Raw genomic sequence first — 72,089 nt, 5'->3', positions numbered from 1 at the left:
TTATGTATGCATTTCCATAAAATGTGTCTATATATTTATATCAATTGTCTAGCTCTGCTTAGCTTGGGACTAGATGATTCTGTATGAATTGTTCTGATATATTATGTATTATTAACTAGCTATTCGCCCCGGCTTCGCACGCGTTTACATGTATTATACATATAAACCTTCCTCTTGAAATCAATAAAAATCGCGTCAAAATCCGTTGCGTAGTTTGAAAGATTTAACCATACGGACAGACAGCGACAGCGAATTTATTTAACACTATGTAATGATATAATAAAATCGTGATAAAGTGAAAACAGTCCATTTGTCAGTTAATCTGTTAGTTTCACATAAAATAGCTCTAACAATGAAATTTCCACAGAATATACAGTTAAACATTATTAGGCACATTGATTTAAGAATAAAAAGTATAATCCATTACATTTAAAATAAGTAATCATGTTGCTAAGTAACAGTTGATATGTAACGTGCAACTGAATCAGATCGAGAATAAATTATATTTACTGCTGTATATAATCCACTGAATATCTCCATATAAGGCTATATACAACATACTGGCTATTCTTTTCACACCTATCTCCAATAGAACCCTTAAAATGGAGCAGTCCTTGTAATTACGGTGTATGTAGCTTCAAATTGATTAGAACTCCATATCAGTGGCGTTTGATGAGGCAATCACACTCAAAGAACTCTTATAGAGTATGTATGTATGTATTGTTATACTAATTAGCACGTAACACATCTAAGTGGCAAAGAGCTGAAAGCTTTGGTTTAGATAAGCTTAATTTTGAACTTTGAGAACGTATGGCTTAGTTTATCATCGGGATTGAGAGGCCAAAGGTTGTCAATTAATTTTTTTATCATTAGTCAGATGTATTTATTAAAGAAATGTTTTTATATCAGTTGTCTAGTACTTATAACACAAGCTCAGATTAGCTTGGAACTCAAAAGTACTTATCATATATAAAAAATTCTTTCAGTAATAGAATACTAGCTGTGCCCGTGGTTTCTTCTATGACAAATTTATAGCCTATTTGTTAGTTTGAATAAGCTATATAGCTGTAAAGTTTCGTCAAAATCCGTTCAGTAGTTTTTACGTGAAAGGGTAACAAACATCTGTCACTCCATGTATCCATACATACTCACAAACTCTCGCATTTATAACGTTAGTAAGATTACAACATTAGCAAATAAAATGAAGGGTCTAATATTAAAAACATTTTTTCCCTACAACCTTCGCGTATGTGTGAAGTCGGGTGGGGTCGCTAGTGTGAAAATAAATTGCCACAACTTATAATGTGACAGTGAATAACACCAAGTCCAGATAAAACAACATTACATATTCTCTCCAATACAAAAACACCTCCCAGAGGGAAAATGTAAATTGGTATATGCAAAACGGAACATAGTTTTTTGTAAAAATATCGCGTGCGTATTCCGCAATTTCATACAAAAAGTGCCGCTCTAAAACTCGCAAAATACCCGGCGAAAATAATATACTTTTTTTGCACTGACTCGTAAACTTGTATAGTTTATTAGCAATACGAGACCGTACAATGGCGGCCGAATAAAGTACACAGCCGGCCCGTTACAATCAATTGTAACGCAAGTGGACTGTAGACATCAAACGTACTTGGGACACGCTCCATTTTAGATAAGAATATTCCACTGTATTGTTTTCATTTTTATTGCAACATTTTTAGGTGACTGGAATATCAACATAACGGCCCACGTAGTTACAAATTACTAGGTATAAATTATTATTGTGACAAGAGGCCTTATGAGTCTATTTATTTTGACCAATGTAACAACTCTAAACGTGACCATATTATTGTTATATCAACACGATTGAAAAAAGAATCATCAAAATCCATTTAGAATTTGCCAAAATTTTTAGGGAAAAATCAGTGAATCGGAACCATAATTTTGAAATCAGCAAATGTATTAATAAGATTTAATATTACGTTTTAATGTAACTCTGTTATAGGCTGATAGGATGATAAGATGAGCATGAGGTCAGGTCAGTTAGCCCATCGTGACAAATTCACCATGGTTTGTAGGGGACCGCGTGGAGATCAACCTGACATGGTACATTGCTAGCAATTCACATCCATCCACATTCCTACAATTCCACTTCTCCGATGAAAAAAGAATCATTAAAATATATACAATTTGCAAAATTATGTCATAAAAATACAACTAATAATATGTAAATTAAAAAATGGGTTAATACATTGATATATTACATTGTCTTTGGCATATAAAATATACGACTCCATCATCCATTTGTGTAAGATATGTAGATATCTATAATGATTGTATATGTATTTGTATATATGTATGTTATATATATATATCTTCTATTCATGTTTATTTTATTTATTATTGTATATTTTATTATAATTATAATATAATTAGAACATTATTTAATTTGTTGAATTTAGAATGGTTTTTTTTATCAACTTTTGTACATTAGAACATAATATTGTTAATTGCACATGTGTTACCCACTCCCTACTAGCTATGCCTCATTGTTAGATTGACTGGTATCTTTTAGAGGTCCACCTTTGCTTAATCTATATGTATTTAACTTTATAACTGTATTTAAAAGTGCAATAAAGAATATAATAATTCGTAAAGAAAAAAACAGTCACATTAACAGCCTACGTTTTGATTAAATATAGATTTGATGCCACCTGTACATTGTTTTGGGTTTTGGGCAAAAAAATAAATTATAGCATTAATAGAAATAGAAATAATCTTTATTCAAATAAACTTAATATAAGCATTTTTGAATAGGCAAGTTTTTTTATTCTACCGCTTATTCGGAATGCAGGTTCATCACAAGAAGAATAAGCAAGAAACTTGTGTGTTTCTCTTTTAAATAAATATTGATTTACTTATATTTAATTTACAACAAGGATTAGGCATGCGACATTCAACATAGAAACCGCTACGCATTTAATCTCTGTTCAATCAGATAACATTGTCAGCGCTATGAATTTTAAGTTAGTTATTTTCTACAAATTAAAACTTAAAATTCATAGCGCTGATAACAAATCGCTCCGTCACTATATTTCTCGATCGGCACCCCATTCTTCTCCGGTACAAATTGAGCACGAACTAATAAAACACAAGAGATTATGGCCAAATCTTAGGATCAAAGTGATCCAGCTTAGAGGAAATACATTTAATGGACCAATGGCTTTGGGGGAGCTAAGTCCGCTTCCTGAGCAATTCATCTTTGTACATCTCAAGTATTTTATCATTGTTACGTTACTATTTTTTCTAGACTAAGCAGCTTACCTTTTTCTTCTAAATATATAATAATAAGGACCCAGGACATTACACATAGTTCCATTTGGCCCCAAACTAAACAGACCTTGTGTTATGGGTACCAGACAACTGATACAATTAACGAAAGATTTTAAGGTCGTCACTGGTGTTTCAGGCCATAGGCGTAGCCGTTTACCATCAGATAGGTCGTATGCTTGTTTGTCGTATATTTAGGCCATGCGAGAAATCGAATCCGCGACCATCAGGAGTAAAACGGTATGTTATACCGCTAGACTACCGAGGCCAACTTAAAGGCATTTTCTTTTATAAATACGTACATGTCTAATATATAAAATTGTCGTGTCGCAGTGTTTGTTACCAAACTCCTCCGAAACTGCTTGACCGATTTTGATGAAATTTTATATGCATATTCAGTAGGTCTGAGAATCGACTACTATTTACATACCCTAAGTGAGAAGGGTTTTCCACCCGTAACATTGTTTTTTTTTCTTGTGTGTACAAATTAGTTTTTTTTACTTTTTATAATGTGGCATTAAAAATACGTACCATCCTAAATTTTAACCCTTCTATCACCAACCCCTAATTTTTAAAAGCAATTTATATTTATATAGGAAAACGACGTTTGCCGGGACAGCTACTTATAAGTATATAATTTATTTATAATATAGAAATCACAGCTTACATTGAAAGTAAATTGTTTATCGGAGAAAATCGTATTAATGAATCTGAATCAAGTCAATAGAGCGGCAGAACTAATAAATTAATTACAAGTTACACAGTTTCTGAGATATGTACTACACATATACAGAGACTGGCACGCTTTGATCTTATCTCGCTTTGTGACCGGGAATGACGTTATTGACTCGATTGATGGTGATTGAAACGATTGATCATTCGTTAATCGACCTTTCTGAGGTGTTGACAATGCCGGCAGCGTAGCAGTTAGCGGGCTGTCTTGGTTTATTTATATTGGCGGATTCGAGTCCGCTCTATACAAATATTTGTATTAATGGGTGTTTTTTTTTTTGTTTAGGTGTTTTCTACTAATGAAGTGTATATGTCTGTCTTTATGACTAAACGGCTTAACAAATCAAAGATCGGCTAAATCGCTCGACCACTGAAACTGTGTTCTATATAGCCTTGGTGGTCTTGTGGTTTAGCACACCGCTTTAATTCCGATGGTCACATGTTCGATTCCTCGCACGGCACATTTGTATTCTTGAGTATGATTGTTTGTATCGGTTTGGGTGTTTTCTATGCATGTATTATCAAAAAAATGTATCAAAAAATTAACACAAGCTCTGCTTAGCTATTTGTTACAGTTTTCATATGTCACTTTAACGAATAAAATATTTACGACTATGATTAAAAAAAATGCATTTGGTTACATTACATTTTTCATATATCACTATGACAAAAAAATGAAGACTGTTATTAAAAAAAGTCGAATATCGATTGCGGCATATTCTGTTGCGCGGCACACGATTGCAATCTGCTCACGATTCTGTCGTATCGAAATTCGTGCGACACGAATGAAATTACAGGTCGGACGTCAGCTGTTTTTTTTTTAGAGTAGATCACATTTTTTTAAGTAGGTATATGCAATCCGTATATTTTTTTATGTCACTGAAATGACAGATAAGCTAGATTCGTCAACCGTTTTTTTAATTTGATCACTATCCGAATATTTTTTGTCACTAAAATGACAAACTGACTGATGAAATAAAAATATTTCTATTTTTTTAATGAATGATTATGAAAATTATGACGACAAATAAATTTGAAATCTGGTCAATATCAAAATAACTTTTGAGGGTAAGTAAGGAGAGATAAACACTGATACTACTAAAAATATGAACTAAAAATAATTCCTGACACTTTTGAATCCAACTTGGCAAAAACTGCTGTCTTCTCGGATTTATTTTTCCTTTGTTATCTTTACATCACTTATAACTTAGGCAAACTAGCTTGCTGCTTACCTGATGGTAAGTGATTACCGCAACTCATGAGCACTATATGTGATATACATATATGTTACAAAAAATTGTTTGTGAATAGATCAAATTCAAATTCAAAATGTCTTTATTCATCATTCAATGTACGTCTATTACAGACTCTTGATATGTCATATACCGTCAATTCGGAATGATTTCAAGATGAGAAGAACTGACAAGAAACTCAGCTCGTATTATTTTCGAATAGATGTTGTATATGTTTACAGTTTTTTACTACCTGCATATGAATATAAATGCGGTATATACACCAAAATGACATTTTTTACCATTTTTATCTGTCTAGAAAGGAAGGAAGGTATACTTTATAATAGATATAACAGATCTTTGGGGGGGCTATGTCCAGCAGTGGACGTCTTCCGGGCTGCGATGATGATGATGATGATGTTTACAGTAATACAGATTCATTTTAAATTCAAATGGGAGAATAGAGTGTACATGCTATTGCAAAATCACAAAGTGTAATCAGTGTTCGTAACCTGAACAGGTTACGAACACGGTTCAGAATCGGTCACGAATCAGGTTACGTCGGTGTAGTCAACCACTACGTCACAGGACCTTATTGATATATTTATTAAGAAGATTAAAAAAATATCGAATCTGTAGCCTTTCATTTCCGAGTTGTCCAATTGGCTCTAGCTTTTGATGAAATTGGAAATTCTGCGGCGAAAACGGACAGTTCAGAATTGTTTTAATTAATTTCATTTCAGTTCGTAACTCCATTTGCCTGTCAGTTTTAGCCCACTTTGGCCAAAGTTACTTGTAGATTATCTGTAGTTTTGTACTTCATTGTCTGTAGTAGAGGCTACATGCGTTTCGTTTGCAGAATCAATCCATTTATCATGTAATATTACATATTATATTATTTATACGTAAAGCAAAAAACTTTGTACCCCTTTTTATGAAAATTGCGCGGACCGAGGAGTATGGAATTTCGCACGCTTATAGTTTATATTGAGAAAGACTGCAGAATTATAATAATTTTTTTAATTGAGTTTATTCAATAAAAAAAAATTGTCCCATTACCATGTACTTGACTCATACACGGATATATTCTAGTGGTGGAATTTCGAGCAATGGGCTAGTATTATAAAAGCCACTAGTATTATAAAAGTTATCCAAAAAGAAATATGTCTTACTATAGTCTGAATTTTAATATGTTTTAATTTTTTTTTTTTTACCTACACTGAAACAAAGATTGAATAAGTGACTGTAAACATGAAATAAATATTAAAATAGGTAAACATTTCTTCTTTATTTATCTATTATAAACAAAAGAATTTTTATTAATTTAATTTTACCGCTTATTAATATCAGTAGGTATATGTAACAAGTTGTTTTTATTATACAATATAGTAGATGAGATAAACAAAAAATATAAGAAAGAGTCCATCGACCCGGCACGTACGCCAATAACATGCCGCTACAGAATTCACAACGTGCGTAACGCAATAGTATTCCGCAACCTTGTTACTACCTTAAGTACATGTTTCAAAAGCTTTAAACATGTTTATTATATCAAATCAAAAACAATTTAGGTATATATATAATGGTACTAATGGCAAAAGTTAATACATCTATGCATATAAATAAAATCGGAGTGTCATCTGTAAAATTGAAATAACCGTTTTTTACTACCTGCATATGAATATAAATGCGGTATATACACCAAAGAAGGAAAATAATATTAACGATAGTAAGAAATTAATTTCTGCCTAGAGAAAAATACAAATAAATAAATACGTATTGGACATATAAATATAAATAATTAATAAATAAATAGGTAAAAATGAATAATATTTAATGCCAGATTCAAAGAATAAACATCAAACATTGAGTCGATGTTCTATTCGCTTAAAAATATAAAATTCGTGTTCACAACATCTAAAATTAAGTCATTTGTCTAAATTAGTTGAGGTATTTGAAACAGTCATAAAAATAAGAAAACAACATTACCTCGATCGTAGAACGTAAAACCACAACTAAATCTTAACATTTCCGTCTTACGTAACACGCCGAGTTGTGTGTGTATGTCTATTAAAACCACATCAAGAATAGATCATACGATCCCTAAATACATAATGATAGATAGGACAGACCCTGGGCAATGATTAATCCATCCCCACTGATTATAATATGAGCAAGTACAATGAGTCTTTATGGCTTCCAGCGAAAGTATCCAGACATCGTGAATATATGAGAGAGATAGATAGAAGCGGTTAGCGTAATTGTTATTCTATTTTCTACGTATGATAATTTATCATTCCGTTGAATAGACCAAAATAGGCTTCAATTTGTTATGACTAACAAAAACCTTACGAAATAAGCCTGTTTGATAGCAAATAGAATCATTAAGGGAAGGAATTGTTAGTAATCTGGCCTAATTACACCACTGCTAACAATGTACCATGTCAGATTGACCTCCATGCGGTTCCGCTTGGAAACCGTCGTGATAAACTAACGTGCATTTGTCATGGCCTAACTGACCTGACCTTATGATCATTTTATCATCTTCCACTGGTGCCCCGCCAATGTAGACCATTGGCACAAGGAGATTCTTTATTACATTATCTTATTAATATTATAAACGCGATAATTTGTGATCATGCATGGATGTTTGTTACTCTTTCACGCAAAAACTACTGAACGGATTTTGATGTAACTTTACAGTAATATGGCTTCGTAATTTCACGCGGGTGAATTCGCGAACATAATAATGTCTTGTATATAGATGGACCATGATATCATGTAGCATCACGGATATCACGGTATCATGGTATGCTCGTGATATAGTAATATCATGCGTTGTCATTCCAAAGAAATAAGCTGATTCCTCTTAGACTGTAATATACCGCCTAATCTGACTTTACAAACCAAACAGATTACAAAGCAAGCTGCTTGGCGGCTGAATAGTTGAGACTGGGGTACCTCAGATGACTTGTACAGTCTACCTCTAGTGTTATTCCTTAGAGTTAACACTACCCCTCTTCTGATTAATTTACACATAAAACCATGTATAGACACATAAAAATAAGTTTACTTTCATTGAAACGGTCTTGCACACGTGGACATAACCTTCAAAATGATACAATAAGCACATAGTAAAACCTGTAACACACATATCTCATATCTCTTTTCCTCATTCAACCCACTACATATACACCATCATAATTATAAGTAGAAAATATATTAGTTTGTATGAGTTTAGTATGTATGCGACCCACATATCTTAATACTTTAATATAATTTGTGATCATGCATGTTAGGTTTACAATAACATAGTACATAGAAAATGTAAAATAATTATAAGTTTCCTAATTGTGAACCTGTTTTTGATCCTAAATAAATAAATAAAAAAGCACTTAAAAAAATTCCTTGTTAATATGTCAATTAAAAAAAATTAAGTAAAATGGTTACACAGAAAATACATAAGTATAAATTTGTTCTAAATTATTACATCTGACTATTCCACAGATAAATATGTTTTTTTTATGAAAATATAACATTATTTTCGCACTTTTATATCCGGTTGGTCTTAGTTACTGCATTATACCATAAGTTTGTTTTTTTTTTTAATGAATTGCAAAGGTATGAGTCACTCCAGTCTCAGTATGCAAAATGCGCGGGCACCTGTCACGTGTTAGGTCAACGACCTTATCGCATGGTCAGCTTACACCATAGACAAGATTAAAGTGAGCTCAAATTATAGAGTTAGTTGCTTGTAATGTTATTACTTAATTACTTTGATCGTAAGATGAGTGACAGCGGAGTCTTTGTTAATTTGTTAAGCGTAATTGGTTCTTGTCTTATAGTTTACGTCAAGATTCGGCCATTATTTTTCCCGCCTTAATGACAATGTATACATCATAAAAAACCAATTTGTCTATGGTTGTAATTCGAATTTAGAACAATAAGTATGTAAAAATGTATATATCTAAGTATGTAATTTTTAGGAATTTTTATACAGTAATTTAGATATTTTTCAGTTCTTATACAATGCACTCCCAATATGAATACTAATATGTGTGAATGTAAAAGTGTCTGTCTGTCTGTTTAACACCTTGTCACGACTAAACGGCTGAATGGATTTTAATTAAATTAGACATGAATATAGAATATAGTCGCAGGAAATAACTAGTATCATATAAAATCAAAAGTATATTTGTTCATGTGAAGTTCTCACTTTTTCTTTTTGTCCGCTTCAGAAAACAATTTCAATCGTGAAAAACTGGCAAGAAACACAAACATTCTGTACGGCTACGATAGTCTAGTGGTTTAGCAAACAGCTTTACTTCCGATGGTAGCTGATTCAATTCATTCAATGAGTATTATACCTACTGTATAACTTGTCTTATTTATAGAAAAACCCAAAGATAAAGCTTTAGCTAGTTTCTGACTAGATGGCGTTATGTAAATTGTCCAGACATAAAATTATTGTTTTTATTAATATTAAACCAGACCAGTGTTATTGTAGTCTTATACCTATATAACCATATATAACTTATCTGTTATATTTATTTAAAAACCCAAAGATAACCTCATTTACATCTCATATACGTGCAGTATTGGGCAAAACAATGTCGGTTCAACGTACTATAATTGGCAATTACCAGAAAACAATAGCGGATGTTACATTACGCTGTTACAGTATGTAATGGCGAATTAAAATTCACCCTCATATCGGAATATTTGAAACCAACAATTTGATATGCAAAATAGCCTGTATCTATTTCTGTATGTATGGTTTAGGATCAATGCCCATTTAATGAGTTAGCACTGTCGTGTATACAGCATCGGATTATTACGGCTATCATAAAAGTCAAAGACTAATAAGTATAATAATAAAAAACAAAAAAAGACAGATAATTCGCTAAAAAAAAAAAAAACATAGTAGTTCTATTTTTTTTTTTATTCTTATAGCGGATTAAAAAAATAGATACACATAATTCGCTAAAAATTAAAATAAAAACATAGCATTGCTATGGTTTTTATTTTTATTTTTAGCGGATTATGTATGTCTATTTTTAATTAATAGTTTTTAAGGAATAAGCTAATCAATTTATTTGAAATTTTCAGCTATGAAAAACTGAGTAGAAATTTAATTGGTTTTCTTATATTTATTTGTCCCAATATATCTAATACTGATATATCTTTCAAGTAAAAAGTCAGTATGCTTTAGAGCTGAGAAAAACTGACAGGAAATTCATCTCGTATTCTTTTCAAATGAGGTTGTACATGTTTACAATAATTTCAAATTCATTTTTAGGAGAATAGAGTACTACCAGCATATGCTATTGCAATTTTGTAAAAAACAAATAGTTTAATCAGTGTTCGTAACCCGAACAGACCAGTCCCCACAAGCAGCACCCGTTCACGAGTATGACGGGTGATTTTAGTGTTGTATAGCCAATTCTTGACAACATTTATAGGCTATATACTATCACGCTACGATCAATACGAGTTGATACGGAATGAAAAATGTTGCAATATAGGAAAAATGTGACGCATACGAAGTTGCGCAGGTCAGCGAGTCTTATACATTTTTAAACATCCATAAATTGAGTGTCTCTTCAGTTTGAAGAGTAGTTTTGGCGTTTTTGTCATTAGTACTTGTAGCTACACCTGTGTTAATGAGGGGCGATCAACTAGTTAAAAATGAAACTGAATGGTGAAGTCATATTTTATTACTGTACTGTATATATGGGGAGCCATGCCAGAAGAATGGATCTAAGCTGGAGCTATTAAATCTTAAATCTTTGAATCAAGCTCCAAGTCTCTAAAATAGATATTTTATCTGATTAGATAATCAGATATTATATTTGAGCAGATTTGTTTTTTTATATGTAATGAACATAGCTGCCTATAGGTGCAAAAATTTAAAAGGATTTAAACATATACCATTACTATTTATTTTTGATAATATATATATATATATATATATATCTTAAAACAAATACTCGCCTCTCGTGGTAGTGTTGTAGATTTCTTTTCTACCTTACTCTACATTGTGAAAACCTGTAAGTTTTTACTTAAATTGATTAATGAGCTTGTTAATACACTTGTTTTTCCAAAAATATATAAACATTTTTTCATAGCCTTCATTGGTAACAAAATCTACATTTTATTTTGAAAATAATAATGATACAATAACTGCATCCATGCGACGCAAGGGTAGGTAGCTAGTATCCATAAATACATATGCATACCCTAATGTTAGTCCGTCTGTAGTCATTTGTCAAATTTAGTCGCGGTCTGGTTTGCCCGACAAAATGTAGCGCGTTTAATTGTATAATCTGTGGTTCAATAAATATTGAACCACAGATTATTTAGCCTTTAAATAAAAACTACATTATTTAGCCTTTAAATAAAGGCTAAATAATGGTGTTTTTATCGATGATAATCATTATTATAAAATTGAAGAGATCGTTAACGATAATAATGTTTTTGTAGAGAAACTTAAATTTCATAGCGCTGACATTATCTGATTATGTACACTAAGAATGAGAGCGTAGCGGTGTTGATTATCGCATGCCTCTTACTTGTTATTGTATAATTATTTATATTAAAAAAAATATTCAAATGAGCAACTTGTGTGTTGCTCATTTGAATATTTTATCTTGCTCATTTTTCTTGTGATAAATCCGCGTTTAGAATAATAAATATGACTATTAAAAAGTGCTTGTACTGAGTTTATTTGAATAAAGATTATTTCTAATTGTACACCCGCCTACGCTAACAGATTATGCTGGCGGGAGAATGATAAGATGAGAAGAAGATCAGGTCAATTTGCCGTCATAAAATATCAGCCTTTTGAATTTGTCACGATGGGCTGACTGACCTGACCTCATGCTCGTCTTATCATCATCTACTTGGCCCCCGCCAGCGTAAACCGTTAGCGCAGGCGGAAGCTTCATTTCATTATCATCCATAAAAAAAATATCAGCACTGAAATTAAACAGTTGAACAAATAAAAATGCTCGATCGCGTGTATATTTTTTTTGTATTTCACGTCAAACCTCCTTATCAGGGATAACGGTGTTATTTCCTCAGCAAAATCTATTTGCTTCCCCCGGGACCGATCGTAACTAGCAACTCATGACAACGCTTACGTCACAAACCTACCCTTAATCTCGTCCATACCTCCTTAGCAGAAAATAGTCGAATATTAAACTCGTGAAAAACTAATGTAAGTATCTTTTTACACTTTTATTAAAAAGTATCCTTCTAAATAGTGTTTCTTTTTTAATTTTATATTTTTATGTTACTATATCATTACATAGTATAAAACAAAGTCGCTGTCGCTGTCTGTCCGTCCCTAAGTATGCTTAAATCTTTAAAACTACGCAACGGATTTTGAAGCGGTTTTTTAATAGGTAGAGTGATCCAAAAGAAAGGTTTATATATATAATACATGTGCGAAGCCGGAGCGAGTAGCTAGTAAGTAATAAAAGAGAGAAACCACTCCAAGTTAAAGATTGTGCATATATGTGGAATGATATAATCCAAACTACGTCGATTTTATTCGTAAAACTGAACTGCAATCTTATGAACAAAGTTGCCGCCAATGTGTGTCCTTATATCTTTTGAATGACGCCACGGATTTTAATGCAGTTTTTAGCAGTGCATTGAGTGATTCAAAAGAAGATTTATATGTATAATACATATAGTATAGAACACACAGTTTTATTCTAAAATTTGAAATGCCTCCGTGCGACGCAAAACTCCATATGCACTTTACGCGAAACTGAATTACAGTTCTTATAAGTTTTTATACAAAATATAAAAACAATCGAATATTTAGTCAAAGTTCGAATCCATTTATTATGATAGGTTGTATGTTAATTTTTTTTGAGTATCCAAATATGTTAATTTACTGAAAATGCTTGAGTTTGATGCCTTTTGCTAATTGATTCGGATGATTAAAATTTTCGGGTCGTTATACCCTTTGCTCGTATATTTTAAAATGCAGCCGAACTAAATTAACATATATTGTTAAGGAACAAAATTACACTGTTTTAACATTCAATTATTAACAATGTTCACTGTATCTCATTCTGTAAAAATGTTTTCATAAAATTTTCCGTGCCACAAAAACTGATATAGGTAAGTTATGTCCTGTTAATAAATAACTAAGAGTTTTTAAACTAGAAAGAGCAGAAAAAATATTTATGAAATGCTTTTTAGTAATTTGTCAATAAAAAGTAAATCCTGATTTTTTTTAAAGAAACAACTTGGATATTTACCTGAAATAAAAAATTTATACTCAGTTAATATTCAGATTAATAAAATATGTCATATATATTAAAAAATCTACTTGTAAACAACATACATCACCAAATAATTACTCGTTGCCCAAATGCCAAACAAAAGTCCGATGATTCTACCTAGATTATTATAATGGAATAAATTTAGAATTTTTGGGTTACACCTCTTTGCGTCAAAGGCATCGAAGTCCAAGGTCTGGACGGGAAATCGGGGTCCGGATCACTCGAGAAAACTGCCATGTAACGGGAACATGGAATGCTGTGTCATGTATTTTGTATCGTAATACAGCCTACCCTCATTTACTAAACGAGATTGCCAGAAAACCATTTTTTACCTATATATTTTCTATCTAACTCTCTTGGCCTTCACTAGACCAACGTACATAGTGTAAGCTTTCAGGCAGTACTCAAATCATAAATATTGCATATTAATGTTTTTATGTACTAACTATGCCACCCACTATTTCACCCACATGAAATTTTTGGCCTCTGTTATTTGTGAAATTTATGGTTTGCTTTTGGAATTAAAAGATCACATACGATCTATCTTTACATCAAATTTCATTAAAAACTGTTCAGCCGGTTAGTCATCAAAAGTAACCAATAGACAGATAGACTTTCGCATTTACAATATTATGACAAATAATGGACATATTCAAGTAAATTATCTACGCTATATCCATGATGGATCTTAAAAATAAATATTCCTCTTAAGAACGAATTCGGACCGTTTGAAATCCTTAAATGAACAAATCAATTTCTAATTCTAATTAATTTCAATTGTCAACAGTGTCTTAGCCAGAGAATAACTTGGAAACCATAAAGTAATTATGTAACTATTTGCTTTAACTAACTGAAGACCGCAAGCGCTAGACATTTCCGAAACCAATTTTAGAACGAATAAACACTAGTATATCAAAATTCCTTGAGACACATTTGACAATTTCCCGCTAAAACCAATAATCGGCTGTCACTAAGTCGCTGTCATTTCTGTTGACAGATAATTTTGTCAATTCTACGCACATCTTTCAACCTGTGCGTCTGTTTAATTTATTGCTCTGTGCCAGACGTAAACAATTCCGATAATGGAGTGCCGAAGACAAGCACGCGTTAAATCTACTAATTAAGTATGTACACTAATTACATTAACATAATGTATTATTCTATTGACTACAGAGGATAAAATGTACTCAATATATACTCTATGGTTGTGTAGCAATAACTAATTGGGGTTAAGGTCAACTAGTTGAGGTTCTATTAATTAATAGTAAATTTACGTCTTTATACCAGGAGACCGTCGTGGTCTAATCTCTAAAAACTACAGAGATTTTTCAAGAATATACATGTGATACTCTTGATGTCACACTTTTCCGTGGACAGTTTTAAATCAAAAATCATTTATTCATGTAAGACGTTTTATCCGTTCACGAACGTCAAATTTACTATCCAGTTCATTATACAGATTCAATTGAGAAGAACTGGCAAGAAACTGCATTTCTTTTTTTTTAAAAGATATGTTATTTACATTGTGTAATTATGTAGGTGTCTATGTCTAACATTAAATGAAAATACCGTGCATGATATGAACGACTATTGCCATGCACGCTTGTCATTCAAGTAATCGATTAGTGGTTTTGCTCAGTAAATATGATTTAACAGATTCAAAGCTGATAGAAAGTTACGCACTTTGAGTTGACGACTTTGTAAGAAGTATACTCGACTCTCGGTGTTTAAAATAGAGCATATCTCATACATTTGTATTCATTAACTTTATCTATACTACACTATTTAACTGTCAACAACAGTAACAAAATGAATCCCCGACCTGCGCACTCACTTCCTCACTTTACTTCTGTCGCGGTGCCACATTGTATGCTAATATGTTTTGGCGGCCAAGGTCTCGAACCCATGCATTATGCAAGAGCGACGCTGTTGACACTGTACCAGTGGGTACATTACGCATTCCAATAACAAATCAATATTCGGTGGCTAGCTGTTATCTGCGTCTTCGTCTGCTTTTTAGTTTGTTTTATTTATTTATTCATTTAAATTAATTTTTCATTTCTTGATGACTTTTTCACGATGAGCTAATTGACCTGATCTCATGTTCATCTTATGGTCCTCCACTAGTGTCCCGCCAGCGTATCTTTTTTTTAAATTATTATCATATTCTTTATTTTGAAAGTGTAAAATTGAAATATAAAATGAAAAAAAAAAATTAAGTTATTTTAATAAGCATTTAAAAATACGTACATTACTCTAAATTTTCACTCTTCTAGCATCAACTTGTAATTTGTATGACAAAACAATATTTTCCGGGACACCTACTAACTATATAGAGTAAAAATTATATATCAAATTTAGTCTTAAATGAATAGATATATATTCACTCATATATTTAATTTAAATTCTTTTGTTACAGGTAATTGCTAATGGCTCCACGAATATCGTAAGCAATCATAATCCAATCAACTCCACAACAAGTAGCTTGACCTCCATATTTTACGAGTAATAATATTAATTGGTAACAATATCATAACCGTTTTTGATTATTATAATATAGTATATTACGATATAAGTGCGTTATGATGGTTATAACACCCATATTTATTAAGTAAAGCCTATTTTATTATTACACTAAATTGTTATTTCAATGTAAATTGACAAACTATAACATAATATAAATTGTTATGTATAAATCAAATGAAAATGAAAAATGTGCATGGCAATAATATTTTACGCATAGGATTTTTACTTAATGTTATACACAGTCGCCTAAAAATCTAAAGAAGAACTGAGAGAAGAAAGAATCTAAAAAACAGTATTAAAAATTTTGATAATATTCCCTTTACATTTTGACAATATATTCGAAAAGTTTTTTTAATCGATTTTATTTAGTATATAAAGTACAAAGAAATTTATTAAGAGCATTAGATCCCTTAATCATCACCTCAGTCGTAGTTTAAAACTTAATCCTGAATTTATTTTTAAACGAAAATTTATTCCCAATATATTTCACTTCTAAAGGGTTATATAATTTACATGTGTATAAAGAACAAAGAAATTTATTAAGAGCATCAGATCTCTTATTCATCACCTCAGCCGTAGTTTAAACGCTCTCCATCTGTAATCCTGAATATATGATTTTTTTTTCACCAATAAACAATTATATAATTTGTTTGTGTATAAAGTATAAAGAAATTTATTAAGAACATCAGATCTCTTATTCATCACCTCAGTTGTAGTTTAAACGCTCTCCATACGTAATCCTGAATATACGTTTTTTTTTAATATTCGATTTTTTTCACCAATAAACTTATATATAATTTGTTTGTATATAAAGTACAAAGAAATTTATTAAGAGCATCAGATCTCTTATTCATCGCCTTCGTCGTAGGTTAAAAACGCTCCCTTCTAATCCTGGCAGAACTGGAGAGACGAGATTGTGTTATCCTAAAGCCGCGACGTTGGCCCTACGTACACAAATATAATTGAAGGATGTAAAGCACCTGTTTCTCTACCAGGAAATTTATAACGAAAAAGAAAAAGAAAATTATACTTATAAGTACATAAGTAGATTTACATTGTACATTTCTTAACGGTCTATCGGTTTAGCACATCGGTCTTCAACGTTTGACAAATCAAGGGCCAAAAAAATTTTTTTCTGCATATAGGATCGCATCATAGGTATTTATATAAGGATTTTTTTATTTTACATCGAAGGTACTTTTTATTACTTAATTGTTGTGGTTATTGAGAGTGGGCGTATGAAGTTGGCGGGCCGCAGAAAACATATCGGCAGCCGCAAGCAGCTCGCGGGCCGCGGGTTGAAGACCCTTGGTTTAGCACATCGCCTTTCTTTCCAATAACAAAAAATAGTTTGATTCCTGGTAAGGTGCAAAAATTTGTAAACTCATTCATGAGGAAGGTTGTTTGAAATATCTCCTTTGGAAAGTATACACTATATCCTGAGGCGATAAAACCCATCGCTCCTAAGAATATCCTTCAATTCTTGTCCCTCACGGGTATAGGTTGCGAATTTTGAATAAGAGCGAGTATAATAGATCTCTACAGGTCGCAGTGTTACAGGTCTTAGCACCTGATAACAGCCCAAACCGCCCAATAAAAAAAATAAAAAAAATGTTGTTTGTATTGGTTTGGGTGTTTTCTATGTATATTATGTGTGTATTTATAAAAGAAAATGTGTTTAAGTATTTATATCAATTGTCTAGTACTTACACCACAAGCTCTGATTAGCTTGGGACTAGATGGCGCTGTTTGGATTGTCCAGAGTTATTATTACTACTATTACTAATATTACTCTATTGTTATGGCATCTTTATGTCATCTCGATGGTTCCGGGTTCGCTTTGTAACATTTGTATGATGTGTTCATGTTGATTTGTTATTGATCTGGGTGTATTTCTATTATAAAAAAAAATGATTTTGTATTTAATATTAATAAGAGAAAAATATTAATTTACAACTTTGGTGGGATTATTTCTAAGACTATATTAACTTATGTGTTGTCACACATTAAACAACTTATTCTTTAAAAATTTCATCCAAATTCTTCTAGCCGTTTAGTACGTAAAACCTTGACACAGAAACAAACGGAGAGTTTTAACCTTATTACAAATTTATTATATATAAATAAAAAGTGAAGTAATTATTTTAACCGATGCACATATATACTAACATATATTTATAATTTGAATGTATATCATATCGCCGTGTCGCCTCGCGGTCGCGTCATTACGCCCGTGTGACAGTTCCTAATAAAGCTTTCACGTATGATAAGGAACACGCAAAAAGTACACGTGCCGATTTACTTGTCACGCCCCGATGTTATTAAATGGGGTTGCAGAATACGGGCGATCTAGATAGGAAGCATGCACGTCCACTGCATTTAAAGTATGCTTTTGTGAGAACTAGTGGGCGCAATTCGACCTTAATTAATTTAAATTGTCAGTTATTATATTAATTAGAACATTATTTAGGTTCTATTATAATGACTATACTTCTATAATCACACCTATGGCATTGTTTTGAGTTGACTAGAAGAGATCTCCAATAAATAAATAAATAAATAAATAACCCTGGACAATTAACACAGCGCAATCTAGTTCCACGGTAAGCAGAATCCGTTATGGGTACTAGACAACTGATATAAATACTTTTTTTTGTAAATTCATACACAGTATACATAGAAAACACCCAGACCTATACAAACAATCATACTCATGAATAAAAAGTTGGCACCGTGCGACGAATCGAACCCGCGACCATCGGAAGTAAAGTGTGCTAAACTGTGTCTTCTAGGGATTTGTGCACCTTTGCTTACATAGTCTCTAAATTATATTATATGTACGATAAAGATATTTTTAATTGGATGTATTCACGACAGTAAAAATTTATAATCCTTTTATTAATTCAAAAGGTGACTGGAACGTATTTTTAATTTCAAATTCAAATTCTTTATTTGTGAAGTACAGGTTAAAAAGGTCTTAAAATATATAATGAGTTTCACTGTCTTCTGCAATTTAAAAAATTCAATTCAAATATGATTGAAGAAAAAGAGATGGATGGACTGTGTGAAAGATGATATGGTGAGAAAGGGAGTAAATAACGGAATGACTGCGAACAGAGATGAATGGAAGAGAAAAACATATTACGCCGACCCCAAATAAATGGGATAAGGAAGAAGCAGATGATGATATGATTGAAGAAAAAACGTAATATTATTGTAGGATTCGAATTTTAATGGGGGGAAATTTTTAATCTTTCACATTGCATACCAAACCTGGTAAGTCTCTTGGTCATACTCGTGAACGAGTGCTGCTTTTAGGGACTGGTCTGCTCTTATCACTACGACTGAATTAATCTTATTGTGTTTTTATATTTGAGCCTAAATAAATTAGTGCTGGTTGGTAGTTTGTATTCACACGTTTCGACTTGTAAAATGTGAACTTACAAGGATTGTTTAAAAGAGCAACACACACAGCAGCAGTTTCTTGCTTATTCTTCTTGTGATAAGACAGCTTTCAGAATGAGCGGTAGATTTAAAAAAAAATTGTTGACTATTCAAAAGTGCTTAAATTAAGTTTATTTGAAGATTTTCTATTCTATTCTATTCTTGGCTAATGAATTTTATCAAACAATATTCACTTTTAATACTAAATATACATTGATTAAAACACCGCACTGTTTAGTATAAATAATAAATTTATTTCATTTACATCATGGTATGGCATGGTATGGTATGGCCATACCATGCCATACCATGATGTTTTACATAGTTTTACCTATCAACAATCACATATTCTTATTTATATATTTCCTTAAGCCGGGGCTGGATCTCCTTGTAAGCATAATTAAATACTTGTGATAAGAGATCACGCTCTTCTAGGGCTATTTATTATTATATTAAGAATTTGTTTCTACTATAAATGACGTGGATGTGTGTGTGTGTGTGTGTATAATTGTATGATTATATTAAAACTAGCTGTCCCGGCAAACGTTGTTTTGCCATATAAATTAATAACGCTATAAAAAAATAGGGGTTGATGATAGAAGGGTGAAAATTTAGGATTGTATGTATTTTTGTATGTTGTATTATAAAAAAAGAGAAACTAAAAATTTTGTCTAAAAAATAAAATAGAAAAAAAATAAAACATTTAGTGGGTTGAAAAATAAATGTTGGCCGATTCTCAGACCTACTCAATACGCTCACAAAATTTCATGAGAATCGGTCAAGCCGTTTCAGAGGAGTATGGGAACGAAAACTGTGACACGAGAATTTTATATATAAGATATATATTTTCTTTTACATAAACCAAATAGTTCTTAACACCTATTGTGATGATGCGGTATTCTTTTTTACCTTTTATCATGCAATTGTTATCTGCTGTAAATACATGTTAAATTACAATAGTAACAGATACATCGAAATGACAGCTGTCATGGCTGCCGAGTCGCGGCGTCAGTGAGAGACAGTAACGATGTCATTAATTTGGCCAGTCGTTACCGTTTTGCTATATTATTGCCATTGTTAAAAATAATTGTTATTGTCTTGTTTATACTATAAAGACAAATATAAAAAAAATGTCTTATGCGTATACGTCATTATACACGTTTCGAGAGTTCTAAAGAAATTACAAATAGTCAAGAGAATTGCAAATTGCAATAAATTATTTTATTACTAATATTATAAACGTGAAAGTTTGTACTCTTTCACGAAAAATGGAAAACAGATTTTCAAAAAATTTTACAGTAATATAGCTTTATACATCAGAATAACACATAGGCTGGCTACAAGTTTCAGTGGGTGAAACCTCGGACACAACTGGTTGTTAATATGTCAATAAATTTATTTCTGGCCCAGGTAGTTTAACGTCCGTACTTAATACACCACCTTTCTTCCAATGTTCGCGGGTTTGATTTCTCGCACGGTGTAAAATTTGATTTAATGTAATTCATCAGTATGATTGTTTATATCGGTCTGGATGTTTTTTATGTATGTATATTGTTAAGTTATAGTGAAAGTATCCGAATTTAAACTGTTTGTATATCTGTGGCAAGATTTTCATGAAAAATACCGTTGGCTTGATCCCTTCCTTCTTGGGTCCATGGCCGACCGAGTAACAATTGCTAATAACGCGTTGCATTATTTAACACACATAATACACTAAAATCCCCTAAGGGCATCTTGCTTAGGCGTAAATCCACAGAAATATTTACAAAAAGTGGTTATCTAGTACCCATAACACAAACACTGTTTATCTTGGGACTAGATGGCGTTGTGTGAATTGTCCAGCTATATTCATCATCATCATCATTGCGGAAGACGTCCACTGCTGGACATAGGCCACCCCCAAAGATCTCCACGACGATCGGTCGTGCGCTGCTCGCATCCAATGCCTTCCAGAGATCTTGACCAGATCGTCGGTCCACCTTGCTGGAGGCCTTCCCACGCTGCGTCTTCCGGTCCGTGGTCGCCAGCTATATTATTACTATGTAACTAAAATTTCAAAGCAGTTTGTTAATTTTTCCGACATTTCCATTTGGTGGGCCGTTCTCCATCAGGTAGAAAGTAATAACTTGTAACATAACAGCATACCGATATTCAAACTGAATATTACTTGAGCGCAGGCGACTTTGCACAAAGTCACTTTGTGGTAAAGCGAGTGTTTGCTGGAGGAATATTGCTATGTTTATATAATTATAATAATTAAATAAAAAATGATTAGAATTTATTGTACACTGAATTTAATAGTGACGCCACGGAATGTTCGAGAAAGTGAAAAAATGTATATCAAATAAAACAAAACAATATCAATATTACATGCGTGACGTTCCATATTTGAATTTATTTTTTTTATTTTTAAATGCGTTATTTGGATATTTACGATCGCAAACAGCCAGTGCTCGTTAATCATTACATAGTATAAAACAAAGTCGCTGTAGCTGTCTGTCCGTCCCTATGTATGCTTAAATCTTTAAAACTACGCAACGGATTTTGAAGCGGTTTTTTTAATAGACAGAGTGATTCAAGAGGAATGTTTATATATATAATACATGTACACCCGTGCGAAACCGGGACGAGTAGCTAGTACAGAATATTTTGAAATACCGTCTCAAGAAAAAAACTGGAAAACAATTCTGAGATGGCCACAAAAAGCTAGCAATAAGTAAAGTGAACTGCTCAACGTTTCCTTTTAAGCATACATAGTTCCCTCGAGATCTGACATTTTGAACACGCTCCCGGCATTTTTATACGAAATATCTTCGTGTACAAACATTTTCTTATTTAAATAACAGAGTATCTGTATAATATCGTTCTATCCACAGTTGAGAATTACTTAATAAATATTGGAGTTATACATTTATGAAAGTAATACGTAATAATTACATTATAACCTTATCAGAGTACTGTCAACAGTATCGGCATTACGACCTCTCTGTTTCAGGCACCTGCTCTGGAGCTTCAACGTCACGTTTTACATAATTAGGTAGCGTCATTATATAAAATATAGCCTATGCGTTATTCTAATGCATAAGCTATATTACTATGAAGTTTCACCAAAATCCGTTCAGTAGTTTTTGCGTGAAAGATTAACAAACATCCATACTTATAAACTTTCGCGTTTATAATATTACTAACTTGTACCTGCGGCTTCGCTCGCATAACTTTATTATTTGCTGCTAGATGGCGCTGAAGTAGGAAAATATTGATATATTATTTGTTTGTATTTTATAAAAAAAATAGTTTTTTACTAAAAAGTTACTCTATCTTATGTTCATTCTAACACCTCCAATTTTGTACACATGTTGTGTACAAAATTTCATAATGATCGATTCAGTAGTTTTTGCGTGAAAGCTTAACAAACATCCTTAGTTTAACATATAATATTAGTTAAGATTATTTAAATTATTGATTAAAATTAACTATTAGTTAAAATATCTGTTTATTTAATACATTTTAAAAAAGATTTTTTTTTTAATTTATCTACATCATCATCATCGCAGCCCGAAAGACGTCCACTGCTGGACATAGGCCTCCCCCAAAGATCTCCACGATGATCGGTCCTGCGCTGCTCGCATCCAATGCCTTCCAGCGATCTTGACCAGATCGTCGGTCCACCTTGCTGGAGGCCTTCCCACGCTGCGTCTTCCGGTCCGTGGTCGCCACTCCAGGACTTTACTGTCCCAACGGCCATCTTTCCTACGAGCTATGTGCCCAGCCCATTGCCACTTCAGAGTCGCAATTCTTCGGGCTATGTCGGTCACTCTGGTTCTTCTGCGGATCTCCTCATTTCTGATTCGATCACGCAGAGTAACTCCGAGCATAGCCCTCTCCATTGCCCTCTGAGTGACTCTGAGCTTGTTCATGAGGCCCATAGTTAGCGACGATTTATCTACATATGAACCGATAAATGCACCTTTACCAGCATTAAATAAAACCAATATAAGAGTTTAGTTTTCCTTATTCTCGTGGGAATTAATAAAGTGTTTAATTCCTAATGTTTTATTGTAAACTAAACGTTTAATTTAAATGACACACCGATTCATCGCTGCTATAGTTCGGCGTGAAATCTCACGGCGTTAAACTATAGGGTTGTCCTAATATTGTTATCTATATAAATAAAATTGGAGTGTCTATTTCTAATATTGAAATAACCGTTGCTTACTAACATACATATGAATATAAATGCGGTACAACATCAAAATAACATTTTTTATAATTTTTGTCTGCCTGTTTGTTCCGGCTAATCTATGAAATGGCTGGCCGACTTTGACGGGACTTTTATTGGCATGTAGCTGTTATAATAAGGAGTAATATAGGCTACTATTATTTCAGAAAAATAAAGTAAAAGTCCACGCGGAAGAAGTCGCGGGTACAGCTAGTAATAAATAATAGTTTCGAATCTACTGTTGTGTTCCCGGAGAAATAGAATCCCGGATTCTTCAAGTCTATGGTAAATATATTTCTTCTGGGTAAGCGCACTACATCCTAGATCCTGTCCTCATTTACCACCAGATGTGGTAAGACCAAGCGCAAAACCCATTTAAAAAAAAACGTTTTTGTTGTTTAGTTTACTAATTATTAAATATTGTAGAATGCTTATAAAGTATATTTCTACATATCTATCTAAAAGCGTTTAAAGTGTCACTAGAGAGAGTTATTATTGATAATAATAATTATAATCTCAGGACAATACACACAGCGCCATCTATACCCAAGTTAAGCTACCTAGAGCTTGTTTTATGGGTACTACACAAATACATAGATAAATACTTATTTCTTAAATACATACATATTATACATACAAAACACCCAGACCGATACTAACCAATATACTCATTAATACAAATGTTAGTACCGTTCGAGGAATGGAACCCGCGACCATCGGAAGTAAGACGGTGTACTTAACCACTAGACCACCGAGGGAATAGATTAATTTGCTGTTCATGTGAAACGTTAAATTTATGTAGTAAATGAAAAGAATTCAATTTGAAAAGAAGACGAGCTGAGTTTCTTGTCAATTCTTCTCATCTCGAAATCATTCCGATCTGACGGTAGATTTGACATATCATAAGAGTCTGTAATAGACCTACATGAACAAAGATATTCTGAATTGAATATTATTTTTTCTTTTTTTTTGTAAGAAAACGTATGGTATAACAAATAGAAATTTAACTAAAAGTAACGTAAACTTCAGTTACATAACCCTAGTCAACGTGCGATGTCGTAAACGTACAGACTGTGAATTAAATTGTTTATATAGCTATTAGCATCAATTAACGCCGGATGGCCCCGAGGAATGTGTGACGAGACGATACAGTTACCGAGTATAATCGGATTATATTCATAATCTATGGAATGAAAAAAATATATATTCATTCTTCTTTTTATATTGGTTATAGTTTCTTGGGGTATTATTTTGTGATCTTGATTTCTATATATCAGACTAGTTATGTGGATTTAATTGTATATTTATTAAAAAATTTAAAATAAAAATCGCCTCACCCGCACCATGCTATAGCGCACATGGTATATGTGAGTCCTTACAACATTAACTATATATGAGTGAAAGTCCCTACAAAATCGGTCCAGCAGTTTCAGAGATTAGCAAGTACAGACAGGTAGGCAAATATTTTTTTATGTAAGTATCAAATGAGTGGTAGAATAAAAAATATGTAATCAAAAGTGCTATCATTGAGTTTATTTGAATAACGATTATTTCTATTTCTGATAATAAATTTCTCAAAAAAAATTATGCTCGAATGTCTAGAGACAAATCGTTCTATCTGATGGTGCTGGATCGACTTCACGCCAATAGCACCATAAATCTGAAACTTTACAGATTAAGTGCTCGTTTTCAGGATATTCTCCGTCCAAACTTGGCCCTCCCTAATTTATTTATTTTGGTAACGGCCAACTCTGCTCCCCCGAAATGCCACTAGTTAATCTGGCAAAGGACATCGCTTTACGCGGGAAAATACATGTAAATATTTAACTTCAGAGATAATGGTTGTGAGTACAAAACTTAAACTTATACGGTCTTATTACAAAAAAACTGTTAAAACTCGGACGAAACGTGGTCTAAATGGTCGAGGTATAACCATTCATAATGTTAATACTTGGAATAAACCTAACATTATTACGAATCCAGATCTAACAGAGGACTACTTAGTACTACAGTTAAATCGTTCATTATGTATTCCATACAGAAATCAGTCACTGATGTCTGTTAACGTACAATTACGTTCCGTTTTACCAGAAAACTGAAAAGATCAAAAATAATATTACTTCAAATAAAAATGTATAAACTAAAAATAAATTTATTTCCATTTATCTATGTCTTCATTATAACTATTTCATTAATATATAATATTTGTTCATGTACTATTAGGCTGAAAATCAGTTTTAAATTACAAGTAGGAGTCCTATACGGAGAAAAGGGATATTTTTATTGGATCGATTCGAATGGTGACTATTTCAAAGTCAAATGAGTGAAAAAATATCAAATAACGTCTTTTATATATTTTTATTATTGTAAAATTTGCTTTAAATATTTTTAGTTAATATATTTTTAACTTAGTTAAAATATTTTTCGAAAAACAACAACTTAAAATACAATTTTTAAAATGGAGTTTGACTTTTTGCATTTAGACCACTGTTAAACTAGGGGCATCGCAGGTCTAACTTTAGATCATAGACGAATCACGATTTAGAGATAAACTTCATTTTGTAATAAGGAATACATTGGTGAATGGTTTATTACCAGTGCTAAACCAGGTTTATCTTTTTGTAATAAGGCCGATAGTGTTTATAATATAAATATAATAACCTCAAGACAATTCACACAGCGCCACCTAGACCTAAGTTAAGCCAGCTAAAGTTTGTGTTATGGGTACTCGATAACTGATACAATTACACAGATATTTTTTTTCATAAATACATACATATTATACGTAGAAAACCCCAGACCGATACAAACAATCGTACTCATGAATAGAAATGTTTATGCCGTGTGGCCAGTAATCGAACCCGCGACTAAGAAAAAAAATGAAATAGTAGTGGAGAAAAAGTTAATATGTAATTATGACGAATGTAAGCTCGCTTTTGCTTATATTTATCATTTCGTAATTCTGCTATAATATTCTTCTCTTCTGTTCTGTACTATTCTAATCTACATGAACTATCTGTTGCATAATCGTATCTGTGCTTTGTAGTAAACGTGAACAGTGTACCAAACAAGTTTTTAATCTGGATACCACCAATCAACATTAACTGCTACAACCGCATCGATCCAATACCTACCAATATCCCCGATTCCCCGTCCAATTCAAATGGGGATCGAAAATACGACGGATTGAGCCGAGGTTTGTAAACCCTATCGGTGCCTTCAAACTAAAATCGTATTCGTCAGGCGGGAGTTGGCCTTCAGCTGCTCCATAAGTCCTTCCGCCGGTTTAGAGTCCAGTTAAGCTGTAAAGGCCAGCTTCGGCCAACACCATTAGAGTATTAAAAAAAAATCGATGTAATTCATTGCGGACGCAGATACGATCTTGTGCTACTATTTTTTTTTTTATTGGATTGTTTGGGCTATTGTCACATGTGTAGCACCTGTAGCACTGCGACCTACATAGATCTATTGTGCTCGCCCTTTTCAGAGTTCGCTACCTAGACCCGTCAGGGACGTGCTACTAACTCTTCCGTCACCGCTATTGCAATTAGGGTCAAAATACGAGATACGAAAGGAAATATGTCATGTTTTACGGCCGAAGACGGTACTTGTTGTCTTTATTGTGATATATTCGAGCGTTATGATGATTTGTTCACGCCTGTATAATTTAAAAGGTTTATTCCACTTGGAACCCATGTATCCAATATTTTTAACAAGAATATGATATTTTCTATCTTATCAATATGATTATAAGAATAACCGATTGTAAAACAACTAGATGTTGAATGTGTAGATATTTTACTCTTGTCTATAGGTTAAATCATTGTTAATACATTTATACGGTTCTTAACACGATCACGTAGTCACGTGACCATTGCTAGTGTAAACTAGTCGAAATTTTGAAACAGGTAAACACCTTTATTTACTTGTGTAATATAATATATATAGTGTTTAAACCTTTTTAAATATATTAATAATACTAAAGTTTAAAAATGTATAATATATTTGATTCATCATACAATCAGAAAAATGCGGTATAAGAAAAATGGCATTTTGGTGGCTTGCGTATAATTTTTTTAATTTTGCAGACTATAAAATGAGTGAATATACTATTACAACGAGTTTAGTCTTAGAATATACGATTTATAAAATTACATAGATAGATTAATTACAGATTACATATAATTACAGGTTTATCCCATAGAATATAACTCTCAATATATCTGAAATTCAAATGGATTTGTATATACTCTCCCTAGCGCAAGTCTCGCCTAATTCTGGCGCCAACAGCTTGCTTTGCAAGTTGTGATCCGGTGTGAACGGTAAGTTTTGATAGGGAAATTACTGAGTATCACATTTCTATCCTCAGAAATCGCAAAGCGTGAAAGGTACCACGAGTTTCAGTTAAATAAAAACTCATTCACAATATCGAAGTTTCAAGATGTATGTTTAGTAATATACAATTGGGAATCAGTCTAATACATATATAATAACTCAAAGGTGACTGACGTAGTGATCTATCAACACATAGCCCAAACCACTGGACGGATCGGGCTGAAATTTGGCATGCAGGTAGATTTATGACGTAGGCATCCGCTAAGAAAGGATTTTGATTAATTCTACCCCCAAAAGGAAAAAATAGGGGATGAAAGTATGTATGAAACTTTGTCAATTTTAAACCGATCGGGCTTAGACTTTGCATGCAAAAAGCTACTATGATGTAGCCCCCCCCCCCCCCCCCCCCCTAAAGAAATAAATTAACGCGAGCGAAGCCGTGTGCAAAAGCTAGTGTATTATAAAACACAACATTTTTGATGCAGGAAGTTTGAGTCTAAGTAATTTGAAAACACCTAGACAACAACGCTTTCAAAACTAATATTATAAACGCGAAAGTTTGTGAATATGGATTAATGGATGTTTGTTACGCTTCCACGCAAAAACTACTGAACGGATTTTGATGAAATTTTAGAGTATTATATCTTATACATCCGATTAACACATAGACTATAATTCAAAAAGATATTCTGTAAATTGTACGAAATATAACGAAGTTGCGCAGGTCAGCTAGTAAGCAATATTTTTAAAACAAAATATTTCACAAATAGGACCAAATGGGGACATAACATGCAACAATTATTAGACCAAATGGGGACATATATGTAACAATTGTAAAAATGTTATGTGATGCAAATTTTTGTGATATTAATAATAAATAATAATAATAAAAAAACAATTATTAGGACCAAATAGGGACATGTATGCAACAATTAAGTGGAACACACCGGCACGTTTAGCGTTTACGCGCTAACGTGAATTACGTCGTACGCACGAGCAGTAATGTCGACTCTGAGTTATCGCCCTTACGTAATTTAGCCTTCTGGGCGAACCCTACCATAGATTAATACGCAGGTGAGAGATTATACCTATTGTAACTTCTATTTGTCGTATACGTCTGTATTTGTGAATGAATCAACGGAACTACAGTCAATGTTTCATGTATTCCTGTGCTAATAATAATAATAATCTTAATAATAATACTAGTGTATTGTGACCGCGGTTTCTGCCGCGTTAAATTTTAAAATAGATAGATAGATAGATAATAGTTTTTGTATCTTAGTACACACATATAGGCTTAATTATAACATCAAATGACAAGTACTTACAATATAACAATTCAATAAGGGTAAACCTGCATGTGTGTGCTACAGCAATACAAAATTGGTACATAGCTCAGTGTGGAGAATCACTCAAGGAGCAAAACACTGATTTTCAGCTATGTCCTCGAGGGTGAATAATGTATCTTGTATATACGATATTATCCTATGTGTTATTCTGATACATATGCGATATTACTGTAAAGTTTCATCAAAATCCGTTCAGTAGTTTTTGCGTGAAAGAGTAACAAACATATATACTCACAAACTCAACAGCGCTGTTATATGCATATAACATGTTGAGCATGGGTGGAGGGGTCCCCATACTCAACATGTTATATTGCCTATTATTTACAAATGTAATTTAGTCTGGGTTTACCATAATTTTCTAAAAGCATGTCATAGTTATTCGTTTACAATATTTTCGTTCTTTCTTCTTTCTAAGATCATGAAACCCAATCCTCTTAGTAGAGTCGTGTCAACGTACATTTTCTAGATTGAACACGGCATTCACTTTCAGGCTTTTAGGGTACAGAGTGAAAGCTTATACAAGTTCGTGATTCAATAAGATATTCAAGTAGTAATGTATTTAGTTACTCGTATAACACCAAATGTCACATGCTGTTTTCTCTGAAACTTTTACGATAAAAATATAATATCTTGTAGGTCAAACGTAAAACAATTGCATTAATAAGTGTATAAAATTATATTAGCTGAGGAGGCAAAAATATAAATTTATATAGGGGTAAAATTATGATAGAAGAGTTAAATTTAAAATTGCATGTATTTTTAAAACAAAATAATGCGTTGGGCCATAAAATGCCTTTATCAAGTTATGATGATTATTTGAAAATTTTGTTAATGTCAATAAAAAATATTTCTATTATTCATACTTTTTGTACTTATTCAAGCGAGCAAAACCGCTATCAGCCACTAGTCTTATATAAAAGCATGAAAAAAAATCTAATACCCATATTGCACTTCAAAAATGTTGTCTCGTGAAAATCGAACCGCCGACCATCGCAAGTAAAGCGATGTGCTAAACCGCTAGACTACCAAAGCCGTCGTCCAAATATTAATCTCATTTGAGGACAAAGACATAGATATCCTTTTGCGACCATACATTTAGGGAAAACTACAGTTAATTATAGCGGGCTTTCAAAAGATTTTTTCCCTAAAGCGTTTTTCCTTTTGGGACCCATAATTATCCCTTTCCGCCCAGGGGGAACGGCCGCAGTAATTCAAGGGCCCTTCTTCAAATCCTGGAGAAAGTAGATCTTTTTGTAGACCGCTTAAGTCATTTGTGTAATATAGAAAGTTAATTTGTTTTGAAATGAATTAAATAATATATAATCTGTTATGTAGTTAGTTAATTTAGTAATATATGTATAATATATATTTTGTTTATTAGATAAATCTTTATATTATATATTATATACGTGTAGCAACAACTTTGTACCCTTTTTTACGGAAATTGAGCAGATATAGTATGAAATTTCCAACACTTATAGTTTACTAGCTTTTGACCGCGGCTTCACTCGCGTTAATTTATCCCCTTAGGGGTAGAATTTGTCAAAATTCTTTCTTGCATGCCAAATTTCATCCCGCTCCGTCCAGTGGTTTGAGCTGTGCGTTGATAGATCACTACATCAGTCACCTTTGAGTTATATATATATTATAGTTAATATAGAGAAAAATGCAAAATGGCATTTTTTTTTAATTATACCGAAAAATTAAATCAATTAAAAAATATTAAACACAATACCATGTACTTGAAACACGCACATATAGTTTAGTGTTAAAGTCTTTGGTCAAATTGAGAATATATTAATATTGATTGTCTTTAATATTATTTATCTATAGTCTTGATGCGTCACAGATAGAACAAAGTGGAAAATTACGCAAGATGCAGCAGACTACTTTATGCTGAAAGAGAGAAAGAGGTAGTCTTTGGCGATAGGCCAAAGGCAAAATACCTTGCTAATGTTTAAACTTATATATTTTTTTTAATATAAATAATGTCAATACACATAACATACAGAAGTAAAAAGTACATATGGCGGACTTAACAATGGCCTTATCAGTCAGCCATTATGTATAGATAATTTAATTATGATAAATTTCGACCGTTCGGATTTTTTTTTTTAGATTTTTGAGGCATGGACACCATGTTTATATGGCTGTGTGTTGACTACAAGCTACTTGAATCGACTAAGTATTACTAGACTATTTTTTTAAAGGATGATAGTGGAATGTTGCACCCCCCTGCGCTAACAGTTTACGCTGGTGGGGCACCAGTGGAGGATGATAAGATGAACATGAAGTCAGATCAGTTAGCCCAACATGACAAATTCACCGGAAATTTATCACGATGGATACAAGACTATTAAAGTCTAGTAATACTTAGTCGTTGGTAAAAGCAGAGATGCTAAATCGTATTATAAACATTGTACAACATCGAAAACAAATACTTGCCTACTCGGACGGCCTTGTATTGTCACATTTACCGACAAAATACTAGTTCACGCAGGGATGCCTACTGTACGAGAATCTTAGTACGCAATACGAGTTTTTTATCTTTAGTACGAGTTTATAGAGGCCTATGTCCAGCAGTGGGCTGATGATGATGACAAGTTTATACGAGATTTTGACCTACGAAAATCGGTCAAAATAGTATATATACAGAATTTGAGAGTCAAACTGAGGTGATGATCGAGATTTCATTTCTTCGTACAGGGCTGTGTTTGAATGTTAAAAACACGTTATTTTTATCCTGCGAACAAATCTTCAAACGACCATTACCGGAGGTACGACGAGAGGTGTGGAATTCTTACCCATTAAAAAATAACACGGTATGCTTTAGAGCACCATTGCTAAAGTCATGAGGTCGCGTTAGCAAAACTACCGCAGTTCCGGCGGCATCAGCCCGCCGCCCTGTGGATGCTGTAGGACAGGCCCCATCTCGTCGTTAAGGCAGGCCCTATCTCATCGTTAGAGCGACCTATTTCGCCCTACTCAATTGTAGAAGCATGTTGGGTACACGTGCATGCCTCCAAGGTTGGCAACCCTGAGCTCACGCCTCACGAGGTTGTCTAATGAGCTGTCATTATACGCGATTGTCATATGTCGATAACTAGACTCCAGGTGTCCCTTCGCTATATATCTGTAGAAGTTTTAGCAATAATATATATAATAGAACTAAAAGGAATAATTGGACGCGGAACTCAAAGTGATGTTCGAATTTTGTCTAAAAATTTAGATATTTTCTTCACAGAAATTCGTCGGTTAAATAGAAAAATGGCAGTATTCAAATTGTACATTTTTTACAAGACAAGCATTTATTGTTTTTTTTTCTTTCTTTAAAGTTTTAAATTTACACAGAAGTATTATATATCATTTTAAAAGTATTTAGATAATGATTAAGACCGCGTGATTAATTCAATTGACTTATATAAAATGATGTTGGCCGATTCTAAGCTTCTAATACGTTGAAAAATGACAATTTTCTATTTATATATAACGATATATAAGATAAGTGCGCAATGAATCATCAAAAGGCGTTACTGAACTTTCGAAAGATGACATTTTTCTATTTAATCGACGAATTGTATTAAATATATAGGCGTTACTGAATATATACTTATTTTCTTATATATTAAATATATAAGAAAATAAGTATATATACAAAAATTTTGGGACACTCGATAAGGCACGATGAATTTATGAATATTATTATTGAGGGGTAAATATAGAAAGAAAGTGGTGGAGGGAATACCAAGGTGCAGTGACATCAAACAAATTAAGGAAGAAATCGCAGTCACCGTATACATTTAAAGAGAATAACGGAAGATCGTGGGAAATGGAAAGAACTTCACTGAAAGTGTATAGCTCTTAATTATGTATCAAATGAATGTATTATATACCTTCACACCTAATATTCCAGATGGGATAGTCAGAAACATAGAAATGAAATGAAATTTATTATTTCAAGAAAGCTTACTGTAGTTACATTAAATTTAAAAGTGACATAATATCATACGAAATTGGTATACAGACTGAAAGACACACTCACATTTATAATATTAGCATGGATACATACATATATCATACAATAGCATCATAAAAAGCAATCTCAAAACAAACGGGACACAAAACGCTTTCGGGAGTCGTAACTTGATAAAATACATGGGCATTGCAAAACTAGATATCGTCACAAATTGGGGCTTAACGAGAAAAAAAACGTCAAGCGGTTTATCTAGTCGTTGTATGGAGAGTTCCGTACATATTAGCAATTTTTATCTAGTTGTTTTATACGTTTCCGTAATTGTGTCATTTTTAAATATCCTAAATCCTATGTTAAATCAAGGTTTATCTAGTTGTTTTATACGTGGTTCCGTAGATATTAGTAATTTATATGCTTCCTAATTGTATCCTATTTTCTATTATATCCTAAATCCTATTTTAAATCAGGGTTAATGTTTCCTAATTGTATCATTTTTAAAAGCGGTTTATCTAGTTGTTTTATACGTGGTTCCGTAGATATTAGTAATTTATATGCTTCCTAATTGTATCCTATTTTCTATTATATCCTAAATCCTATTTTAAATCAGGGTTAATGTTTCCTAATTGTATCATTTTTAAAAGCGGTTTATCTTTCTATTATATCCTAAATCTATTTTCTATTATATCCTAAATCCTATTTTAAATCAGGGTTAATGTTTCTATTTAGATTTTGTGTGTTTATATTTAGATTGCATCTAAGGAGTTTTTTACTAACTCTCTATTGAAGTAAACATTTAATACAAGAATTATACTGATTAAAGATTTTGATGCAATAAAGCCGGATATAACAGATAACCTTTGGGTAGAGAAAAAATCGACAAAAGTATATACTTATAATCGGATTGTAACTATGTATGTTACATATTATTAATAAATTAGATGATATATCTATAAAGTTTGATGAAAAATTTCCACGTATGTATACTATAATGCCTCACTTAGTCTCTGTTTACCTTAGTGTTGACTGGTAGAGAACGTCTTTCGGTGTTAATATTCAGCAAATATCAGAAATAACATCTTCCTTTAGAGGAATCCTAAATAAAATATCAAACGCGCCCACCCTAAGGAGCAAAATCGAGACGCTCCGAGATATACATCAAAATACAGACACAATTGATTTATAGAACCACCTGTTAAGTCAGCATTTATAAAACTGATCTATTCTGTTAATAGAATAGAAATTTTTTTTATTCAAATAATCTTAAATTTAAACACTTTTGAATAGTCTCGGCTCTTAAATTAAGAAGAAATAATTATAAAACTCATAAAAAAAAATTTACTCTGTGTATTTATTAAGCACACGGTTTTTTTAAATAACTGTATTGGCATATTGTGTATATATATCACTATATTACTGTAAAGTTTCATCAAAATCCATTCAGAAATTTTTGCGTGAAAGAGTAACAAACATCCATACTCACAAACTTTCGTGTTTATAATATTTTTAAGATATATACTGTAGGATGTTATTGTTCCTTGTTTATGCTATAAAAGGCAAAATTACATCTACCGGTGCAATAACCGACTGCACAGCGAAAGTGAACGTATCACTACGTAACACGTTCTGAAGGGTAGAGGTCAGGTTTTATGATTGCTTTGTTTATACATTGTCTTTCATTGTTTTGCTAACATTTTGACATCTTTATATATTGCTATTGTGTTCTAATAGATTAAATATTAAAAGGTTATTAATATATTTGCTTTAATAAATTAATAACCGTTGATTTTATTTTGTTCCTTTTGTCTTAAAACTGACAGCTTGTACTATGGTTACTAGATAACTGATAGATTTAATTTAAATACACACAAATTATCAGTAAACTACATCAAAAAGATTCAAACAAGAGACTATTATTTGTAACAATTATAGATAATAGTGTCTACTATAAAGAGAGTCATAAATTATTTGTATTTTGCAAGAATCTAATTGATCAGAAAACGAAGACTGCTTCGTCAATCAAATGTAGCAGTGTAGTAACTGTACTACACTGCTACATTTGATAAGTAATAGAAGTAGTTAGTTATTTGCGTTAATAGTATAGGGATACACGATTATATGAGCATAAATAAAAAGTATTGTAAAGTCTAAGCATTAATTTTGTCAAAGTCAATCGGTATTATTCACGTTTGTAAATGGTATACAATGTATAAAAGAGGCACTGACAATAATTCGATATTTTTAAAGAAACTATCAGTTACAAATAATTAAAGCTGGTAGAGAAATTTTTTGAAGTATTTACGGAGAAAATTCTCAATTTTTATATCTATGCCTCTCTAAACTCGCATATATCGAAGAACTTTTGGACAGAGAATTTTGCTACCCAGAGTTAGTACATAACTTTCGCTTTAAGGTATAAATGTACCTTACAGCTGGTTTTAATATACGCAACCAGTTGGTTATATATTTAATATTTTCTTTATTTGGGTATTTAATTAAATTAATTCTAGTTGGTAGTTTGTATTCGCACACTTCGACTTAAAAATGTAAAGTAACAACAAAATTATTTAAAAGAGCAACAAGCAAGTTTCTTGCTCATTTCTCTTGTAATGAGACAGCTTTCAGAATGAGCGGGAGATTGAAAAAATGTGATGCTTATTCAAAAGTGCTTCAATGTAAGTTTATTTGAATAAATGATGTTCTATTCTATTCTATTCTCGAATAATTTGTCCATTGTAATATACATACTTTACTTTACCTTAGCGTAAAGGTTTACCGAAAGAGTTTATGGCCAATGCCCACTCCTTTATTGATTAGACTACTCATAGCAACACAATGGTTAGTGTAACAAATATTTGTAATGAAAAGACACACAAAAGTCAAACAAACAAAAAAAGAGAAGCCTCCGTCGCTCGTTTATATTGACGAGATCCTTTGTAACGCCTCCCTATATTACGTTTAGATATAACGAGGTTTGGCACAAATGGAATAGACCCTTTTGTAAAAATGACGCTACTTAAATTCAATATAAGTAATACGAGAGATATATTTTTGTTTCTATTTCTATTTTTATGTATCAAGTTTTGTAACTGGCTAATCGGAAATGTATTTTTTATTCTAAATTTGTATTACATTTATTGTTTTTTAATAATACATTCATTTTATATTCTTCAATTTTTCTTGTCAATTTTTTCCTTTTGAATAAGGCCCAGCACAATAGATCTATACAGGTCGCAGTGTTACAGGTCTTAGCACCTGACAATGGTCCAAACCCGCCAATAAAAAAAATTGTGACGTTCACATGCGCAATACTGCTCCGTGTATTTTCTGTTTGCCGAGGGACCTTTGCTGCAATGTCAGCAAGAGATTTAAGGAAATTGACAGAGGCGTAGGGGATTTTATTGTGTTATATGAAAGATAGCTTTTAGGACGTTTTTGACAAAACTCGAGCCATGTGAATTATTTAATACACAGAATGTTGACAGCGGAGTAAAAAAATAATACAAAAAACTGACATGCTGATGCGGCGAAAATGTCCTACGTGAATAAATAATTTTGAATTCGAGTTCCATTTTAACAAATTAAAAAAAAACAAATGTGAAACTCTATTATATAGTCTACTATGATATGTGCAATAGCCTATAATGTAATATTCTATCTATAGGTATTGAAACCTCGGTGGTGTAGCGATTTAGCACACCACCTTTCTTCCTCTAGTTGCGGATTCGATTCCTCGCACAATGCATTCACATTTCTGTTAATGAGTATAATTGTTTATATTGGTCTAGGGGTTGTCTGGTTGTCATGTGTATTTTTAAAACATATTTAAATATTTTTATCAGTTGTCTAGAACCCATAACACAAGCTCTGTTAATAATGTAACCATATGTATCTGTATGAATTGTCCAGGGTTATTATTATTATTATATTATTATTGTAAAGTCATAGACAAGCTATCGCATCATAATATTTAATGTTTAATCAATTTATTATACAAGGAATCTTGACATCTCTGTGTATATTGATCTGTCACGTTTAGATATTCGTAACACGTGTAAACTATAGTTTAGAGTGTACATATAAATTGATTTACTTTTAAAGTAAAGACAAACATTCTCTTATTACGTATATGTGAATGCAGCAATTTTTATTGTGTTATCTTTTTAAAAAACAGTAATATAGGTACTGACTCACTAATTAAATGCACACAAAGATATTCTGAGATTCAACTACTATCTACATTGTTTCTGCTTTGTTATATTTTTTCTGTGTATTTCATTGTTATCTGTATAATTCTCATGTATTTACTATTTCATCTCGATTATTACTCGTTTAATAATCTTAATTTATTATTGTCTGCAACTGAATAAGGATTAGAAATAGTGATTGCCTAATGTTCGAAATTCGAAAATAAAAAAAAGGAAAATTTCCTTGTACCAGCAATAACAATTAAACAAAATAGTATTTATGCGTGTGAGTTAAATACATAGTAGTGAGTGTAATGTTTTATTATTTATTTTTTATGGCTGTTTAAAAAAATATAATAATATTCTGCACATCTCTGTTTAAACTATAAATGTGCGAAATTCTTAACGATCGGCAACACCCCTGGTGTTTCAGGAGTCCATAGGCTACAGTACCGTTTACTATCATATGGGCCAAATGCTTGTTTGCCACTTACGTAGTATAAAAAAGTCATACTCCTCCGTCCGCGCAATATTCGTAAAAAGGGATACAAAGTTTATGCTTCACGTATTTGTGATTTATCCTATAATTACAAAACTTAATATTACGTAGTATAAAGTTTTGTAACAACAGGATAAATCACAATATTTGCACAACTCTCACTTATATGTTACTATGTAAATTTACGTAATACTATGTTAAATTGTATCGACTTCGTATACTTTGTATGTTAATTTGTTTTTAACAATGCAGAATGGCGGGAACAATCACAAAGGTTCTAAACACAAATTAGATTCCAAATTCAAACATTCACTGATTAGATTCGAACACAGCCGAGTCACGTCGCACCAATTAGAAAACGGTTCCGAATTAATTTGAAAATGGAACACTCGATTTTGATGTAGTGGAATCTGTCATGTGCCTTTTGTGATAACACACAATTGATTTTCAAACTTACATTCTATTCATGAGAGTACAAATTCAATTATCTCGCGTTCCACTGAAGCTCACGAGATAATAGGTGAAATACGGAATGTCATTCACAGTTCAGTGTTCTATTGTAATTTCGATTTTATTTCAAAGGAGATAAAACTAATTGTCGCTTGTCGGTGCGGTCTTGTAATTAGTAAATGTATTCTAGTCGGGCCTCAGAGATCGCGTCTTGTTCCTTGTAATTATGAAAACCCATTAACTGTACCACCCTTTTTTATTATTCCACTTAATTTTACGCGCTATTTTGCTCAAATGAATGACTCGAAATCTTGGATACTTCTTGAAGTTGTAGCCTAAATGTGTTATTATTAGCAATGACTTACACATGGCCATAGCAGTTCATGCACGGGATTTTCATTTAATGTTAGACATAAACAGCTACATGAGTACAAAATGTAAAAGAACCGTTTAAAAAAAAAGAGTTTCTTGACAGTTCTTCTGAATTATATCTGTGCACTGAACTGGACGGTAGGAAAAAAATATTAATACAAAAAAATTTACGTTCATAAATGGCTAAAATGTTCTACATGATGAATAATGATTTTTGATTTGATTTAATATTATCTCCGATTTATTCGTTATAAAATTTACATTATAATTGTCTTAAGGTGACTATAATTTTAATAGTGGGTACACAAAAATAATTATTATCTTTAATTGAGAAACTTATCTTTGTTATTCACTACACGCAGACACTCCAACATTTTATGTTACTGTATTATACAACCATAGGTATTTAATTAAATATTAATACCTAAGTTTTTATAACACAGTGTCATCTATAAATCCACTTAAATATATTTCTTATAAATAAATACATAATATACCAAGCAAACAAATTCAAAATTGAACTCGCGACCATTGGATGGTGAAGCAGTAATACTAACCGCTACTCCACTAAGGTTGACACTCTCACTAAATCTATGTATAGGTATATTTTAGTTAAAATATCACTGCAATTTCCTTAATACATCTCATTAGTGTCAGGTAATGAGGGAGGATGGAGATCTCGTTAGTGCAAGGTACGCTGGATGCTGTAAGATGATCTTGCTTGATTTAATAAGAAATACTTTCACAGATTATATTGAAATGTTATTAAAAATTATTGTACATTGTTGCATCTATTAAATATAATAAACTAGTAGACTCGGTCACGCGTTGCTGTGGCTAAGGTTAAATTATATTGCGACTATAAATCGAGATGTAAGCTCCTATCTTTCAATTTGGATCAAATTGCACACAATATACAAGTCAAATTTGCGGTCGGTTCTGTAGTTTAAGAGTCCATCGCGGACAAACAAAAGTGACACGTAATTTTTATATATATATATATATTTTAATATACATTTATTTTGGGGTTCTTGTATTTTTTTTTATATATAAAGATAATGAAATTTAAATAATAAAATTATCAGTTTATAATAATAGCTAGTAATTCGACGGCCTCGGTGGTCTAGTGGTCGAAACTTTACTTCCGATAGTCGCAGTGTCTATTCCTCGCCCGATAAAAAACATTTGTTTTCATGAGCATAATTGTTTGTCAATACAAACAAACCCAGGGCAATGTCTTGGTATTTCCAATGTATATTATGTATTATATATACAGACTTGTACAAAAAAAGGAGAGATCAAATCCTTTGTGCGATTGATGATCCAATGTATGTAAAAAAAAATATATTTAAGTATTTCTACCACTTATTTGGTACCGATAACATAAGCACTGCTAAGTTTGACCACGGACCGGAAGACGCAGCGAGGGAAGGCCTCCAGCAAGGTAGACCGACGATCTGGTCGAAGATCGCTGGAAGGCGTTGGATGCGAGCAGCGCAGGACCGATCGTCGTGGAAATCTTTGGTGGAGGGCTTTATTCAGCAGTGGACGTCTTCCGGGCTGAAATGATGATGATGATGATGAGACAAAGCCATTATAAAAAATATATGCCAACGACTATAGTTGTTAATAATTATATACTTTTTGTCCACAGATTGCGTCCACATTCAACTATACAAGGACTTGAAGGAAAGACAGAAGAATGGGCAGACCAAGGCATCGCTCTCATTGCAGCAGTACTTGGGTTTCGAGTCAGGATTCACGCTCGACAAGGAATCGAACACGCTCGCCTTGTTGTGCGAGGACGTGGTGCCAGTGTTAGCGTTTGACACTAGGGAAATATTGATACAGTGGAAAGTAAAGGTAAGAAAGAATTTTGTGCAAATTTAAGTGGTTACGCCATAAATCGTATGTAGTTAAATCATACTCGTGGATAATGTATTTTCTGTTGAAAACGCACACTTTTGTTACATAGTTCCTAAAAATATACATTCAATTATTCTTGTACTTTTAGTAGCGAACTTTTTCCAAAAAGCAATCCGATGGTAAGTTGTAACCATCGCCTATACATGAACAGCACTACGGACATCACTTTGTCAAGTCCCGCCCGCTCATCATAAAACTGTGACTGTCATTTCTCTAAATTATCATTATTCATTTTTTATTGTACATACACACACACAAGAAAATACAGAAATAGGTTATTTGTTATGTACAAAGGCGAGCTTGTATCTTAAAAGAAATTTCTTCCAGCAACCTAATAAATGTTATAGTATAGTGTGTTAACTGGAACAGCCATTTATATATACAGACTTGTACAAAAAAAAGGAGATATCACATCCTTTGTGCCATTGATGATTTGGAGGCTTGAATTGGATGAATTTTCTTTATTATATATTACTTAATAGATTTGTATTGTTTTATTACCTTTCGATACTATTAGCAGCTGTGAAACCAACAGTGTGGAAACCTGGTTTGTGATCTCACACATGCTAATAGTACCAGAATTAAACAAAATGATACAAATCCATTAAGGAACATTTAAGACTTTACTGAAATACCATCCTGATCATCTGGATGAATGGCGGTCTTCCACAGTGCGGTTTTCTAGAAACTTTTTGCCACGCACAACCACATTGTGGAATCACCTTCCAGCAATGGTATTTCCAAACCGATACGATATTGAAACCTTCAAGAAAAGAGCTTATTCCTTTTTAAAAGGCCGACAACGTACTTGCAATTCCCCTGGTGTTGCGGGTGCTCATGAGCGGTAGTCACTTACCATCAGGTGAGCGGCATGCTCGTTTGTCCCCTGTGTTATAAAAAAAAAAGTGACATTAAATAGACTTCCGCCTAATTCTTCTTCTTCTTTCGTCCTCCTACAAAATATATACTCTATTTATTAAATTGTCTTAAAAACATTATTACATATTATTTAGCTATTACCTTTTTATTATACACTATTAAGGTTAATTAATAATTATATTGGAGCTAATTAAATTTGATGTTTTACATCAGCTTTTATGCCATAAAGTAATAGAACTTTTACAATAAGATACCGGATAATATCTTGAACCGACCTTTGAATAAATTCAAAACAAATTAGAACCTTGCATGACGTCAATTATTCTAGCAAAAAAAATCATCAGCCCACTGCAGTCCACTGCTGGACATAGGCCTCTCCCAAGGCACACCACTATATGTATGCATATATGTGTGTATGTATCTTCAGCCCTTCTCTTCCTCAAAAGACACATAATAGTATGTATATGATATGTAAATTGTACCCAATAAATAATTTTGACTACATATAACCTTGAAAGTACAAAACTGGATGTAACAATCAATTTCCTAGAAGCAATTTCTGTGTGAATATAGCTAGAAATAGACAATAAAATTACGTCATTATATCACGTCGTTGCTCTATTACGTTTGGAACACCTTTTTCAGGAGTACACAATGAAATGCTTCAAATGATGATGATGATGTTAATGTTAAGACATAAATGTACACATTCACCGAGAATTATATCACAAGTTGAATATTATGCAAAGTATACGATAATGCGCTACTTAGGTTTTTCTTGTAAACACTACATTACGTAAACATGATCTTTATTTTTTAATGTAAATGAAATGGTAAAAAACTGATGACTTACCTAATGGAAAGTGCTAACCGTGGTCATGATCGTCATGACGTATTTGTGAAACTCCTGATGCGTCATCATTAGTAAGGACTAAGGTGTCATGCCTCACGACATTATGGAATGCCACTGCTGTAGATATATCTTTCTGAAATATGAAAACGAGCTATCGGCCCACTACTCAAAAGCTGTTGGCTGCAGCAGGTCTTTACACCTTCGTCGGACGATAGGAGGCGAGTGCGGATGGGACTTCAAACCCGCGGTAGGACTTATGGAGCTGCTAAATGCCAACTCTCGCCTGACGGATACAACTTTAGTCTCATGTACCCTAAGATAAGGGTTCGAACCTCGGCTCAGGCTGTCGTAATTTCGATCTCCTTTGGGATTGGACGCGGGATCGATCGGTGGGGATTTATGGCAAGTGGTAGTTACCACCTATAAATAGTATCACGGATTTCATGTTATTATGCTATACTCGTAATATCAAGAATTGCCATTCCAGGGAACTAAGATAGCATGTCTGTTATCCTGTAATTTCACTGCCTAATTTGCACTCTACTATCGAAATGCAGCTTGTAAACCAAGCTGCTTGACTAAATTAGGTACCCACGTAGGCCTCTTTTTACGATCTTTAGTAAGCAATATAAGGAAAGGCCAAAATATATTATAATGGTACTCATTATCTCACCACTGGGACCACCTCTCACCCTGAGGGACCCTTAATTTTAAACGAGGTGGGACATAACGGGATTTGGAGCTCGAAAACTGGAGTTACCCAACTTGGATGGAACTTCCGTCTTAGGAGTTTATAATTTAATAAACTAATATAACGTTGTTTTTGCAATGAGTAAAGTTGTTGGATATTTTTGGAATAAATGTTCAAGATTGACTTAAACCTGTGCAGGTGTAAGCCAATCAAATACTTATACAATAACAATACACTGAAGAAAATAAATATATTTCTAATAAATTTTAATTTTAAATGTTTGTATTTTTACCAGTGGACTTTATTTTAGATAAAAATCAATAAATAGAAAGTAAGAACTCTTCATCAGACACAAGCACAGAATTCATGTGCTTAAAGTGTTTGATCCTTTATGTCATACGTTTAAAAAATTTCATTAACATAATTTCTCTTATAGTTATCTTTGTTTGGTGATTTGCACCAGCAAAGATAAGTCTATCACCCCATGAAAGGGAAATATATAAAGATAAACAATTTATAATAAAAACAATACAATAAATAAATGTATGAGATGTATTAGGTATTAATATATATTTCTTAAACACTTTGTCATATTATTTACAGAGTACCTAATTTAAATTCAAAAATCAATTACGTATTCATACAGGACATTTTAGCCGCTTATGAAATTTTTATATAATTTTTTCCCTTCCATCCAGTTCAGTATAGAGATTCAATTGAGAAGAACTGGCAAGAAAATCAGTTAAATTTCTTATATATATATTTTTAATAGGTTAGAAAATAAATTAACAAAATGTCCACAGGTGCAATACAACCTCGGTAGCAGTAAGGAGTTTGCAGCAGTCATCATATCATCTCCAAGTTCTGCGAACGTCCGTCCAGGGCCTGTGAGGCTGCATGCGTGCGGACCAAGACTGGCTCTCTGTGCCTCTCGGCCGCCTGAGGTGCTAGCACTTTGGGACATCAAACTCTTGAGGTAGGTTTATAGCAAAATTTAAGTATTTTTCCAATGACAAAATCTTTTAACACGGGTAAGAGAGCTAAACTCCGTGCTGTAGAGACTACAACGTGGGGTTTTTCAAGAAAGATATACAGCATTCTTAAGGGTCGGCAACACACCCGCTTCACCCTTGATGTTTCAGGCATCCATACTCCAGGCTACTATATCCATGCAATTTGTAGTACATGATACTAAAATAATCTGTCTATCGTAATTTATATGTAAAAAACAGTTCTATTGTAAATTACTGTTTACCATGAGGGCTTCCTGATTAAATACCAATGCAATTTTCCAGAACCATCTTTTGATTAAATATATCTTTCATCAGAAAGATGTCTATATGTGGAACAAATACTCTCAAGTCTACAAACATTTGACATTGTCAGACTAAGCTTAAAGTCCCTAAATCAAACATGTGTTGTAATTCCCGAACAATGAATGAAATCCTATTGTCTTTTATCGTCTGTACAGAGTACCGACATTTTGCGAACTGGAATCGTACTGTTATTGACACAATTTTGCCATCAAACTCGGAAAGTAACTTTGGTGATGAAAGGAAGTAGTAAGCATTTAAATAGTTTAAATTAGGAGTGTGGGAGTTGTGGGATTTCCATATAATTCTCCGCTTGTTGTATACTATAAACATGCATATATGCATATATATTTATTTATAATATTATACACATAAACCTTCCTCTTGATTCACTCTATCTATTACAGAATTTGGTTAAAATCCTTGTACGCAATTTATTTAAAATATATAAGCGAACAGATAGCGGCGGCGACTTTGTTTTATATTATGTGCGGAAAATTATTTTAGTACTTGTGGTCTAGTATTTATATAATTCACGCTCGAAAAAATTTATAGCGAGTTTTAGGACATTTAGTAATGATGAAGTATATACAACGCAATCTACAAATTACAATCAGTACTAAATGATATTGCAAATAATACTTTACATTATAATAAATTTTCATTGAATATAACGCTATGAAAAGTAATCAAACTTTATGCTTATAGATAAAATGTAATAAAACATTTTAATAGGAGTTGCTTTTTATAGGAAGCTGTAAAAAGTGAATAATCAAAGCATTCAAGACTGCTAAAAAGTCGTTTATTAAAATCAGTGTCGATAAATGTTTGATTTTTGTTATACTAGCTAACCGCCCCGGCTTCGCACGCTACAAGTATTATACATATAAACCTTCCTCTTGAATCACTATCTACTACTAAAACTGAGTTGTTACAAAATCTGTACGAACACACAGTGGAAGCGCTTTCATTTTTTACTATGTAAAGATTACTCAAAAAAAGGGCAAGAGCAATAGATCTATGCAGGTCTCAGTGCTACAGGTCTTAACGCTTGACAATGGCCAAAACGCTCAATAAAAAAAAAGATTACTCATCCAAAACTCTATTAACCACAGGATATAATACTATCGATTACTTTTATCATCTCTGAATAACAAGCTATACATGCCTCCATGGTTGACACGTTACGATGGAGTCTCTCTGATGTATATCATTAGGTGTCACCCATTCAATTACCAGCCTCAGCATACCTGCTTTATTTTCCATCAACGTACGAAAATGGCTTTGAGAGTGTCAGGAAAATAAAGCCTTATACATAAGTATAGGTATATAGAAAGCTTTCACCTCAATTTTCGCCTATATCCTCTTTACGTAGCTATCTCAATTTGTTCGCGGAGGATTTTAGATAACTAGTTAAAACGTTTTGGCGTTGTGCTTAATGAAGTTTTTGGGATAGCTTTGTTCGAATGAACATGTTAAAACGTTCATTTATTTTTTGATTATATACCTGAGTGCACGTAAAAATAAAAATGAAAAATAGAATGTATTTATTAAAGTATCTAAGCTTATATTATTTTTAAAACGTATGTTCATTTTGCACAAAGTTTCTATAACTATGCATGGGAATTTTATGAAGGTACTATATTTACCTCTATATCTATATATATAGATATAACTGAAAGGTGACTAAACCACTGGACGGATCGGACTAAAGTTTGACATGCAGGTAGATGTTATGACGTAGGCATCCGCATCCGAAAGGATTTTGACTAATTCTACCCCCAAGGGGATAAATAGGGGATGAAAGTTTGTATGAAACTTTGTAAATTTTAAACCGATCGGGCTGAGATTGCATGCATAAAGCTACTATGACGTAAGCATCCCCTAAGAAAGGATTTTGATAAATTCCACTCCTAAGAGGATAAATTAACGCGAGCGAAGCCACGGGCAAAAGCTAGTATAATTATATTTTACTAGCTTTTGCCCGCGGCTTAATTGTATTGACATTTATGTTTTATTATTTAAGAATAATAAACTTGTAGCATTACTAACAAATATAAATCTATTGTAGAAACATAAACATTCAGATACAGAATAGACTTTTGCACTGTCTATGATTTGAAAAGCAAAACTTTTTGATTGAATTTGCAAACTTGAAATCTAATAGACAGTAACACATCCCTTACACGTTCCTGGGATCTGCTAATGAAAACGTCTTACGCAATCTCCCGAGCGTACCCCAATATCGGCTTAACCAACTAATTGTTTGAGAATTTAAAAAAATATAGTTCTATCAAAACAGACATTTGTAGTCTCTAGGATATGAATATCAAAATTTTTTGATTGAACTTGCAAACTCGAAATCTATTTAGGTAGTAACACATTCAAGGGAGCTGCAAATGAAAACGTCTTCCGCAATCTCCCAAGCCTACTCCAAAATCGCCTTAACCAATTAATTGTTGTCCTTAATAATTAAAAAAAAATATCGTACCATCAAAACAGACTTGTACTGTCTAAGATCTGAAGCGCAAAACTTTTTGCTTGAACTTCCAAACTCGAAATCTATTTAGACAGTAACACATCCCTTTCACGATCACGGGCATTGCTAATGAAAACGTCTTCCGCAATCTCCCGAGCCTACCCCAAATCGTCTTACCCAATTACACCGGCACAAAGTTTAACGTGACTTCGCGGATTTTGCAACAGTCTCAAAGTCGCTAATCTTTTTTGCTTAAACGCCGTTCCTTTGAAAAATTGCCTCAATATTTCACCAGGATCCGCCCAGCTGCAGAGCAGCTCGGATGCCTCTTTGACCCAGTTGTTGATTCTTTAACTTTGACATTTAAATTGAACGATGCCTGTGGGCTTTGTGGATAAAAGAGCACTCATTTCGTATGGTGCTTGTTTAATTCAATTCCCTTTTATCGTGGCATTCGTGGAAATTTCCGAGTGTCTGTTGTGTTTCAGCACAGGAAAAATATTCATGATTTGGACTCTTTATTGTACTCCCTGATAATAGCAGATTTAATTTACAACAGGAAATCTCGCTTAAACAATGTCTTTTACATTTGGTTAATAAACCGTTTATTTATCGTCTGATTTACTTCTATTGTTTTAGTTTTTTTTATTATTAATTACGATATCACTAAGTCATACTTACTATCTCATTTCTAAGAACATCAATTCTACCCACTCATTATAATAAATACATTCTAAAGTAGGAACAAGTATTGATTTCAATAACGTTCCGAGTTTGATTCTCAGTAATTTTTTTTTTGACCAGTATTTTTGTTTTTGATCCAGTCCGAAGCTACAGGAGCTTGTTTTATTGGTAATAGACAAATGATATAAATACTTAGATATTTTTTTTGCAAAGTCATACATAATATACTCTCCCATACCGAAAACTCCCATACTGATACAATCATACCCATACATACAAATATTTGTAGCGTGCGAGGAATCTAACCCGCGACCATCGGAAGTAAGATGTCTAAACCACTAAACCACCGGGACCACGTATATTATATACTTACATATATACATTTCTACTGAATTCAACAGAGTTAAAACCAACGCGTATATAGTATATATAGCGCCAAATGTTCATAGTTTGCAGTCTTTCTGCCCGTTCACGATGTTCAGTCGAGCTAGATCCCTTGTTACATTCATTAAGCAGCTAATTCCAATGACCAGTGTTCATAAGCTGAAAGCTTTTGAACGTACTTTTTAGACAACAGCGAAATTTATTTTCACTTGTTTTGAAAATCGTGTTGGAGCTTCGCCAATGAATTTGTATGTTGAATTGAATTAAATTTTAATTTTTAGTGTCGTGTTCGTGATATATCTATAAACCACCTGTATATATAAACCATTACAAAATATAAAAAAAAATACGCTATAAATAATATATTTTTAAACATTTACTGTGAAGAAAAAAATTGTGCTGTAATGGATGAATTAAATAACTTAAATTAAAATTCATTTTGTAACTTTTTACTGCTGTCTTCCATTTCTCTTTCTTTCATTATTTTTTTTATTCTACTCTCTTTAGTTCTATGGCTGTCAGACTATTTAATATTTAGTATATATTTAGTTTATACATAGGTATGTATATATTTATGTAATTTATGATTGTATTCCTTAGATATATATTGTATTTATGTATCTGTTTACATCTTGTTGTATTTTGTTTATCGTTTATTATATTTGCACCGCCAACAATTATTCTCTGCACCACCTATGGTCGACTGGTAGAAAATGCCGCATGGTATTAAGTCCGCCAAATGTACTTTACTATATTTTGTATATTGTGTGCATTGAACTTAAATAAAAAAAATAAAAATTAAAGAAATATTTAACAAATTTTAAAAATACTTTTAACATTGACTATGTCTAAAAAAAACCTAACATTTCTCCCCTGAGAAAATGGAGTAGATCGATAGTGTATTACAATTGTAGATACATTTTCATTCATTCATTCAAGAAAAATTTAAAACCGAAAGAAAATGTACTATCTTTTATTATTGTTACACAGAACATACATGTGCATATTTTAAAAGTAAATAGGTATAATTACTAATAACTCTTTCTTGTGCATAACAAAGCAAATATTTACAAAAACAATATATTTTGTACTATATTCTATGGAGACATACCTCCACAATAGGTCCACAAAAACGAATTTTTACTTAATTTCCATAAAACATACATTTGCATATTTTAAAAGTAAATCTTAATATTTGTATAAACGCGAAAGATTGTGAGTGTGAAAGTTACTCTTTCACGCAAAAACTACTGAAAGGATTTTTATAAAACTTTACAGTAATATAGCTTATGCATCAGAATAACACATAGACTATATTTTATAATGAAATTTATCGCCAGTGAAACCGCGGGCACAGCTAGTAAAATAAACTTTTTATTGTGCATAAAAAAGCTAATATTTATAAAAAAATAACTTAAACTTATATAACCTGTGAAAAGGAAGTGTGTAAAATTTATTAAAAATACATTTTGTACTGTATTCTATGGAGACATGGGTCCACAAAAACGGAATTATCTTGGCAATTTCTCATTTCTCAAAATCCCGAGTGCTGTCAGCCGGGGATTCCACGGGGACTAATTGCAACACACCCGGGACGCTTTTTTGTCATTATTTTCCTTACGCGATGCTGCTAAAAGAAATTGGGATAATTACGTAGGTCATCTTACATTATAATATTCATGTATTTATTTCTATATGCCGTTATATTTTTTATCTATTTGATCCAATATAACTTCATTCATTATAATTGTCAAGAATTTATGTTTTGCTTTTTAAAATTATGAACGATTTTATCTTATATTCTTTTTGTTTCAATTAAAATATTAGGTTGCAGCATTTTTTTTAATTTTAAATTCCGCAGTTAATATGCTTAATCTCTTCATAAAAATAATAATAGATACATATATGTAAATAGAATAAAGACGTTTAATATGTAATGTATAAATTACTATAATTACAATACTTAAATTCCTACATAATTTATATCAATATATTTGTATCTGCAATCGACTTTAAAAAGATGTTCTCAATTCGGCTGTATTTTTATGTGTACATTTTACATGAATAGATTTTCTTCTCCAATCATGTCTCATATAAATTTTATAAATCAATCATTTTATATTTCAACTTAAAAAAATAATATTTGACGTACTATTTAAATTGTACCTAAATGAATCCTTGATTGAAGGTTGTATTTTCTTTGCACTGACCTTAAAGCGGTATTATAAAATAGTTTGTGTACATTTCGTGTAAACAGTTGCTCTTGCCAAAAATACAGCATGATCGCAAAACAAAACAACATTAATCCAAGGATAGAAAACAAAGGGAGTGTCTACAAACGCCGCAACATGATTTGTTGCCACTGTACAACACAGTTACAGCTTAATTCATCTAGGTTTTTTTTTATTTACCATCCCGACTAGTTTTAAGTTACAACATAAGTTCATCTGACAGCTTACTGATTTTATATTATTTACTTCAGTCACTACTCTCCACAACGAACTGTAACTTACGAGTTGTACTGATACCACCTCGAACTTAGTTGACACATCCGGCTCGAAGGACCAACCACATGGTATATTTGGTATGGTGAGGTAGACAGCTGCTATCGAGGTTTTAAATTGAATCTACCATTCAATAGTGATGATAGTTTTTTTTTATCTAGGGATAGATAATTTAAACAGAAAACATCTTTGCGATGCTATTTACAATCCCATATAGCGCCATCTAGTTTGCACGAAATCAACTAAATTTACCTATATATATTATATGTTTCATAAACAGTTATAATTTAATAAAAAAATAGTAGTAGTTGCTCATCAGCATGTTTTGTAAAGCAATAAAGTAAAATAATCATTTTAATTTCTTTTTACATCCATAGGCCAGATCATGAGTCCTTATGATAATGACCCTGGACAATACACACAGCGCCATCTAGTCCCAATATAAGCAGAGCTTGTGTTATGAGTACTAGACAACTGATAGAAATATATGCATATAATTTTATTATAAATGCATACAATGTATACACGAGTAATCGAACCCGCGGCAAGAGGTAAAGCGGTGTGCTAAACCGTTACACCATCGAAGCCATCAGTCCATCTCTAATTGTTACTAGGAGAATTAGTCTAAATATAAAAACATTTTGCAATCAAATTCGAACTCACTACCAAACTTCGAAACAGGGGTTAGACACGCCATGATTATCTTAATAATTCGACTCAATTTTTTTATCGTAACGTATTTTTCAGCAAACAAAGATTTATTATGTATTTAACGATGTAATGGAAAATCCTGGGTCCCATCCATCACGGGTTTAGTTCATAAGCTAGACATTACGTTATTACAGCTGGCAATTTAGTTAGAAGCAATATTGGAAGATACTGCGCTTCTAAATATCATATTTCAGGCGTGGCCCGTAGATAGAGACTAGAGGTTCATTAATACTTAATTATCCACCACAATTCAACTAACTTCAAAAATGGGTAGCACATTTTCGACGGCCTCGGTGGTCTAGCAGTTTAACACACAGGTTTGCATCCGATGATCGCATGTTCGATTCCTCCCACAGTACAGACATTGTATTCATTAGTATGACTGTTTGTATTGGTCTAGATGTTTTCTATGTATTTAAAGAAATATATGTATCAATGTAATTATATCAATTGTCTAGTACCCGTAACACAAGCTCTGCTTTGCGTGGGACTAGATGGAGTTTTTGCGATGTTTATTTTCCCTCCTTATTGCGATTAGATTTAATAACGATACCTGATATTCTCAAATTTTGCTGAGAATATGTTTAGCAATTCTCTAGAGCACATCACCAACTAGCACTGTTCTAGACTATTTATAGTTTACGCCTATCTTTCTTTCCTTTCTTTTTGAACTATTGGAATGTTAATTACGACATTTGATATACGGATGTGCTCAAATTCAATCATACGAATACACCCGCAAAATCAAAGGAAAAAAAGACGGGCGCAAACCATAAACTGTCTAGAACAAAGTTGGTTAATGAAATGTCTCTTGAGAATTTCTAATCATATTCTGAGAATGTAAATAGGAATTCTCAAGATACATCTCACTGCCTAGCTTTATTCTCGACAATTTATGGTTTACGCCCGCCTTGTTTTTTAGAAGAAAGGAAACAAAGACGACCGTAGAATCGAGGGGTATTGAAGTTTTAAAACTACATGATGTTCACATTTCGTTGATAATGTAATAAGGAATTATATACACTTCACCGCTTAGCTCTGTCCTAGACAGTGTTTTCCATCACTGAAGAGCTAATCAAAATTTTAAATTGGCAAGAAGCTTTTGTTATCTCTCAGAATTGAATTTCACTTTGAGTTTTATGAGTCGAGGATTGTAAACCACTACACTACGATCCTCTCCGCCCGCTATTTAATAATTATCATCTTCAGCAACCTCATCTAGTAAATACGGCCGTAATTACGTTTAAAGTTAACTAGTGGCTATCCTGAGGCTATAAACTAAGTTCCAATAAAGTCTAGAAGTCACTAATTCCATTATTAAGGCGTGCACACACGTGCGTGCCTTCAACAGTTCCCTGTGGATTAAAATGCGATAGCGCTGAAATTGGACAAGTTAAGAGTGATCAGCGATTATTATTAATACTGAAATTATTATGTAATTTTTTTTTTATTTATATTTTAAAGTTTAGAAGAACAATGAAGTCATTTTTTGAAAATAATACATTTTATCACATAAATGAATTTATGTCAAAATCAAATTTAAATTTATGTTAATGATTAATGTTAATGTTTTCTATTGAATTATAAAGCTAAATGTAACCTGTTTTTACATGGCAAATAAATAAATCTAAATCTAAATAAAGTTAATCAATTAATAGTAAAATTTTATTTTAATCATAAAATGATTACTGATTACTTGAATAAATATATTCGTTAATGAAATTTTAATGTTGCATAGAGAAACTGCTGTAATCTAGTCATCATCTGCTTCTTCCTTATCCCATTTATTTGGGGTCGGCGTAATCTAGTATACATAAAATAATAAAATTATATTTTAATCGATTTATTCTTATTATAATAAATTTGTTCTGTTCTATTCTAATTAGAAAATAATGATGTTGTAACAATATTGATACCATAAGTAGGCTAATGTTTATAAGAAATAATAAATTATAATTGGTGTTGCTGCATCAATTGTTTAGCTAAGCGTCAAATCTTCATTAACTATTATAATACGAGGTATATTTGACTTTTTAACAGAATACTGCATATTTCTGTAATCTGAACTGTTCTTATTTATTTAGCACTAAGTGAAGGGTTCCGAATGTATAAAAGCTAAGAAACTGTTTAATTGAAGGTAGGACATAGTTTTATGTAGCTTAAAACACAAACAGATTGACAGATTTATATATACATACTAAATATTTTTAAAATATTTAGTATAGTTTATTTTGCCAAAATATTTTTTACCCGCTATCAGCTCATAACTTATGCCTCATTGGTTGTGTACAGCCTGAAGCGATATGCCTTAACTAAACAAACACCGTCCTAATGAGCTTGCCAATGGGAAATAATGGAACTCACAGCTCCCAACGTTCGGCCTTTGATGTGAACCTAGCTTTACATTTGTTAACAAATATTTTCTTCGGTACTTTATTAATTAACTTGCCGTGTCCTTTAATTGTAGTATTTTGATAACGTTATGGTTTAGTGGTTTACTACACCGTTTTAGACTGAAAAGTTCTAGGTTCTAATCTGCTCTATACAAAAAACTGTGTTAATTTATATTTCTGATTCTCCTGAAACACCGATAACAATCCACCAAACTAATTCGAGATATAGAGAGATCTCCTGCCTTTGCCTAATAATAATATGCTTGCATATAAGTAGGTACTATTAGAAAACACCCAGTCATGATTACAAATACTCATGAATACAAATATTTGTACTCTTTGTATTCATTAAAATGAGTTTTTATACTGATCTGGGTGTTTCTATACATAAATGTTTGTATTTACAAAATATATACATAACACAAGCTCTGCTTATCTTAGGACTAGATGGCGCTGTGTAAACTGTCCAAGGTTATTTTTTATGTTATATTTTATTTACTACAATCCTCATCGCAGCCCGGAAGACGTCCACTGCTGGACATAGGCCTCCCCCAAACATGTTACATGGTAATAAGTATGCTTATTTACCACGATTCAGATGTAGAAAATAGACGATACATACACATTGACGTCTTTGTACAAAATATACCTCAGTAATTTATCGTTGAGAACTGAATCTGCTATTTTTTGGAGGGCTCGCCGCACTACGATGCAGAGGGAGTCTGCGGGACTGCAATATTAACACCAATAACCGTTCCATCAGCCATGATGGATGGGAAACGTCGCAGTATCAATTATATCCAGTTGGCGAGTCAGAGTTGGCCTGAAACCGCGCCGGGTTTGACCAAACCAGACCGGGATGGGCCATCCATCCTCCGGTTAAGCTGTAAAGGGCAGCTGCAACAGTATTAGAGCTTGCGGAAAAAACAATCACTCGGCTGGCCGTTGTGTCTTGTTCAGGGTTATTAATATTAATCTCAAAAAATATTTATCTATGTAGGATTTTTGGGCCTCTTATGCTAGTCTTAATTTAGTATCACTGCCCTTACCATCCAAAAACATCAGTTGAGAAGAACTGGCAAGAAACTCAACGGGTGAATTTTTTGCACGACATCAAAATTAATATTTATTCGAGCATTTTAACTTGGATATTTCGTATTCATCATTTTATCCATCGACATTTTATAAAACGGAAATTGAAAATGCTCCGCGTTCAACAATGCAAATTTAATCGACCATAGGGAACAGTCAGACGCGCCAACCGTAAGTACATAATAAATTATTAGCAATACTGAAGTTTCTAACGGTTTAGTACACCGCTTTGCTTCCTATGATTGCAGGTTCGATTCCTCGCACAAACATTTGTGTTCGTGAGTATGATTGTTTGGCTATATTCTGGGTTTTTATGTATATTATGTATATATTTACAAACATAAATACGAGTATATATATATATATATATAACCAAACCTGGTAAGAGCTTGCTAGGAGCAGCCTTAAATGCACGGTCTAGTATAGAACCCCCTGGGGTTCAAGATAGGCCAAAGTCTTTTAGAAGATTATAGAAAGATTTCGCTGGTATACGTCTCGTTACCACTTCGGCCGCATATAAATTAACAACATTATTTCAAACGTTCGTATTCATGACTATGATTGTTTTTATTGGTCTGCGTGTTTTCTATACATGTATAATTTGTATGTATTTAAGAAAAAAAACTATATCTATGTTTTTGTATCAGTTAACTAGTACCCATAACACAAGCTTTAGCTAGCTTAACTTGGATCTAGATAGCGCTGTGTGAATTGTCCTGAGATTATTATTATTTTTATGTTTCTTTTCTTTTGTGTAGTTTAAAAGAAGGTGATACTCGCCCATACGGGCCTTAGCCAAGTGTGGGAGAGGTTGTGCTATGTGAAAATGTTATTATTGTGGAAGTTAGAAATTTTCTTGTATTGCGACAGGTATCCAGTATTGTAGCTTTTTGTAAGAGATATTATTATAACGGACTCTATTCTGAAGAAATCTTTGACATGATGCCCTCGGCTACCTTTTACCATTACACCGCTCGCCATCGACAAGGAATTTATCCCCACACGCTGGAACATAAGTGGTCCCGGACAGTGCGGTTTCAGAGTAGCTTCCTCCCGCGTACGCTAGATTACAGAATTAACTACCTGCCGAGGTTTTCTCGACAGACTACAGCAAGGTTTCTTTATGGTCGACAACGCGCACTTGACAGCCCTGGTGTTTCAGGCGTTCATAGGCTACGGTAACCGTTTACCATCAGATGGGCCGTACGCTCGTTCGCCACCTACATGGTATAAAAAAAAAATATATGTTATTAGTTCGTAATATTTGTTTTTATTGCATGTTCTTTAGGTATATTTGTTTCCCATAGTACAGTGAGCTTTAACAGTGTAATAACTCTAATATTATGAATAGTTGAATTTAATATTGCAGTGCTGTACAAGATTATTTACTGTGCATTTTCCTGGATTTAAATGTTATCATGCTCATAAATATTACTGCTTATCTCGTGAGCTATGCACACAGCTAAGTTACAGCTTAGGGCTTGCTTAACTGTTGTTTAACTTCTATGTACATTCATTTACAAACAAGCAGAGATAGTAAATTATAACAGTCTAAGCTTAACTATTGCATAAATAAAACAATATAAACCTAAGTAATAAATTCATACTTTAGAAAAAAAAATACTGCAATTTTTTTATGTAACTGGAAACAAACCAGCTGTATGTTTCACTATAATAACCAGCTGTATGTAATCTATTTATAGGCGTATTGACAGTCTCAGTGGTGTATAATATGTGGTATAGAATACCGCTTTACTATCACATGGTCGCGGGTTCGATTCCTTTCACGCTACAGACATTTGTATTCATGAGTATGATCGGTCTGGATGTTTTCTATGTATAAACAATGTAATACAAAACAAAATGTATCCATGTATATATATCAATTGTCTAGTACCTACAACACAAACTCTGCTTAGCGTATGACTAGATGGCGCTGTGTGAATTGTCATGCGATATTATTATTGTGATTATATATGTTTAATTTTGTTTATTACAAGCGCTACCTATCCTCTTCTTATTTTTACTTTCTCTATCCACCCAAAGGTAGTCTGGAAGAGATTGATTACCAATAAAACACATTTTGTATCACTTAATGTGTCATTACAATATTTTCTTCTGTATTTGGTAAATAGTATAAATAAATAAAAAATTAATAAGCTGCCATCTGTATAACACTGTAACAAATCTCTTCTTTTTCTAGTCTTCATCCCCTCCTGAAGAACGAAGAAATCTCATTTACTTTCTCTTAATTTACTAATTTTATAGCAAAGTAAATAAAGACCCTAAGAAGTTGCTCCCAAATTTACCATCGACTTAGAAAACCTTTAATATTCCAAAAAGGGGTTGCAAAGATTAAAACCGTGTTTTATCTCTTTTTTCCCCATAATTAACCTTCCCCTACAGTATCTTTATTAAACATTCTCTATTTAAAAAGATTCTTCTAATTGGATCTTGATAGTTTTACCCCCACCTTCAGAATAGTGTCGCGTCGTGTCGGCATCTTTATAGCCATTGTTACTTTTAAAATATTTTTTTTGTGCACAATACAAAATAATTTAAAATTAAATAAATATTGTGATAATTAATGTTGTTGTATTTTCTATTTTACTGGTATTTCAATGATAGGTATATATGCCTAATAATAGTCTTACTCAAGGTAACCTATTATCTAGAGGAAACGCCACTACATATTCTATGTCGTTGTAGCCCTCTCATGCATAAACGTAATATCTCCATTGAAAAGTACACACTAGATGCTGAGGAGATAAAAACCATCACTCCTAAGAAACTCTAAAAAAGGGCGAGCACAATAGATCTATGCAGGTCGCAGTGCTACAGGCTTTCTTTAGAACCTAGTAATAGTCTAAACCATTTAATAAAATAAATACTTATTAACTAATTACATCGAAATAATTAATTATGCAAATTTAAATAAAATTAATCCCCTTAAACAACCGAGGCAATTCCAAAATTTCTAAAACTTACTTCTAAACAAGTCCTTTCTAATTGTACTAGATTATTAAAACATGAATATGAATAAATTAGATACAAGGCGTTTCCTCGTCAAAACTCTGCGCTATAATTTAATTAAGCGACAGAGCTTATAATATGTTTGTAGGCGGGTGTGACTCGCGAGTTACAAAGTGGAACGTATCAAATAAATGGCGTCTCCCCGTGAATTTAGCAAATTATTTGAGTTCCATCATTTTATGGAGAATTCACAGGTTGGGAAACGTTATCTGAGTACTTCTTTTTGTTGCAAAATGGTGTTCTGTTATTACATACTATTTGTGGAGTAGATAAGTTTATTTATAACCGCAACTTTGCAAATTGGTACTTATGACGTAGAACATTCAGACTCATTTTGTTTGAGAAACCTTTTTGTTACCCAAGATAGAAGTTTAAATCTTGCAGCTATTACCTACGACGTCAAACGCCTGAATATAGCAAGCAGTTCATCATACAAACGACCATTGTGATTGTGTCGGCCTCTATATCGTAGCCGTTTAGCACACTGCCTTATTTTCATTGGTACGCGATTTCCCGCAAGGTAAAATTTTTGAATTCATGAGTATGATTGCTCGCATCGGTCTGGATGTTTTCTATGTATATGTTGTACTAGCTGAGTCCGCATTTGCCGCGTGAAATTTGTAGCTTATGTGTTATTCTGATGAATAAACTACATTATTGTAAAGTTTCATGAAACTCCAGTCAGTAGTTTTTTCGTGAAAGAGTAACAAACATCCGTCCATCCATCAATATTAACAAACTTGCACGTTTATAATATTAGTAAGATATATTTACAAAAACAGTATGTATTTGTATCAGTTGTCTAGTATGCATAACACAAGCCCTGCTTAGCTTAGGACTAGATGGCGCTGTGTGAACAGTACTGAGATATTATTACTTTGGCAAATTAATGTACCCGCCTAACATAAAAAGACATATCCATGGTTCCTGGCATCGCCTCAACGAGCTAGCGACCTTCATCCTCATCATCTTACTATCTTCCTGGAGCCCAACCAGCGTAGTGCATTAGGGTAGGCGATGCACTATTTCATTGTCCATCCGTAAAAATACAGTCCTTTGCTCATAAAAACATATTATATATACACTTATATATTTGGCATTTTTTTACTTTCTGAAGCATACGTTAGAATATTGTTTAATAATCTTTACAACACTCGTACACTACCTTTTTTTACCTTACCGCTAACAACCTGTTACAGCGTTAGGTTGGCGGGAAGTGATCTCTTTCAGAGATAAATCCATACTTTTATATTATTGTATAACTATCTTTTTATTATTTAATGTTTGAAGTGCCATAAAGTATATATATAGAGACAGAGAGAGAGAGAGAGAGAGAGAGAGCAAGTGTGGGCTTCTCTCTGAAATATATATGTCATAATATATTATATACATATATATTAAGCTGCTAGAGCTGAAAGAAGAAAATAAATAAGGTTTATAGTTAATGCAAAAATAAAACAAATATACTGATAGCAGAAGCCTCTTCAATAGAACTAATTTTGATAACATGCGAAATGTGATATAAAAATTGATGCGTCCGCGTTATCATATGTACAATAAAGTGTGCACTTAAAATTATCTGTAACTTTATCTGAACCCAGGTGTTATAAACTGATGGATTTCCATTACAGACTAAATATAGAAATATATGTATTTATCTATTATATATATTAATACGTAAATCGAAAAACTTTGTACCCCTTTTACGAAAATTGTGCGAATAATATAATTTTTATTTATTTATTTATTTATAATAACTGATTACAATCAATATAATAATATAATTAGGAGCGTGTAGTTCGGTACAAAACTGGATTGTAATCCAACACTATGTATGCCTAAAAGCTAAATTATATAGACGCATTCAATATACGCTAGATAGCTAGATAAGGTTATATAGAGAAGGAGTGCAGAATGCAATTTTTTTTTTAATTATTCCCAAAATTTGTTAAATGAGTATAAACCTTGTGATTAAATATATATTCATGTTAAATTATATCAAGATCCGTTCACTCGTTTAGACGTGAACATGTAAGAAATAACTTTCTGCCATTGGATTACGTTGCTAACTAACTTTAACTACTACTTAAAGTTAGTTTAATGTTGTAATCTTGTGGTTGTACAAATAAAGCATTCTTAATATTATAATAAACATATAGATACATACTTTCGCATTCATAACATTATAGTATAAATTTGCTGATCCATAGACCAAAGTGGACGTCCAAACAATAAAAGTAAATGTTCCCAACATATGATAACAACAATGAGATTTTCCAAACAAGTTAACTCCAGCCCTAAGTTAACTAATCGCTGTTGACTCAACAGATTAACAGCTTACGATGTTAAGTTAGTTAACTTATGCATTCGCTTGCTTGTTTAATGCCCTCACTTTAACTTATTAGGTAAGAGATTCAACGCAAACAAGATTTAAGTGGGGCGGGGGATAATTATGTTAATTAATAAATATAATAATAAGTAACTCTGGACAATTAACACAGCTTCATCTAGTCCCATCGTAAGCAGAATTTGTATTATAAGTACTAGACATCTGATATAAATACTTAGATATTTTTTTGTAAATACATACATAGTATACATAGGAAACACCCAGACAGATACAACCAATACTTATAAATACAAATGTTTGTACCGTACGAGGAATCGAACCCAGGACCATCGGAAGTAGCAAGTAAGTAATTAAGTAATGGAAGCATTAATTTTCTAATGTTACGTGTCTTATCAGTAGGTTACCTATACCTACGTAACTTATATGAAGAGTACCTCTCCCCCTTAGTCCCTCCCCCTTTAAATTGACATTGACGAGAGTCTGTCTGTTGTTATTTTTACATTATCTTGTTTGATTACTGCAGATATTACAATAACAGGAACCATAAATTCATCATAGTTCCCAAGGAGTATGTAACAACAAAAATATTTTAACTAAAAACGGCAGAATCAAAAAGCCCTTCGAGATAATATTTAGGTTATGCAACATCCACAATATAGTCCAGAAATGCATATGTATATTTTATCAGCCTTTTGTTTTTTATAATTTATTTGTACATCCACTGTTGTAAATTGAGTATGCATGCATTTTTTAAACCGGGCAATATTTCACAGAACTGGCAATCCTTTATTGACTTTTAAAAAAAAATTTCGATGCTATAAACAACACGAAAATCAAAATGGCGTCGCTTAAAATTCAATATGGCGGAAAATAAATTGTTTAGTAGTCTTAAATTAATTTATATGTAAGTAGATTAATAAATGTCATTGTAGTCTCGCTATAACTCGAGAACGGCTGAACCGATTTGGCTAATTTTAGGCTTGAAATATTCGTGGAAGTCCAGCGACGGTTTAAACGGTGATAAAATATGAAGAAATTGCATGTAAAATAGTAAAAACAATAATTTTATTTTTACATACAAACTGCCGATACCTGTCAAACAGGTTGCATTCAGAAATTTAATGCGTAACTAAACTTCAAAAAACCTGTGACATATATAATTTTGAGACGGAACGGAGTTAGCGGGGTTAGCGGGTTAAATATAAAAACTTTAATGTTTCTGAATGATAAAATAATTTCAAGCTATAACTGCAGACGTACCTCATTATAATTTAATGTACAACCTACCAGATTTGAGCACATTATATTCATGCGATGCGCTCTAGTAAAGACCTACGTGACGCGCCTTCTGAATTGAAGTTAACCGACCAAATAGAATATGCTTCAGTAAACCTATTCAGCCACCGTCACTGCGCAGTATTAAAATCGACGTCTGTATTTTTTAGACTGTGCTGCTTTTGGTAGTCGTTTTTATTCAACATTTTATATTTTTTTACGACTCCTATTGTCTATACTTGGAGGGATATAATATTTTATTGTAAATAAACCATATGACACTTAAATTTTTTTGTTGAGTTCAGTATTCAGGACGAAAAGACAATAATAAAATATTTATTCATCTGATATAAACTTAAAGTGAGTAGGTATATATATATATATATATATATATATTTGATATTTGCGTTAATTATTACTTCTTACAATTACTACTGTGATACTAGTATAGAGAGGCAAAGAAGAGGTACAAAAATTGAACAACTTTTTCTAAAAAAATTGCGTTCCTTGTAATGTTTTGTAAAAAGTATCTATATTAACTTCTTCAATGAAATTGTTTAATTGATTATTCCAGAGTGCCATATCTATCTATTCATATTTATATATAGGCTATTCCAGTTATATATCCAATTTTGTATACGTATAGAAACCTAATATAACAAAGTAATGAGTTAATTTATAACAAAATTTTAAGTAAAAAAAAACTGCTACATATTTGGCGTACAACCAATTTTTTACCTTACCTTTGTACAGTCTCCGGCCGCGTCTGTTCTACAGTAGATCTTTCAATAAGTGACATTGTAATAAAATATTTACAAATTCTACCAAAAATCGAACCTCATATCAAATATCGAATATGGACGCCTATTTACTGTATTAACTTAAAAAAACTCACTTTAAAAAGAAATATCTGTAATCATAGCATTACGTTCAGGAGACATTCTATTAAACAGGACAATAATCAAATCCACAGTTTGACAAACTGTGGATTTGATTATGATCAACATTCTTATTGAGGAAATGGAAAAAACGCAAACTAAATTTAGCCATTTTTCATGTATTTTATCGGTATTCGAATCAAAATAATCTGTATTAATTTATAGGAAAAGTATAAATCAGTGATATATGTCTTTCTTAGAATAGTTGAGATGTTATAGAAATATAAAATATCTAAGTATGTAATTAAGTTAGAAGCTCAGACGGAACTAACGTGGTCACTATTGTGATCCTGAGCTCCTAAATAGATAATGAAAAAAAAAAAACAATATACATAATTATTTTCGGTTGGCACCAAACACGTGTCGTAAAACGCCTCCTGATTTTGCCTCCGGTCAACTTTTATATCTGTATAAAGTTTCTCGCGAGTTTTAGAACAGGAAATACCTTCTTATATGTGCTTTTGTTTTATGGCCGGAACAAAGGCACGCCGCAGAGATCTTCGCCAAGATTTAGATTTTATTGACGCACATAAACGCGAGTGAAGAGTATTCAATTCGTCAGTTGTATTTCAATGGAAGATTCTAGAAATTAATATTCAATCTAGTATGAATAGCAAGATTTTATTATTTATTCATATTTACTTAAAATTTAACTTATTTGCGTCGTGATGATTCGTCCAACCGTGATATCTTTGTTGGAAACTGTTTTATATATCTTTTTTATTGTCTATGTTTATTTATAATAACTATATTATTTTATATATATGACATTCTCTTTGCTTGTCTCGTCTGTAATCTCCTTCCTTTAGAATCTTACTAATATTATAAACACGAAAGTTTGTGTGTATTGCTGGATGTTTGGACAAACGAATTTTGATAAAACTTTACACTAATATAGCTTATACATCAGAATAATACATAGGGTTTAATTTAAAAAGATATTTTGAAATAGGGTGAAATGTAGTCATACATTTCAAGTAAAATGTGATGCAGAAAAAAGTGGCGCGGGTCTGCTAGTATAAGCATAATCCACACACATTATATATTATAACTGATTTTTTTTTTCATACTTATTAGGATGCATAACATTTATTCATTCATAATTTAAGAGATGCTCTTGTCGATGGAGCTCTTGCCATTGTACACGATCTTTTTTTATTTGTTGATACTACACGACTCAAACTTTTTCCCCAATCTGCTTGATATAGTTGTGTCTTGGTCTGCCCCTTCCTCTCTTTCCTTCGCTAATATTATTAACAAGTTTGTCGTGTCAAGTGCTCCAACATTTTGCACCGTCTATTCTCAAAGTCTCTTTTCTTTAACCCTTTGCTGAACTTCTTCATTTCTTATTTTGTCTTTCCAGCTAATTCTTTCCATCCTTAGCATAACATTAAGTAGTCGAATAAAATAGATAGCAGTGCGTGCTATCGCAAAAGTGTACGCGGTCTAATAAAATTCAATTAAGGCCGCCATTACTTTGAGCGAGTTGTGTTGTACGTTATCGACACTATCTGTACCATCTCAATTTATGTGGAATACTCCAATTTCCGCGTACAAAGAAGTCAAACGAAAATAACCAGACAAGACATCGTCTGGTCTCGGTGTGCTGCAGACTGACTTTGTAACCGAGATATCGACGTAATGGAATGACGAATTCCAAATTTAAACTTTTCTATTATATTTTGTATTTATATACGATATATGACGACCTCGATGGTTTATATTTAGAACACGCATTATTTCCGATGGTCGTGGTGTTTGTATTCATGAGTATGATTATTGATATTGGTCTGTTTTTTCTATGTACAATATATATTTAAAATATATATACATATATATATTTCTATCTTGTCTAGTACTCCATAAAACGAACTCTGCTTAACTTGGGACTAAATGGTGCTGTATGAATTCTCCAGTGCGACATTATTATTTTTATTTACAATAATAATATCGTTTCTTTGCTCATACTTCTTGTGATGAGACAGCTTTCCGAATGAGCAGGCAGATTAAAAGAAGGATAAATGTACTATTTAAAAATGCTTGAATTGAGTTTATTTGAATAAAGGATATTCTATTTTAATACGTACAGTAAGTATTTATATTAATTTATTATTTTTTGATGCAAGTACTGTATATACTTTCATGTATTTTAGTGAAAAAACTATTAACTTGAAATTACAAACAGTCACTTCAATTTATTTGTTTGTATAGGTTTATCTTATATATAAAATTCGCGTGTCACAGTTTTCGTTCCCATACTTCTCCGAAACGGCTTGACCGATTCTCATGAAATTTTGTGAGCGTATTGAGTAGGTCTGAGAATCGGCCAACATCTATTTTTCATCCCCTAAATGTTAGGGGTAGTCCACCCTTATTTTTTTATTTTAAGGCAAAACAACGTTTGCCGGGACAGCTAGTAGTTGTATATTTTTAACGTCAGCGAAACACTTCTAGAAATTGCGTGATATTTGATTCTTACGTCTGCGTTACAGCAAATACGAGTAGACGTCGATGAAATTCATCCGGCAATGCTAATGCAAATGAAATTCCATTATGGTCAAATAATTTCCAATCTACTGCATCTTAGACCAGATCTGTAAGGATATCTAATCTAATTTAGATCGCTATAAACATTTCACGTCGTCTGCAAAGAGATTTGAAATATGGCTGCCGTAAACGTGGAATTATATCCACTGATACTTTCAGAGCGTTTCAGAAAGAAGGGATTATGAAAGTTACCGTTTCACAAGATTAATTTTATGTCGCTAATTAAAAACTATTTCAAACCAAAACTAGTCAGCAGCGGCTTCGTAAGAACAGAGAAAATATCATTAGTGTTACATGAAAGTTTGTAGAGGGAATTACTTCTCAAGTAAGAGATAAAATTAATTATAAAAATCAAAAATAGTGTACTGATGCGCTGATGCTATACAGACAAATTAATATTATAAAGAGGAAAGATTTGTATGTTTGTGTTAAACCGTAAATAAAAAAATCTCACCGTTTTTCATGGGTGATAATGGAATGGGGCATCAATTGCTGTTTATGCTGGCGGGGTACCAGTGGAGGATAATAATATGAGCATGAGGTCAAGTCAAATAGCCTATTAATAAATTCAATAAGAATTTATCATAACCATCAGGTTTCCAGCGGGAACCTCATGGAGCCTTGCGCATTAGGCTTGCTAGCAAAGAGGACATCAGTTCACATTACACGTCCTTACCTCTAATCTTTCACCATTAGAATGGGATGGGAGATAACGTAGGCTTTGTTTATTACCTAAAAATTAGGAAACTCTACAAAAACTTCTACAATGTAAACAAAGGTGGAAATTAGTCAAAATATATTTCATGCCATGCGCTGCAGAAATGTCCGTCAGTGCAAAGTCGGGACGGGCCGCAAGTATTTTATAAATCAGTAGTAAACTCATCAATATTTATTTACACTTCCCAGAATAGTAGAACGCAATCATTCACAATTTCTACAAAACCAATTCGTTTATTGCGATCCATTTTGTAGGAGTCGCCATCAATCATGCTGTAGTCACTACGAACAGCGTTTCATCAAAGCAATTATCATTTTGAAGTTAATTAGCAAAATGCGGGTGGCCATATTGGAGTCTCCCCACAGTGTTGCTAGCCTAATGGTTTTACCACCAAAACAGGAGAATTTCAATCTATAAAAAATCTAATAAAATTAATCAAATTATATTTATATATTAATAATATTTTACTGGATAAATTAAACTTTTAACACAACAGTTTACTTGTAAAATCGTTCATCATCATTACCTTGCCCAAATCCCATTGTTTGTGGTCGGTACAGTATGATATCTTCTTCCACTGATCCCTATCGGCCGTCATATCTGAGCATACTCTCCTTTTATTCATATCATCTGTCACACAATCCATCCATATTTTTTTGGTCGTCCATCCACTACTTATAAAATCGTTATTAACTAAATTTTGCAATTTCGTTAATAATTACTGAATTATTTATGGAACAGTTATCTTTACATTTTAATTGAAATATCGTGAAATTGTAATAATTAATAATAATTTTGTGATTAATTTATTTTAAATTATTTGATCCCTTAAAGTGCACCAGCTAGAGAATTGGTTCAAATTTTGTTGGCAACACTGAATACACGAATCACTTTTCATAAACAAACTACGTTTAAATTGTTTTAATTTGGTCGTTTTCATTAATTATTACAATTAGTGTTAAGTGAATTTGAGTTCGGTATTTTCTATTCTTCAAAGTACACTTCAAAGTGCACCATTCTATTGTCATCAATTAAAAAAAATACAAATTTGTTATCTTTCTTTTCACAGACGATACGGCATGGTGGACAAGAGATTTTGCGTCGAAGGAGGATCTCGGTGTGCGAAAGGAGAAGGACTATTCGTGTTCGCGGCTGAAGGAGAGAGCTAACTGATCTGCTGAATGTCTACAGCCATGATGCGCAGTCTAGACTCAGCATAGTTTCAAGAAGTGGTTCAGGTAAGTCTATTGCTAATACTTGATCTTTACTACTCGTAATTGTTAATGTATACTCCTTTATATCAAATTAGATGTGCCTGCTGTTTCACCCCCGTGAATTTATTCTGTTTTATTTTGTTGTATGTTATATTATTGTAAAGTTTCATTGAAATCCAGCCAGTAGTTTTGCATGAAAGAGTAACAAAAATATCCATGCCTCCATCCACACTTTGAAACTTCCGCGATTATGTTATATAATATGTTAGTAATAAATAATGTGATATCTCAGGACAGTTCACAATCAGAGCTACTAGCTATTATGGGTACTGGACAACTGACATAAATATATAGATACATTTTTTTAATACATACATAATATGCATAGAAAACAACCAGACCCCGATACAAATGTTTATATTGTTCGAGAAGTCGAACGCGACCATCGGAAATATGAAAGAAAAGAAAGAAAATATTTATAATAGTTATCTAGTATCCATAACACAAGCTCTGCTTAGCTTGGGACTAGAGTCGCTACGTGAATTATCCATGATTATTATTAATATTTTAAAAACAAAAACGTATTTTTCTGCAGTTCTGGAGAAACGTTTCTGACACCAGTTCCTGCATTGACGAGTGCTTAACACATCTCTGAGGTCGGTCTCCCATCCTGGGCACCACCAGCGAGTCAAACTATGCACTGCCTCTCAGATCTCGACACAAGTCTGGACAGCAACGGAGAGGAAAAACCCAGGAGACCAACGTCAATGCTACCACGATGTGCCAGTTGTATTGGGAAGATCAGTCATTTGACCAGGTAAAAACATAAATATTTTAAAAGTATCTGCATTCTAGACTTTATCTGCATTATAATAGTAAAAACCAATATCCTTCAGTATTTTTGCTGTATAAAAATACTTACTATGACGGCCTCGTTGATTGAACACACCACTTTACTTCTCATTTTGTTTCCCAACAGGCAAACGCCTGTTCGATTCCTTGTACGGTACTAACATGTTATTATTATTATTACTACTAAGTGGTAACAAACTTTTACATAAATCTTACAGTCATACAAATGTTAATACTCCTTTATTCCTAGAATGTCAAACACCAACTTAGTGTCTAAATTAAGGCATTCTTTAAGTCCCCTATAATAGAATTAAAGCCATTGCTACATCTACTTGAAGACCTCCATTATAATTTAAGTATTGTGATTTATTTTCCAGATCATCTACTATGGGAACACCCGGTTCCCATGTCTCCTGTCTGGACAATGGAAATATCATGGAAAGCGCTCTGATTCAGATCGAGCGTCAATATACTCTAGATCAAGCGGCAGCGCGTCAGAATACAGTGTACCTCGCAGCGTGCCATTTAGACAAGAGTTTCGACTCGAAACATGCTAGCCCTGTTGCCTGCTGTACTCCAACTATACCTGCAAAGACCGGCAATGTTTGTCACTGCTGGCAGCAACCAAAACCATGCTGCTGTATAAAGAAATCATTCTGTGGGCCATACTAAATTTATGACTTACCAAAAACGCCCATGCCCCTAATTCAGGTTTGTTATTTACTAATTAACCTTTTCCAAGCTCCTGTGATATAATCAAATTAAAACTTTGTCTTGATCTCCGCTTAATTATATCTACTTGTTTGACAGGCTTATTTCTCGAATTTCTCATTGAATTTGATCACCCATAGTCAAATTGAACGAATATTTTCATAGTTTCTAAGAAATTTAATTAAACGAGTCCGTCTGCTGGTACTTTTGCTGCTTCTAATTATTAACTAAATTCAAAATATTTGTTGTATTAAATAAATGTATTTATTCTAGGAACATCCAATAGACAGCAGCACAGATGTTTCCAAGCCTTTACGATACGCCAAAGAAATTAAAATGTCTCATTAACGGTCAATCGTGCAGTTGTAAACACATTGTGAATGAGACCAAAAATGATGACACCAACCAAACAATTGAGAATAACAACGCATGTGATACTAGTGTTAATAATAATGATACGTCCGTAGAATCACATTCTAATTACGTAAACGTTACCCCTGTTACCAAAAAGGCATCGCCCCAAATCGATTTTGGAAATTATGCTAATGTAGATCTAACGGCTACTTTAGAGAAGTTCGAAAGTTCATTACAGATTCTTCGAAGCGCTGGATTCAGTCCAGAAGAATTAGACGCTTTAGAAGATATCCCTGAACATGACGACGACATTTCTGCAGCAACAACAAATACAGTACATCCATCAACCGAATGTTGTAATGATCATGGTAATTATATGCATATGGAACCATTAGAAAATAGCAGTTCTAGTAACAGCAATAAGAATTACTTGACAATATCAGTAGGATCAGTCACGTATCTGATCCCACACAGCATTCAGACTCCATGAGTACTATAAGTACGAGGCGGTCTAGTTCTGCAGATTTCACAAAAAGACACGAAGACGACTATGGAATTCACAGTCAACTTTGTTTTACACCAACAGTGCTAAGGAAAGCATCTAAAAATGAATGCAATAATGAATAAAATTTAAAGCCATTAGAAATCATAGAACCAGCAGATAAAACATTTAAAGTACCAGAATTGAAATTTGAAAATATGTTGGTTGCAAGAATTCGTGATGTTGTAGCATTAGAAGATCCTCGAAAAAATTGAGCAAATCTGATAAAAAATAGAGACTCATCAGTTCCAATGATTCAGGGGTATCTACAGGGTCATTGAAGCACCATAGAGGTGACTTTAATGAGTTCGAAATGCCCATAACCAATTCGAAATCAAGTAAAACATATAAAGTGGCAACAAGCAGATGAGAATGTCCTTGACTCCAGTGCACACGCCGTTTCCAAAGTCAAACTCATCAGATCCATTAAAAAACCTAACGTTTCAATTCGAGGAGGTGTCAGCTTTGACCAAATCTAATTCCTGTGATGTTGACACGTTAAGAAGGCGGAAGAGACATACTTGTAAGTTGAATTTTTAATATAATGTTTTCTCTTTCAAATCTATTTTGAGAGCTTGAATTTCAGCTCTTTTTTTTAACTCTAGTCAAATTAGTGCTAGCTGATAGGTATTCAAACATTTCAGCTTAAAAATGTAAAACATTTAAATTATTTTAAAAGAGCAACAAACGAAGTTTTTGCTAATTTCTTCTTGTGATGAGACAGATTTCCGAATGAGCGGTAGGATTAAAAAATAAGTATGACTATTCAAATGTGCCGAATGTAAGCTTAATTGAATTAAGTATTATCTATTCTATCTTTAATTGGTCGCAGGTTCGATTCGCACGATACAAACATTCATGAAAATGATTGGTTTTATCGGTATCGCTGGATAGTTTTCTATGTAAATACAAAAAAAATCTAAGTATTCATACTAGTTGTCTAGTATTAATAATTAGATTTTTATGTCTAACACAAGCTCTGCTTAGCTTATAACTAGATGGCGCTGTGTGTATTGTCAATATATATTAATATAAGCGACCGTTGACACTCTCCACCAGATGAATCATCTACGTCATTCTCGTCATCATTCCAGAATGTTCTTTATATTTCCAGTGGATCCAGACATCACAGCGCGCCACAGTCAACTAACCAACAAGAGTACATCCAGTGGCGCCTCCGATACATCTGATTCCATGGAATCATTATCAGTATCATCGTTCAGCTCCTGTGACGTCTCTGCAGATAGACACGTAACCAGGCCAGAATCCGGGAATATGCCAGTATAGACCGAGCGGCATTTAATAACGCGTGCGATGGCAACTGATTGCCACTAATGCCAACAGCATTGTCATTTGTAAAATAAATTTTGTAGCTACCATGATATTTATATGTTTTATTGAAGTCATACTACGTAATTCCCGCGTAATAAGTCATTACTTAGTACGCATGCGCGAATATCATAACCAACAAATATTGAATTGAAAAAAGGAGCGACGTATTTCTCTTCTATGGTGGATCAAAATATTACTAATAAAATTTTTTCTATGATATGCAACAAAACAAATTCATAAGATCTTAAAAAAAAAACTGCCTTTTTGAAAATATCAATGATGCTATAAAGCCGCTTTTGAAGTTACTTTTGTAGAAATCTGGGTTAACTGTTATTGTTTAAAAAATTTATATTCTGTAGCAATTTAATAATGAAAAAAAAGAAAAGTGCGTGAAAGCGTTTTATGGTCGATTTTACGCGCCAATTTTATTACTGCATCGCATAATTTTTTTGTATTTGTTTTCCCTAGTCTGAGGGAAAAGGACTCAGCCCATACAGCTATTGTCTTCGGTAACATTCTTATAGTTAATTTCCTTCAAGTAATGCATCTACATAAGTAGTATTTTCCCTCCTTTATTTCTAAAATATAATATTATTATTAGGACGTAGGAAAATAAAATCGATACAGTCTAAAAGAGAATTATCGCATTCAGAATAAACATAGACTGAATTGCTTCAAAGTATATTTTCATACTAGTACATATGATACAAAAATTGTAAGCATAAACTTGATTTCCAAAAATATTTGGAAAGTAAGTCTTGGGTACTTTACAATAAAATTAATGACAGTTAATACATATTTTACCATGAGAAAAGTATAAAAACAAATAAACTATCACTTTAAATATTTTTCTTGTCATTAAGAACTTATGAGTTTCTAATTACAGAAAATAATAATTTAGATTCTTTATTTGTAAAAATAACACTGGCATTAGTTTCAATACCATAATTGTTTCATTAAGAAAGTATACAAAAATGTATCATTATTTTTCATATTCAACTGAGGGACTTGTATCCAAGGTCATGAATAATGCATTATAAAAAAAATCATTATGAAATAGTGTGTAAATATTCTATGTAAATATTGCTGAAGCACAATATAAGCATATGTTGTTCCTATGTACATATTATGACTAAATATAGTAGTAATTTAGTATTAGTGAAAACGAATTTAGTTGGTAGTAGTGTGCCAAAAATATTATAGCTGGCTATATTATAAAATTTACACTTACATGGTTTTGGGCTTTGAAATAATTAAAAATGTAAAAATGTAATAGCTCGTAATTATTACATAGATCGAAATATACTTTAAATATGTTTTATTCATTTAATATATATAGATACGATAAATACTATGATGTCCAGTCTTTTACAATTAAAATT

General features: G+C 32.6%; 1 pseudogene; it reads left to right on the top strand.

Annotated features, from left to right (window-relative positions):
- The first annotated feature begins 39,603 nt into the window (after nt 1-39,603).
- LOC131855719 (uncharacterized) lies at nt 39,604-70,700 on the top strand (annotated as a pseudogene).
- The last annotated feature ends 1,389 nt before the right edge of the window (nt 70,701-72,089 follow it).

Source organism: Achroia grisella, unplaced genomic scaffold (genome assembly GCF_030625045.1).
Source record: "Achroia grisella isolate CSIRO2021 unplaced genomic scaffold, CSIRO_AGI_Agris_v1 utg1479, whole genome shotgun sequence".
NCBI classification, from domain to species: Eukaryota; Metazoa; Arthropoda; class Insecta; order Lepidoptera; family Pyralidae; genus Achroia; species Achroia grisella.
The sequence above is the reverse complement of the archived record's forward strand: the minus strand, read 5'-3'. Positions and strand labels throughout refer to the sequence as shown.